The sequence below is a fragment of the Eschscholzia californica genome, unplaced genomic scaffold (assembly GCF_041429995.1).
Source record: "Eschscholzia californica isolate CP2 unplaced genomic scaffold, dmEscCali1.0.p SCAF_2, whole genome shotgun sequence".
Taxonomy (NCBI): domain Eukaryota; kingdom Viridiplantae; phylum Streptophyta; class Magnoliopsida; order Ranunculales; family Papaveraceae; genus Eschscholzia; species Eschscholzia californica.
In genome coordinates this window covers 12475261-12547349 of record NW_028238309.1, presented here as the reverse complement: position 1 = coordinate 12547349, position 72089 = coordinate 12475261, and the positions used below count along the sequence as shown (strand labels likewise).

Genomic DNA, 72089 nt, shown 5'->3' with positions numbered 1-72089 from the left:
AATAAATTAGTTTATTTCGTCATCTAAATTGTGGTTTAGAATTTAGACGACAATCCAAAATAGTGGAAAGTTCCATGCAGGTTTATTAGATACGTGATCTAATGAAAGAAACCCTGTTAAGTAAACATGGAAGCGTTCTATTATATTATCCCTAGTCCAGGTCATTGGTTGGACAACAATGACTTAAGAAGACTAGCATGAGTGATTAACAAGATAACGTTGTTTCTTGGGCTAGAGGAATAAGGGTATTCAAGTCAACTTCATGGGTGTATAAAGATACACTGGAACCCCGCCAAGTGAGAGTGCTTCAAAAGTTGAAGATATGAACGTCATGACTCTAATTTAGCGAATTGGAGATATTCCTCAAAACATGAGTATTCGCTCATCTTATGTAAGGAATGCCAAGCTTTGGCCCAGTCAAACGTCGCGCCGTAAAAGAAGGTTATAAAGAGGCAGGCCAGGTAAGACATGATAGACATTAAGCTGAGCAGGAGTACAAGAATAGAATATGTCTTCCTAACGAGAGTTAAGATAAAGTATCTCTAGGCCACTTGAGGAGCGACAACTGGAAATGCATGGCCGTGCCTAAATGGATTAAATAGTTAATCATTTGATTTGACAGTCCGTCCTCCCAATCAAGAAAGTCTGATAAAGTGTGACGTATCAGATGAGATATGAAAAGACATGGGAATCGAGCATCGCACTTGTTCTAAGTACAAGTGGGAGACCGAAGGAGATATATTATAAGTCTGAAGGTATGACCTTCCTGATAGAATATATATCCTAAAGGTTTGAAGGTATAACCTTTCGAAGGAGTGTCCTTCGACCAAGATGGCAATGCGTACGATTTGGCTTAAAGGATAAGGATGACCTTATTTGGAAGATCAATCAATCCAGTTCAATTAGGAGTCGTAATGCTTAGCTAGAAGCCGCTTACGATTGTCGGACTTCGGTTATCGGCGGCTAACACAGACCGGATCCTACAACGGGTTACACATAAGAGTGGTAACTTGAACAGTGAGAATAGACTGATGGGAACTAGTATGTAGATAAATATGATCCAGTCTGATAATACTTAAAAGATAGAAAAGAATCGGGCTCGAAAGGGAAGTCCGAAAAGGGCAAAAACCCACTTTTTGGGCCAACAAGGGACTCCCTTAAAGGGAGAGCCCTAGCCGGCCATATGTGGGGTGTGGGCCGGCGAAAACAAGCCCATTAAGGATTGTTGTGACCGGCCACACTAAAGGGAAACCCTAATTAGGGTTTAGTCCTAATTAGGGAATCCCAGTTAGATTTAAACTCTAACTTATGCTTATCTTTTCTGAGGAACTTTTAGGATTCCTTATTTGAGTAGAACTCTACTAAGGTAATGCATATATAAGGACCAGTTATGAGTTTAGAATAGGTGTGGAAATTTCTCAGAAGTAAATCCCTCTCTTCACACAACTATTTGAGAGAGAAGATTTTAGAGAAAAGTTCTCGTCTATCTATCAAAGTCTAGAAGAAGGAGTTCTTCATCTCTACCTTCAAGAAGGTCCTAGCTGACTGAAAGGAGGGAGTTCAAGTTATACATTTGGTGTCTCAAGTAGAGGAGCTACACTTGAAGCTCTATATCTTCCGAATACTGGTCAGAATTTAGTTCGTGGGAAAGCGAATAAAGGTATTCTTCTTCCTTCTAGTTCATAGATTAGTTCATGTATAGATCCTGGACAACTTAGTGTTAATCATATGATGATTGAGATTCCGCTTACAACACTAGTAATATGATTAGGATATGTATTAGATACAGGTAATTCCCAACAACAGCCAGTATCCAAAATCCACCTATCTTCAGCGAAGCAGGCATTAATAGCCTGAACCATAGCTTCATCACATTCTTCAATGATTCCCAAGACACTACCATCATCTTCCTCGATGAGTGCTGCCTCCCCTGGTTTCATTCTAAGCTCGGGACAATTCTTCTTGTAATGTCCCTCTTTCTTACAATTATAGCATCTGTACTTCTTAGCTTTCGATTTAGACCGTGAACGGCCCTTCCCATCGACCATATGTTGCGGCCTTCCCCTTACAGCCAGACCAACTCCTGATCTGCTTTCTTCTATTGACCTCTGTCTCAACTCCTTAGAATTCAGCGCTGCTTCAACATCTTCCAAGGTTGTAGTTGTTTTTCCAGACATAAAAGAAACAACAAAGCTTTCATATGATGGTGGCAAGGACGCAAGCAAAAGTACTGCCTTATCTTCATTTTCGAATTTGACATCTATATTCGCCAAATCCAAGAATACCCAGTTGATTTCATCCATATGGTCTTTCAACGATTCTCCTTCTAACATATGTAAACTAAATAATTTATTCTCTAGATACAAACGATTAGTTAGAGATTTCGTCATATACCTTGCCTCTAGCTTAGTCCATAGCCCATCGGTTGTAGTTTTCGTTGCTACTTCCTGCAAGACCTCGTCCCTCAAACAGAGCAGAATCTGACCATGAGCTCTTTCCATGAGATCTTCCTTCTCTGCTTCGGGTAATGATTCAGCGAGTGCATCCTTCCTGTTAAACGTTTTCAGCAAACCCTGTTGAACCAATACTGCTCGCATCTTAATCTTCCAAAGATTAAAATCGTTACTTCCATCGAACTTCTCTATCTCGTATTTCGCCATCACAGAAACCTTAAAACCTTAGCTCTTATACAAGTTTGTTATGACAATCGAAAGTTTTCTATGACAAACATAAGTAATCCAAGAAAAGCAATATGAGAAGAACAATCAAGAACAGAAAACAGAGATTTACGTGGTTCGGTTGGTGAGACCTACTCCACGGCGACAACGGCGTGATGATTTCCACTATGATAAGCAAACAAGTTACACAAGAGATTCGTGAGTCTGAGACTGCTGATATCTCCTAGGGTTTTAGTTTATATAGCAACTAAACCCTAATCCCACCGCCTCACTGACTCTCTCTCTCTAAATCCGAATTACACATGGATACGCTAACAATAATAACCGACATAAGCCCTACTTCCGCATACCAGTTCTGTCTTGGAGTCCAGCTCTGCCTCAGAGCCCTACTTCACATACCAGCCCTGTCTCAGTAATCAGCTCCACTAACGGGTCTAAAATTCCGTGCCAGGACCGAAGTCAGGGGTCGTAAACAGGGTTCGATATCAACCCATATTCCAGTCACTTTCAATATTAAGTTTCTTTGAGATTTTGTACCGGAAAAAAAAGGAGAATCGTCGTCTTGAGTCAAACTTGTAATCTCGGTTGTACGGTACTCACCATTGTAGAATGAAAAAAATCACAAGATTAACTTGGAAAAAAATATCAATGAAGTGATTTATCGATTATTTAATTACAACGATTTAAAAAAAATCGTCGGAAAATTGCGGAAGCTGAAATCAGGATTAAATTACCTACTCAGATTCCATGTGAAAATCACGATTATGTGATAATAGGAGATAGATGGACATAAACAAAGAACACCATATTTAACGAGGTTTAGTTGGATGTTCACGACCTACATCCTCGGAGAAAACTACAACGGCTACATACGTTATTCCTCACATATGTGGTGATTCGTTACAATAATTGAATAGTAATCGAATGCTTGAACTCCTAGAACCCATCTCTTATTTATAGAGTAAATTTGGGTTTAGGGTTTTCTAGTTTCTTCTAACTAAACTAGGAAACTAGATAATATCTATCTATTATTTCCATTACATGGTTACAAGATATATCCTGAGATAAGAAATTATATCTTCCATATCTTCTAATATCCCGGATTAGTCTTGATCGTCGGATCTTCGCCTTCTCCACCCGTCTCATGTATCACGTATTTCAACAGAAATGAATACTTATTAATATTACCAAAAGAGAGAGGATGAAGAACATTTGATCTTAGAAATTTGTAAAATTAATTGGTTTTGTAATCTTGTCCAAAAATAAAAAATTGAACCCCAAGATCAAAAGCAAAAAAAAATCAAATACAACAGAATTTGGAAAATTAATTGGTTTTGTTAATCTTGTCCAAAAATAAAAAATTGAACCCCAAGATTTTTTGGAGGAAAAATTCTGTTGTATTTGATTTTTTTTTGCTTTTGGTGTTGGTTTAGGACAATATTTAATTAATTTTATTTATTTATTTTTCTCCAATAGCTTTTTTTGAGGTAAAATAGAGTTGGGTATGGCATGGAGGATAAATTTGGTTATTTTTTATTTTTGGTGTTGGTTAGCAATTTAGGACACTATTTTAATTAGTTTTATTTTGTTATTTTTGTTTAATAATTGCTTTTAGTAAAAATAGAATTCAGTATAGTAACATCCTTCAAAAACGTCTTTTTATATCATCAACACTTTCTCTCTCCACCATTTGTGCCTTGAAGTTTGCTGAAACGGTTAGTGACAAAAGATGAGATTTAGAGATTGGAAAGTGGCAAGTAGGTTTTAAGAGCATCTCCAATGCAAAACTCGAAAAAAATTCTAATTGACTTATGTGTCAAGTCTCAATTGAGACTCTTTTTTCTACATGACTAAATTGAGTGTCTCTAATTTATTTCTTCTCCAATGCAGCACTTGAAAAAACTCTAATAGTTACACATGTCACACATACACTATATAAGAAAAAGTTGATGAGAAAGAAAGATGCTTGATTGGTCCGAAAAATTAAATTTGATGACTAAGACACTTAAGACTCTCAAAAGAGATCTCAAAAACAGAGTTTGTAATTGAGATATCTCAAATTTAAATGCTCCACATCATCTTAAGATTTCAAATGAGTTTTGCATTGGAGAGAATTTTTTCTTTAAAAAACTCTAAAATCTTAAGTGACACTTAAGATTTAAAGATTGAGCCTTGCATGATAGATTGTCTAATGGTGGATATCTCTAACTCAAAATCTTTATATAGGAATGAGATTTGATTAATTGCCCACTTGAAAATGGTTGGTAACGGTGGATCCTTTTATTTGGTGATGTTGGTCCACATTAGGACAAGATCATATTTTATATAAACCTCTTATTGGTGATATTGGTCCACAACTCCACATTAGTCATCAGTGAAGTTTGGAAAATTTTGTAATGGTGGATCCCTACACCTATAAGAAGTTTATACAGAAAGTATGAGAGATTGGATTAATCCTTCGACTTTGTTTCGGGGAGAGAGACAAAATGGGTCTCTGTAACTCAAAATCCTCACCAAACCCAAATCCCTATTGAAACCCTCTGTTTGAATCAACCATATCCTAGGTCAACTAAATACAAAAACCTTGATTTGATTTGGTTTTGTTTGAATCGACAAAACCATATCTTTGTTTAATTTGATTCAATCAACCACATCCCAGATGAGGGATATATAAAGAGAGAGAGATATAGGGAGAGAGTAAATGTGGTGATAATAGGCGCCGACAAGAGGTGGTGGAGGAGGAAGGAGAAGAAGATAAGAAAAAACTTCTTTTTTTCTGTTGAAGGTCGCTGGCAGGTGGTCGATCGACCATCTGCCGGCGAAAATATCCCGATGAAGAAAGATATCAAGGACAAAGATTATTAAATTTGAACATAAGGGTAAAAAAAGAAAAGAAAAATTAATGTGGTGGAGGAGGAAGGAGAAGAAGATAAGAAAAAACTCCTCTTTTTCTGTTGAAGGTCGCTGGCAGGTGGTCGATCGACCATCTGCCGGCGAAAATATCCCGATGAAGAAAGATATCAAGGACAAAGATTATTAAATTTGAACATAAGGGTAAAAAAAGAAAAGAAAAATTAATGTTAAAGTTGACCAATAGCTGACTAACAAAAATATGAAAAAAATGAGTCAAATCAGAAGCTGATCATCTTTAGGGGTTCAAAATGAAATTAACCCTAAATATTTTGGAGTAGCCACTGGCCAAGGTATATTTTGTCTGATGTATACGTTTTTGTGATGTTGCATTTTTTTAAAAAACTTTCATGAAGTTCCTATTTTAGATAGATCAGCTTCAAAATTTTCTTCTCAAAATATACTTTTGACTCATCTGTTTTAACTTGACACGAAGCATTGTAGTTGTTGTATCAAGCACTTCAGTTTTACTTGGGGCATTTATGGTAGTTTTAGTGCATCCATAAATTTTTACTATATCAAAAAGAGGGTTATTCCCAAGTGAAGAAGAAGAAGAATCAGAAGAAAAAGAAAAAGAAAAGAGATAAAGACAATCCTGTTGGTGGGTGAACCTTGTTGGAAATTAGTAATTTGTAATTTCCTATGTAACTCTTTGTATTGAGAGAAATATTTAGATGGAGTCTTCTCTAAAGTAGAAATATCTAGAGAAGAATAATCTAGAGAAGTTTGACTAAAAAGATTAGTCTAAAAATTATATTAACTCTTTATTTTCTTCTCCTTTTATTTTGTATCCTTCCGGCTGCTCAACATAAACTTCTTCTTCCAATTCTCCATTTAAAAATGCTGATTTAACATCAAGTTGAAAAACTTGTAATTTCATTTGAGCGGCTAATGCAAGAACAATTCTGATTGTCTCCATTCTTACTACCGGAGCAAATGTTTCATTAAAGTCAATACCGGGTTGTTGAGAATAACCCTTTGCAACTAGGCGAGCCTTATGTTTTTTAATTGATCCATCTTCATCAAATTTGGTCTTGTAGATCCATTTTAATCCAACAACATCTTTTTCTTTTGGAGGATCTACAAGTTCCCAAGTTTGGTTTTTTTCTATAGTTGTCAATTCTTCATTCATGGCATTTCTCCATACTTCTTCTTTTTCTGCTTCTTTGAAATTTTGTGGTTCATAAGTGAAGAAAGAAAACCCACATGATTCGTAGATATCATTTAGAGAACGTGTCTTTCTTGGAGGTGATTCGGAATCCGAAGAATCCTCATCAAAATTTGGAGAATTTTCAACTCCTCCATTTCCAGAAATTTGTGGCATCTCAGATAAATTTGATGAAGGAGAACTTTGATCTTCTTAACAATCATTAATTTGGAAAAAAATCAGATTTATTTTCAATTTGAGAAGAACTTTCTCCCCATTCCCAAGATTTCATCTCATCAAAAATAACATCTCGAGAAATTACCAATTTATTAAAGATGGGATCAAGAAGACGATAACCTTTGGATTCATTACTATAACCAATGAAGATGAATTTCTCACCCTTCTCATCAAATTTTTCTTTTCTCAAAGGAATGTGAGAATATGCCAGACAACCAAAAATTTTGAAAAAATCTACTTGAGGTTTTTTCCCATGCCAAGCTTCATATGGAGTAATATTTTGAACTGCTTTTGTCGGAGACCGATTTAATAAGAATACCGATGTATTTACTGCCTCAGCCCATAGATTATTTGGAAGCCCTTTTCCCTTCAACATGCTTCGAGCCATTTCTGCAATTGTCCGATTCTTCCTTTCGGCCACACCATTTTCTAGTCTTCACTAGTATGCTCTATCTTTAGTATAAATAGAGGTAAGATGTGGGTATGAAGGACAGGAAGCATAGGAAGCACAAGAGAAGCAAATTAGAGATTGAATTGAAGAACTTATAAAGTAAGTTGTAAGAGTTGAAGGAGCTCTGTACGGGCTTCTAGCCCGTACATCTCCAAATTTTAATATAGTTAAATATATTACTAGATGTCTAAATTTATTATAAATCTTATCTAGATATTTTCTCCCAAATATCGTCCCCTACAAACCTAAGACTGTTCCTAAAAACTACAACCATTACAAGCACTCCCTCGAAATGTCATTGAAATAGTTAGAGATGGGTTAGAGAGTGAAGATCAAGTTTTGTTGCTAGTTCTTCAATGTTGTCAGCAATACCTTGGTTGTTCGATACAAATTTGAAATTTGTAAAGACGTATAAATAAGTTAAATATTCAATAAATATTTTTAATGCAAATCTGAAAATGCCCGGTGTAGGTATCTATATTGACCTACAAAATGAATAGAAAATGAGTAAACGCATATGATTGCAACAACAAAATATTGCAATAAATATTTTATATAAAAGTTGTGTTACACTGTGTAAAGTTCAAATTCTCAAAAGAAGAAACAAAAAACTCTCCACATTTTCGAAATTGCTCGGTATACCAAAGTTTTTAAGACATGGCCCTCGGCCTCGGTACTTGGAGTTTCTTCCTCTTTTGTGGTTGATTATCCGATCTCACTTTTCATTGTGAAATGTAAGTAGAGTGATCTGTTCGAAAACAACATCAAGTATTTTACAACATTTCAGTGTGTACACAACACATGACAATTTATATGTCAATTCAATTGATCTCGAGCTAAGTTTAATTTATATTGAGGAATGTCTGCAGTGAACACGAAAATTTTGGAAATAAATTAGATTTTGATGAAATATAAAAGAATATATGGATGTGTATCGCACAATGTATAACATGCTCGGAAGACTAACTAATTAGTATTAGTAAAACTCGAAATGCTCTGATTGATTAAATATTTAGTTAAAACAAGGGAGAATTTGACATACACCCCCACTATTATATGAATATTAGGACTACACCCCCACTTTTTGAAAACTTTTGATATACACCCCCACCTGGACGGAAACCGTCAACTCCGAGTTAAGTTGGGTGTGTGTGAAACACACGCGCCAACCATGACGATTTTACCCTTTTGTAGTTGTTGAAATATTTTGAGCGATTTTGACATACACCCCCACTATTATATGAGTTTTTGGGCTACACCCCCATTTTTTGAAAAAACAAAAATTTTCAATTTGCCCTCCAATGATCATCTTTTACCTCTTTTCTTATAAACTTATTTATCTTAGACAAGCTAAAAGATCAAAGCGAAAGAACTTATTTATCTTATATGTCAAATAAGATAAATAAGTTCCTCCCATATAAGATAAATAAGTTCTTTCGCTTGATATCCCAAATAGTTCCTCCCATCTTTTCTATAGTTTGATAGGGGTGAGCAGCGGTCGGTTGCCGATCATTTAGAGTCCGGCCGAAGCCGAACCAATCAATGGCGGTTTGGCTGGATCACCGGCCGAAGCCGAGCCGATCAAATTGCCAGCCGACTTCGTTCGGCCCGGTTCGGTTTGGTTCGATTGACTTCGGTTGGTCGGTCCGGCCGAACACAATAAACCAAATAAAACGTGAGAAAAATGAAATTATTGAAAATGATAATGTTTAACAATGTAATTCCAATCAAAACGTAAAGAGATAACGTATTAGGCAAAAAAATAACTAAATCTTTCAACAACCATATATCTAAGTTCAATTGTCTTGTAACCGTCATAGACACATAAATAACTTAAAAAGATAAATTCCATGCACAAAGGTCAAACAAGTATATAAAACTTGAATAGTGGTGTATTAGTTTGATGGGTGATTGGGAGCTTTCATATTAAGACTTCACACCTTACAGGAGGCGGCAAGAAGAATAGTTGAAAACTATATTAAATTAGGTTAGATTTTAACCTTTTCGCTTAAGGACAAAACAAATAGAAACTTGTAATTCAATGGAACTCTTTATTCTATTAAAGGTTTCAATCCGTAGAATATCCATTTGTTAATTTCCAATCCCTATTTACTATTTAGTTTCAACTTTAAATACTTATTTTTAGTATTATTTTATACAATATATATATATATATGTATAATAAATATATGTAGTTTGGTCGGTTCGGTTTTGGCGGTTTTCAAAATCCCAAGCCGAAGCCAAACCAAACTTTGATCGGTTGATCGGTTTTTCAACCGAGCCGAGCCGAAATCTATTCGGTTCGGCCTAAAAACCTTTTGGTCTGGTTCGGCCGAGTTCGGTCTGGTCGGTTCGGCCGACCGTTGCTCACCCCTATAGTTTGATATCTCAAATAGTTTTTTCGCTTTGACCTTTTAGCTTGTCTAAGATAAATAAATTTATAAGTCAAAAGGTAAAAGATGATCGTCGGAGGGGAAATTGAAAAATTTTGTTTTTTTCAAAAAAATGGGGGTGTAGTCCAAAAATTCATATAATAGTGGGGGTGTATGTCAAAATCGCTCAAAATATTTCAACAACTACAAAAGGGTAAAATTGTCATGGTTGGCGCGTGTGTTTCGCACACACCCAACTTAACTCTGAGTTGACGGTTTCCGTCCAAGTGGGGGTGTATATCAAAAGTTTTGAAAAAGTGGGGGTGTAGTCCTAATATTCATATAATAGTGGGGGTGCATGTCAAATTCTCCCTTAAAACAACAAGAAAAACTTATCCCTAGACTACTTCGACAAAAACAACTTGTCGCTAGACTACTTCGACGAGGACAACTTATTTTCGAGAAAATGAAAACAATATAGATAATTGTAATTCAAATAAGATTCCAAAGAAGGCGAATAAGATAGATATATCAAATACAAGCCAAGTCATAAACCTAACACTAACTAAAGGTTTTATACGCTAATGTATTGAAGAACACTTCTCTTTTAGACTAGATAGATAGTTGGGAATAATCTCTCTTTCTTTCTCTACTTGATATTGTAGAGAAGAAAGCTCCTTGAGAATTCTTCCACACCTTATTCAAGTCCCTAAGAGACATTATATTGAATCCTAGTTAGAGTCCAACCCTAATAAGGTTTCTTAAAAGTCCCTTCTGAATAAGATTAAGGAAATAGTGTTCTATTTTTTCAATTTCTCTCTTTTGGCCGGCCAAAGCAAGCCCATCTTGGGAAGATCTAGCCGGCCCATATAGGGCCACACGGCCAAGTTTGACAGTGCCCTTTTTGGGCCCCGAAAAACCTCTTTTGGTGTCCGACCCAAATACCCTTCTTTTGGGCCTTTAGTACTATCTTTGCCTTTTCTTTTAGGCCTATGGGACATATTTATGGTTCTTACCCAACATCATATGTCTCATCCCTCTAGTCATATCATCCGATCAAATAGCCATTCTTTTGTGTAACCCAATGTAGGATCCGGTCGAAGTTAGCCGCGAATTACTTCGTAATTCGACGATCGTAGTTGGTTTCTAGCTAAACACTACGACCCCTAAATCGTCTGGATTTGATGATCTTCTTCATCAATTGTCCTATCCGACAAATTGCTTGTATTGCATCTTTGGTCGAAGGACATCTCCATCAGACTCCCACTTGTACTTAAAACAAGTGCAATACTCGATTCTCGTGTCAATTTCTATCCCATCTGATACGTCACATCTTTTCAGACTTTCTTGATCCCGAGCACAACTGTTAAAGCCAAATGATTAACTTTTAATCCATTTGAGCGCGGCAATGCATTTTCAGTTGCTACTCATCAGGCGGTCTTGAGATACGTTTTTCTAATATAATAAGGATGACACAATCCATTCTTGTACTCCCACTCAGCTTCATGTTTATCCTGTCTTTTCCAGAATTCGCCTTTATAACCTCCTTTTACGTCGTGACGCTTGACAGAACCAAAGTCGAACGTCCTTACATAAGATGAGCGGAGCACTCATGTTTTGAGGAATATCTTCAATCTTGTCAATGAGAAGCGTTTGACGTTCATCAAGAATGATGTACTTCTCATTTGTGGGTTATCCGATGCATAATACTTATTACACACCCACGTAGTCGATTCGAATACTCTTATTCCTATAGCCCATGAAACTGCGCTATCTCATCGACCTCACGTGCTAGCCTTCGTAAGTCATTGTTGTCCATGCAATGACCTGGACTAGAGAGATGATAATGAAATATTCCAAGTTCATTTATTTGAGTTTCATTCATCAGATCACGTATCTGACAAACCTATATTTCTGATAACAAGAGTTTGTAAATTTTGAGCCTCTTCCGTAAAACTCCTTTTACTTACTCAATTTACTAATCAAGGTTATTCTCATAATATACCTTATGCCTTAGACTTATGTAAGATTCTCATATTTTGTCTTAGGTGACAGTTTAGTTGACTACTTATGTAGTCAAATTAAACTTTGCCTATTATCGAAGGTCGCTTCTTTCGATTTTCTTTTGATAATTTCTTGTAACCCTTTACTAGAATTAAGGCTTCCATTCTTTCGTTTGTAGAGTCTACAACAGTTCCCGACTCAAAACACTTTCAGCCTACTTTCCTTCCATGTCTGGAAGTTTGCATTGACATGTTCAACTTTCTTTTCCACTTTGGACTAACTCATCCTAGTAATTTTACAAGCCTTTTAGGATGTTAGTTGTGGTTTAGATTGTCTGATCTGAATTCAGATGTTAACGTCTCCTAATACACCAATATTCGACATGCCTTGGACAATTGCTAAATCATGTCCCACATGACCGATCTTGCCGAGCTATGCGCCATGAGATTTGGGTCGAATGTCTCTTTTAGAGTCTTTCGCATTTGGACTTTTAAGAATCCCAAGTTTCTTATTTCAGTCCTATCATCTTTTGATCTATACTCATAGAGCTTTGATGTCCAATAGCATTTCATCCTTTGTGGTCCTTCATCAACTGATTCCAACATCCCTATGTTGTTCACAATTCTGGTATATACTCTGCATACCAAACCTGGAAAGCGTTACTCCCACTAACCTTCTTGAAATCCTTATATTCAAGATTCTCTTCGTTCTTCAAGAATCAAACTTCTTTGATTACCTCTTTGAATCGAAGATTCCAACTCTTGTCTGCTTCAAACCCTCGTTGGATCTCCAAAACATGCATGTTTGCTAGCTACTAAAGTCGGCGACCGTTTTTTCTATTACGGGTGTTTACTTATTTGCGTTAGCATGGACTTAAACTTAGACTGATGTAAGATCTTGTTCATAGTCTCACGGTATGAATTCACGATCTTAATCTTCTTTATCTAGTTTTGGGAAACATCAATGTTTCTATCCTTCTCCTCAGTTTTCTTCTTTGAAAACTAATTTCCGTCCAATGGTTTCGCTCCATTGACTAAAATTATCGAGTTTCAAACTTCATGAGATATGAATTCCATTTTCTATTGACTCCCAGCCAATTTTAGAGTTGGTTTCCGTCTTTGCGTAGGTCTATGCTCTCATCTTTTATTAGTAAGATTTCAATCTTCTGAGCTTGTTGGATAAGCTTCAACGACCTTCAGGGCTTATGAGCAACATAATACTCTCAACACTTGAGATATCGCTTTCGAGTAACTTTAAATTTTACTACTTGATAGTTCCCTGGCGAGTTTCTATTCGTCTTGGGTGTTAGGTACTTAAACCTTTTCCTCCCACTGTTCTATAACAATTTTGTTGCTCTTGGTCGAATCATTCGACTTTTCCTCCCACTTATCCTTCTAAGTTAATTATTCTTTTCAAAACTAATTTTTTTAGGAGGATACTATTATGAGCAACAAATACTTTGTTCTCTGATTGGTTGTGAAAAGCTCGAATTTCTTCTAAAGAAATTGCGTCAGATTTGCTAATTTATGCCCATGTAGTCTTTGTACATGACCTATAGCTTTTAGACGGATTTTGATTGTGTGTGGGAAACAGTGTCTAGACATAGTGTTTTTTCAGAGGACCGGGCTTGATTCGTATCCTTCAATTTTATCCTTTTGGACGCTCTAATTTGGATTAGATTAGAAGTGTAATGACGATCAACCTCTATTTTTGACTCAAGACTTTCTTTCTTGTCAATGTGATTCTCTGCTTCTTAAGCGTTCTTTGGTTATATTGGACATTCTGTCCTCACCCTTTTATCATTGGGATGATCCTGTTTTATGAGTCACATGTTAATGCGTCTCTTTTACAGGTATAACCAAGTTTAGAATCTTTTGGTATATATCGTTAATTTAGCACTTTTATAACATCTCAATATAGAACTAAACTTCTTTATTGATTCTCCATAATACTTAGTACAGAGATGTTGTTAAACTAGAAAAACAAAATTCTAGACAAGTGCCTAAAGAAGACTTTGATCCCTTTCAACATCCTTAGCAGTCTAGGCTTCTGCTCCCTCTTGGATCTTCTCTCCTCTAGCCAAATACTCAGTCCCCAGCTGCTCCTGTACATTCACAATGATAGGTCATTAGGTATCTCATACCTATTTGGGAATATTACTATATTTGATAAATTAACTGTCAATAACTGAAGTGGAAACTACTGATCCATTCTTCTTGTCCTCCAAGAACTTAGGGCAGTTTCTCTTCTAGTGGATCTTGTCATCACAGTAGAAACATCTAGCGTTTGAAGGAGAACCTTTGTCTTCAGGTTTAGCAGTTTCGCCTTTCCCTTTAGACGGTGGTTTCTTCTTCTGCATTTTGTTCTCTCGTACCACAAGAATCTCATTCTTTGGCTCCACCTTTGCTATAAATGGCTCAGCTACCTGAAGCATTGCATCAAGCTCCTCCAAGGGCTTGTTCCGTCCATTCATACCGTAGTTCATCCTGAACAGATTGAACCCTTTGTGAAGTGAACAAAGGATAATATCGTTAGTCGCCTCTAAGCTAACCGAAAACCCAGCTCTTCTAGTTTCGCAAAGAGTTCAATCATTTGTCGAACATGAGGCCCTACTGGTTTTCCTTCCTCGAGATGCGGACTTAATAACTTCTTGGTGGTTACAAACCTCTGGGAAAGAAGAAGAAGAAAGATAATATGTGTTAAGATTGAGAGTAAGAAGTTATTTAGAAGTTACGGAAGGGAGAGAAAAAAGGCAGAGGGTAAGAAAGAAAGAGAAATCGTGGGGTGTTAAGAGACATTTAAGGGAGATTGAAACTCATTTAATTATTGACACTAATACCCCTCCATTTTGACTCGATTCACACGAAGAGGATTTTATATCATCATATTATCCGTTGGATGTGATCTTTATCAAGCTCCGAACAAAAACGGACAGCCAGACTTATCCCTTATGTAACCGACTGATTTGTTTTATTATATTACTATTTATTTATTTGTTTGTTACCACTTTTGTATCCTAACTTCAATCTAATGAAACCCTATCTTCCATTAATGGTTCTTCTCTCTTCTTCAATCTTCTTCTTTGCTCATTAGTATATTTCTAGTGATCTTCACGACCTAAACGACAACGGATACCCTACAAGAGACGATATGAACGAGTCGTAAGTGCATTGTGGATCTTTGCAGGGAATGGTTTTTTCGGGTTGTTTTTTCCTTGGTCGAAAATTTGGGCACAAACTCATTGAAACACGCAAAATTTTGTGTACCTCACACTTGGTGAAGAGGGAGATAAAACAAAAGAACATTTCCTTCGTCAATGCCCAATGGTGCACCATATACTTTTTCTGCCACCCCTAACTCTTCCAGCACCTCTGAGAGCTCAGACAGCTTTCCAAGATTGGTTCCAAGCCCTCCACAATATGCAAGTTTCATCTTACAATACACAGTTAACACTTGAATCACAAGTAGGCATAGACACTTTGGTTCACTTGGAAACATAGATGTGAAATATATATTTAGGACTTGCATATTTGTCAAAGTAAAATATGTCACTGTTGTTTTTTTTTTTTTTTTTTTTTTGAGGATTATGTCACTGTTGTTAATGTTACATCGTAAGAAACAAAATTGTACGATAAAAAACGAATCTTGTATCGGTCAACAACTAAAACTAAATACTTGGATGGTTTCCAACATTGTCTTCCATATTGATGTGATAATTTTTTGTTGAACTTTTTTTTTCCTGTACTGGTATCACATCAACATTGTCTTCCATATTGATGTGATAATAGTTTTAAGTAATATGTTTTTAGTGTAGTGGTATCACCCGTAAACCCTCCCACTAATAACAAATGAGATAACAAAAATGACTTGACAACGATCACATTAAGGGTGATGATGGTTACAACAATGGTAAGTGCGGTGATCGACTAGTTTATATACACTATTATTTACACGAATAAACTGTAGGGAGATAAGACAGGCGATAGTTATCATCCACTTGAATCACGAAACTAGAGAGATTTACTAAAAAACAAGCCAAAAACTCCACATTAAAAACATCAAAAATATCAAAAATATATGTAAGGTTGACACAAAAACGAACTCATAGAATTGATCTCATTATTCTCCAATGTTTCTCAATAAGGTCTCAAAGTATGTGTGTGACCAACATTTTCCAAACAATAGACAATTTGGTTTTGGAAATGGGTTTTAACTTAAAAACAGTGGCATCATAGAAATGGAATTTTGATTTGTTTAGAATCAAACTTTCCCACTCTTTTTCTTCTTCATCTTTTGATGCTCCTCAAAACACCTAACCAAAATTTGATCAAAATCATCTTCTTCACAACAAGGAATTCTCAATCCCCCTTCTTCTTGTTGTTCATACCCAAATTCATCTGCTACTCTATCCATTAAAACCCTAATTTCTTCAAAAGAAAGGTAAATAGCCGGAATTACATATCTCTGCATCTCTGATCCCACATAAACAGCTAAATACCCTTTTGGAACTTCACCCATTCGATTCGAAATCAATGATTCTTTCGAATTGTCTTCCTCATTTCCTGATTTATTTTGATTTCTTAGTTTCAAAGATGATTGATGATTCTTACTTGTCAAATGAAGAACATTCATAATTTTGAGAAATTCTTTTGTTGGTGGCTTTACAATCTTCCAGATTTCATTCTTTGATTTTAATCCTCTACCCATCTTTGTAAATAAATATTTATCAATCCCCTGATAATCTTATAGAGAGATGAAGGAATTTTCCAAAGAGAAAGAGCTCTGGTTTAGGGTTATAGCTCATCTCTCTAGAATCTAGAGGGAGACACAAAAACAAATGTTTTAAAGTTTCAAAAAGTTTAACAGATTCTTAATGGTAGTTATATGGATTTTCTGTTCTTGAATCTAAATTTAGTGGCAGTTTTTTCAGTTAAGAGGGTTTAATTGGTCAAATATGACCTGGAATTGTTCCATATTGGGAGATTTGATGGTCAAACAAGTCAAAATAGTCAATAATCTTTGTGGTTGAAACTTGATAATGAAATAATGGGAGGTCCAAATAAGCCATTCAAATTTAAACGTTTCACTTATTGCGTTCTTAATATAGATCGAGGGAGGCACGGACCATCAGCGTGTCTAACGTATATACGCCACATAAAAGAGGTAGATTAGGTTTTCTAGTGGTTGAATTCAGAACCATAAAAACAACTGATATTATGAAAATTATTGTTATTTTCGTTGTCATATTGTTCTTCTCATAAAACTTTTATAGGCAGTCATTTTAGTTGTTATTATTGAATATAGTTATCACTCGCACATATAGAAATATATATATATATATATATATATATATATATATATAAATGTAGAAAGTCTACACAAGGTATAATCAAAATACTAAATGGAGTTTATCTATAAGCATCCTCGATTAACTAACTTAATTAATGCTTCTTAAAGTTATTTTTTCTTTTTTGGAAATCAATTATCATGTACGATAGTCATTACAATGGCGTTGATACATCCAATATGTGATAAACACGATACTGCCAAATTTAACAAGAAATGGGCCTAAAGCCCAACAAACTATGACCTAAAGCCCAACTACATTATTTATACCCTAATATTCCTAAATTCAATAACCCAAAAATTCCACCTCCTCTGAGGATCGAACCCGAGACCCCTAGGGACATTACTGATAAGCACGATGTAGGATAGTCATTACAATGACTCTTAAAGTGTTATAAATGTGTAGCCACCTAATGGGTGCTCTATGTTAGAGATTAGAGCATCTCCATTGCAAAACTCAAAAAAAATCTCTATTTGTCTTATGGGTCAAATTCCAATTGAGATTCTCACTCTTATGTGACGGAAATAGAGATCTTAAACTTTTTTGTGTCTCCAATGCAAAACTTTAAACTTCTCTTATTCAGTTATGTGTCGTAGTTATTTTTGTAACGAAATAATTAGTTATATGACAGACTAATTCAAATATTGATGAGTTTGGACAATTAGAGATATCTCAAGAGGACACTATAGAAATGGAGTGTCCTCTTGAGATATCTCAATTGCACCCTCGACACGTCATCTTAGAGATCCAAATAAAATGTTGCATTGGAGAAAGTTTTCAAGTTATAACTCTAAAAATCTCATGTGGCACTCAGAGTTTCTAAGATTGAGTGTTGCATTGGAGATGCTCTTACATTCAAAATAATTTTAATTTATTAGTAATTTTAATATAATCACTTTATGCTTATGATTGGTGTTTGTTTATATTCTTTTTAATGTCCTTTAGTTTTTCGATCAACGAGAAAGATACCGGTGAAATCAATCAACAATTAGTTAAAGCCATGCGACATAATAAACTTTTGTTTTCAATTTGTTATTTACTTTGACTTAAACACGCCCCACGTCAAAAAAAATCATAAACTCGCCACTGTGTGCCCCCACGGGGCCGTATGTGGGCTCACCCATGGTTTGAGGGGTGTATTGGGAGTGTAGTTATCACTCACAAAAAAAAAGACCTATTGGTTATGTTGCACACAAGGTGCAATTAAACTACTAAATGAAAATAACGTATACATCCCTCGCTTAACTAACTAACTGATATATAAGTTTTCTATAGCCTGTTATAATAATTTACACTCGGCTTACAAATCTGTCCTCGAGTAGGCTTTGGCAGACACCATACATCTTCTTTTCAGTCGACATCATAAGATTGCAGCTCTACTACTAGTGCTATATGAAGGAGATGTCTTTCGATTAAGATGGAAATGCGTTCAATTTGTCAGATAGGACAAATGATGAAGATCATCAAGACCGATCGTTTTAGATATCGTAACGTTTAGCTAAAAAACAACAACGATACGTGACGCACTCAGATGACTCGCAACTAACGACAACCAGATCCTCAATGGGTTACACAAAAGAGTGTCAACTCAATCAAAAGATATTACTAGAGGGAATAAGATTAATAAAGTGTATTAGGTTCAGTCAATAAGTATCCAAAGGGCTAGCCTGGGAGCCATGGTTTGGGCCATGCCCTAGGGCGACCACAATGAGTCGGGCATGATAGCATGGTCGGCCAGGCCTATCTAATTGGAAACGGGACTCCTGGTCAGCCAGGTTTGGGGAATCTCAAATGGGATATAATTCCCATCTACAAATTCTATTCAGAATAAGATCCTGAGTTTCTGTTTTCTACTTCTTTTAGGGATCATATTTTGATTAGGACTCTGACATTAGAAGTTTCTATAAAAGGGCCTCATTATAACAGATCAAGTGTAGAAAATTCTTATTATATATTTCTGTCTCTGGCTACATCAAGGAAAAGATAAAAATAGACTAAATTTCCAGCTACCAATTTACTTTATAGAAGAAGGAATTCTTAATTTTCACTGCTAAGAAAGAATCAAGAGGAGTCTTGGATTCGGTTCTAGCTAACCTAATGAGCTAAAGATCAAGTCGATTGCTCGGGAGCTAAAATAGTGGAGTTCTTAGTCTTCGAGAAAGGCAATCAATTAGTCTGAGGGAATCTATTTAAGTAAGGCAAATCTCTAATCTTACTATTCACCTTTAGTTTTGACATGAGATCTGGGCAACCAGATGGTAGAAGTATGAACATCTGAGGTTTCGCGTAGAACATTAGAGAACACCATAGTCCTACAGTGACATCAGAGCCTCTTGCAGAAGTTAATTGTGGCGAATTTTAAACTTGTTTATATAGATAAATTTGAAAAGAATCTCGGATGATAATTTGATGGAATTTCAAAATGGTTTGAGATTAGTTCGAATTAATTTTCAAATAAAATCTGAAAAGAGTTCCAAAAGATTTAATTTTGGAAAAAGATCTCATGATGCAAAGAATTTCAAAAGTGAAAAGCAAAATTTTCAAAAGATGGATAGGATAATGATGTTTGATTTGATTTAGAAAAACCGGTCGGCTTACTAACCCCTTGAGAGGGAGTGTTTTCTATTGCAAATTCATTCGTTAAAATAAAATAAGATTTTTTTTATGTGATGTTATCGTTTCTCTTAATATTCGTTAAACACCTTGCTTTTACTTTACCTTGTTATTTAATTCCTTAAATATTCTTTAGTTTTGTTGCTTCTGCATTATTATTAAACATATTACTACTTAATTAATTTTTAGCACCTTATTAGCATGTCTTTTTTCCCACAAAACAAAAGGTGGCGATCTATCTTTACTCTGGGTTAATGCCCTGCATGCTTAATAATAAAATTTGAGGCTGTGTGAGGCCCTACTTTGAGTACTGAAAATGTATAGTTAGAGCACATTCAACCAATTTTTTTTTGTTTCAAGACCAACCAATTAGTGGAGAGAATAGTCTGACTTCCACTCTTCCAACTTTCATCTACCACCACTCTAAAAGGTCCTTTCACTTTAATCTTGGTTTATGCACTAATCAATTACACACTTTCTCCCATTATTCCAATCGTATCCCATGTGCATAATATATTTTGTGTTGTAGGAAAATTAATAAAAAAGCAAAAAAGGGTAGTTTTTCTTTTGCAAAAGAAAAAGGGTAGACGATTAGGATTTTTATGGGTTCTCAAGAATTATATTATTATAGTACCTTTTTCAACAAACAAAACAAAAACAAATTATAGTACCATTAACATTTTCAAGATACTAGTTGATATGGAGAGTCTTTAAAAATATGGGTGTACATTTTAAGAATTTTAAATTGAAAAAATGTTAGTGCCATTTCAAAAGAAGTTCCATGACATTTTTAAGCACTACCTTGAGATTGTGAATATATAATAATATATTATTATTCTCAAGGTATTCTTGTATTATTGTATAATTATTAACAAACATTATTACTAAGCATTATATTACATGATTTTTATTATTAAATAAAATAAATAGTGTTTCTTTAGTTGTTAATATCATACTATGATTTATTATTATTATGGATATTAATTATGATTATCATCGGTTTCCAAAAAAAAAATTATGATTATCATCTTTAATCAAATCAAGATTTCAAATGCCATCTTGATTTCTCAAATATCTTGATTTAATTGTCTAGAACATTCTCAAACTCTCAAAGTCCTGGTTTGGATACCTTAGACATTTTGGGACTCTCGAATGTCCTGACTTGAATTCCCTATTCACTAACGAACTCTCAGTCATTGACTCTCAAGAGCCTATGAAAGTCTTAATTTACAAATTCTAAAGAAAAAGAACAGAAGATAAAGACGATTGTAAATAACAAGACATGAAGTGATCTAATATACAAAGACACAGAATACTGCTTTTTTTTAAGTCGTTATCTTCTTATTACAACTATATAAATTTTTCCTTAAGTTTTTGTCTCAAGTCTAAAACAATTTCTGAAACTGGTGGGAGGCAAAAAAAATATGGGGGGTTAATAAGGTTCCCCCAGCCAAAATCCAAAATATAAAGGAACTCCAAATGTCAGAAAAATTTGACTTTTCCATCTTCTTATATTTCCTTCCTATCTTGCCCGTTGCCCTTGGATGATACATTTTGGACCAACTCCCTTCTTTTGCAGGCTGATTCGGAATTTGCATTTAATGATGGTCCAATCATAAGTAGGAGATCTTCCTAGTTAGATTTTTCTTCCCATTTTGGCGCCCAAAATCTAATATTTACCTATTCTTTCTCTCTCTACAACCAAAAGATCTTTTCTTCATCCTCTCTTGCGCTCTCAAGATTTTTCTTTATCGTCATTTTTCTCAAAATAGATCTAGGGTTTTCTAATATAGTGAATAGTGAAGAATGAAGATTTGATAAAAAATTAATGGTGGAGAAATCAGATCTGGGGTTATTGATTTTTAAAGGGTTTGATTTCTTGAACAAATTTCGTGAAAGTTTAATGGTAAAGAAATGTTTTCAAGAAATTTAATGGTGAAGAAATTTGGAAGTTAGATTCAGTAAAAACTTAATGGCGAATAACTTTTTTTCTTGAACATAGATTCATGGGTTTTGGAGGAATTCGGGTTTGGGAACAAAGTTTAATGTGGGTTTTGGGCATCATCAGTAACAAGACTCCATTAATTTTTTGGGTGCTTCTAAAGGCACCTGACCAAAAGGCTGTTAGCATCCGGTAATTTTATTGACTCGGGTCAATGGTCAATGACCCGAATTCTCTATAAGCACCTGTTTTTTAATGTGGGTGACAGTCACACTCGTTTGCTTCTTACATCTTCTTCCAAAACAAAAGGAATTCCAATCTATTTTTCTCAAGAATTTAAAAACTAGACTCTTTGAGAATTCCTCCCACCATTCTTTGATCATTTGAATCACTTCTTCACTTGGGTTTTTCTTATTTTCAAATACTGGATCATCATTCAGAATTTTTTCTGACTTCGGGTGTGTGACGATAATCAGAGAGGTTTTTACATTCCCAAATGAAGAGATAGGAAATTCGTTTGTATGTTCCAGGTGGATATTTAGATGATTTTTAGGGTTTTTTTTTAATTTACCAAAGATATTTGAAGCACTAATGGAAGCGAAATTAGGGTTGTTTGAGAGATTAAGTTGAGTGAAGGAAATGAGATTGATCGGAGAGATAGGGTTGCTGTAACTCAACTCATTTGAAAATAAGCAGTTGGAGTCGTTTTGGATCTCTCTTTCTATGAAGTCTAAACCCCACCAAAAAATAAATAAAAATCCAAAAAGCTTTCTTCCTTCGTCTTGTCATTCAAACTCTCACTTTCTTTCTCTCTCTCTCAAAAGCAGATAGATAGATAGATATTTATCTTTTTTTGTTGCACGCTTTGGTGTTTTTTTTCGGTCTTGATCATTAATAAACTTTAGATCCACTTCATTAACGGAAGATCCGATCCTAGTAGCTAGGTTTTATATTCAATTTACAGGTAATTTTTTCCTTTCTTTCTATCTTTGCTGCTGCTCAAATCCAGTGAGTTAGGAGGATATTATACCTCCTAACTCACTGGATAATTAGTTAAGCTTTTCTTTTTTTTAGTTTTTTTAGGAGAAAAATGAGAGTGGTGTTAAAAGAGTCAAATTTGTTGTTCTCTTCAAAATACTAGTTAGATCGACATTGTTTAGCTCCTGATCGATCCGTGGTTTCTAAAGCCGCTTATTATGATCTGGAAGCAATGGTGAGAATTTTAGTTTTGTTTCATAGCTTGCAAATTGATCTAGGTTTAGGGGTTTTCAAATATAGAAGTGATTTTGTGAGAGATAGATGGAGAGGTTAGGGATAACTCTCCACTTTGACCGGTGCCTACATAATTGGACGGTGCTAACAGAGAAATGAGCAGTTGGCTAAAGGCTTGGTGCTAATAGAGTTGGATGCTAACAGCCTTTCGGCTTGGTGCCTTTAGAAGCACCCTAATTTTTTTTCTTCTCTTTTTAGCTTTCTTCATCTTACAAATCTTCATTATTGGATCTAGATTTTTCTGCTAGATCAGTCTGAAAAACTGTAGACTTGAAAACTTAAAGATGAATTATATTGTCTCTTTTTGTGTGTATGCGGATGATGACGATATCATGAAAGGATTAGGTCTTTTTTTGTATGTACGGTGATATGAGGATGAAGATGAAATGTATATGGCATAAGCATATGTACTGTACATTTAATTATGTATTGTATATAAAAAAAACGTCTTATACTTTCTTTCCAGGAAGTATAAGAAATTTGTATAAATGTAAAGGACCTAAGCAGATGTACAGTACGTTTAATTATGTATTATACATAACAAAACCTATTATATAAAACACAATGTTCTGTGTTGACTGGGACAAACTGAGAGACAAATCCAGTCATTTGCTGCATTTTCTCTCAAATCATGACCTTTAGATTTATGACCTACCCCAAAAGAATAAAATTTGTTCACCCACTCAATGCAAGAAAATAAACAAAGTGATGAATCTGAACTGTCTATCCTGCGTTTTCTCTCAGATCATGGCCTTTAGATTTATTACCTGCCCCAAAAGAATAAAATTTGTTCACCCACTCAATGCAAGAAAGTAAACAAAGTGATGAATCTGAACTGTCTATGTGGTCATGTATCTTTACGTTGAAATGAATGAGACCCACTAATGAGGAGAAATTAATTTATTATAATGATAAATCCGACCGTCCTTTTTGGGTCTGATTGGTCAGATTGAATCTTTACCACTAAATCATAAATGTTTTTCGGAAATTAAATCATACTTTATTATAATTCTTTATCTCTCATAAATCTCGACCGTTACATGCCATTAAGTAGGTGAAATTATTTTGTCTCTATTCTGTTGTCTTTTCCATTCCCCTCTAAACGGTTGATTTCAGGGAATTACATTACCTCCCATTAAAACTTTATAGGAGAGATAAGAGAATGGGAACGGACAAGACAATAATTTAATGTAATAGATAAATTCAATGTAATAGATAACGGTTTCACATAATTAACCCTTCAGGTTTCTCCATTTCCGACTTCCTCCAAGTTTCCCCATATAAACAATTCTCACTGAGAAAACCATCAGCAGTCCTTTCTTCTGTGGTCCTATATCCGATTCAAGAACATCTCATCATTCGGTGGTTTGATCAGAACACATACTCGGGTTATGCTTGCTATGGGTGTTTATGTAGCAATCGATGTTCATACTTGTTATAGTTATTAATGGGGCAACCAATGTTGTATCATCTCTCACTCTGTTGCATTGGTATAAACCCATCTCGAAGTTCCTCAAATTAGTTCATGGAAATTCTAAGTGTTCATCTATTCCAATAAGTTTTAGAGTTTTTGTTTGGTGTAGGTTATTTATGCCGTTTGCTTAAATGGCCAGTTGGCTACAACCAACCTTTGCCTTAATTCTGTCGAATTTGGATTTTGTGCACCCCTATCACCCTATGAAACGATGAAGCAATAATTTCAAGACTGTGAGGTTGAGTATATATATTAACTACCCTAGCATCTCCAAGGAGGGGTGAAATTAATGGGATGAAACCATGTTCGATTTTTCCCCCTAAAAAATTGATGAACTAATTCATCTCTAACTATTATCATCTCTTCCCCAAAAAAATCAATGACCCATTCACTTCGTCCGTTTTCATTTTCTTGACGGTGCTTCAGTTATTGTGGTAGAAATTTGGCTTCCTTGGCCTTGATAGCCGATCTATATGATTGATAACTTGATATAGTGTTGGACATTATATTAGTGTTAGTATCAATTTAGATATTAGTAATTTTGTATCAATTTCCTTGTGAAATTTTGAATGCAAAATCTGTTATGACAAAAATTCTCATAATAATTCATATCTATTCCATTCCATGTTAATGTCTCCATTGTTACCATAAATTGATCTATGATCTTCAAATTTGTATTTTATTTCAGTCATTCGTACACAGGTTGTTATTTCATTATTTATTGTCAGTTATTTTGTTCTAACTTCGTTTGATATAGTGCAGACTTCAGTTGTGGGAAGCAGTAGTCGATTCAAATGGAATACCTTTTCTAGGGTTGCCATTAGAGAAATACATGTGTGTAGAAAGCAATTGTTTTTTAATTAGTTACAACCTTCAACATTTCTTAATTAACTACCATAATTTAAATATTTTCCAACGAGATTATTTTCTTAAGACAGTTGTTGTTAATTTTGTGTGGTAATATCTTTTTGTGATTAGCTCATATTGTTTTATATCGATTTCAGGGTAACGCCAAATTCCTATGTAATTTAGCCTTTTGCTATCAATGTTACAGTATCTATTTTTTGGTGATTAATATTTGATATAATTAGTTCAAGAGAGATTGTTAGTTTCTTGATAACGAATTTGTGCTTATCTTAACTGATAATTTTTTATTACTCCATCGCTTTATTCATGTAAACTGTTGTTGTGTCTCTCTTGCTCTACTGTTAATTTTATACTGTCGTTAAATTTTTATATTTTTCTCACTTTCTTGCTCATCTTGTAATTATTGTTATTCAGTTTAATTATTTTTCTAAATCAATAAGATTGCCTACATCCCTCGCACCGCAAGATTACAAAGTTTTTCGTGCCCTACGGGCACGGGTTATAGCTAGTGTCCTATAAATTTTCATTAAAATAGTTTACCTTTTGGAAAGAATGTATAGGACACTTTATTATGTACAGTACATAACAAAATGTATAACACATTACAAAATCTACAGTTAGAATGCTTCACAAACCCAGTCATGAGAAGGCTATGTAAACCAAGTCAGCACATGCCAATATGTACAGTTAGAATACTTATAATCCAGGTTGCCCAGAGTTAATGTTATATGTAAATTTCATCTGAACACTTAGATGCATTGCATTAACTTGTGTACAGTACCTTATATGTTGGTGAATAAATAGAAAAATGTATTGTAAATCTTATTGTTCCTAGGATACTTTACTCAAACTATTTGTATTGTACGTAACGAAATGTCTTATAAATTAAATTTACAGTAAAATAGTTGACGTTTTGGAATGAATGTATATAGACATTTTATTATGTACTGTACATAACAAAATATCTTATAAATTTTCATTAGAAAATCTTTAAAAAAATATCTGCCAACATATAAGGAGAGAAAGTTTGAGAGAAGGAAAGTAGTTAAGATTGGAGACAGAAAAAAATCAAAAAAGTAATTTGAGAGAGAGAAAATTATAGAGAGAAAAAAATTACGAGAGAGAATTAAGGAGGGAAAGAAACTCAATTAAAAGAGGTAGAAAGAATAAAATCTGGGAAGAAATAAGGGTGAGAAATAAACGTGTCGAGCTAGAAAAGAACGAGTTTAAGTTGCACGAGTTTTGTGAGAAGGACATCTTTTGTCATTTTTCAAAAAACGAAGTCCAAAATGGTAATCCTCCCCCCCCCCCCCCCCCCCCCCCCCCGACCTGTTGGATCTGTCTCTAAATGCCTTTCTGACGTGGGTTGTCTTCTCATTTTCCTCTTCTATTTGAGCGTTTTACCTAATCCTTCTTTCTAAATTTTCTTATTATAGATGTGTTTTGATCTATTTCTATAACACGAACTTATGTATGCAGATAATGTTTTATCGTCACTAAACTAGAAAACTGTAAACATGGAAACTAAAAACGAAAAAAACAAAAATTTATCTTCCTTAGTTAATGAATTTGTGAATGAACATCTTTGAAGATCTTTAAAAACTCCAGACCCAGAGCAAAGTTCCATAGACAAACAAGTCACAAACATGAATTTTCATTTAGCAGCATCTGATTAGAAAATTCTAGCTGACATTATATATAGTTGCAATATAATTTTATGAATGCCAACAACTGATAGTCCAGTTGGTAAGTGCACATACTTCACAATGCAGAGATCCCAGGTTCGATTCCATGCAAGTGCAAATTCAAGAATATTGAACTTGAATATAAATAAAATAGTTTATGTGGGCTTTAGGACATTTAATTCGGTCGGACTTCTGGCCATTTATTTCGTCGAACTTTAGAATTGTAATTCAGCGGTTATCGTGCATATCCTTATATCAATGCCTTTGTAATGATCATTGTAGTCACTATTAAAAAAAATTAATGAATGTATATAGCCTCCCACAATTAATAGTATTTATATTGTACATATCTTACTTGTATGGGTCTCCAAACAAGTATTTGCTCAATTGTTGACATTGTTGAAACTCACATAAACTTTAGATATATGTCCATGACTTGGAAAACTCGAAACTCACAACGAGTAAAGAAATAATCGATAATGTTCTTTGTATAAGTGTAGAGATAAATTTAACAATTTTTTATAGTAAAAACAAAGATAAACACTATTAGCATTTTATTTTATACAGTGTAGGTTTATGAATTCCTTTGAAAGAATAAACGATAAATATCAATTTCGACAAGTCCAAGGAATGTTGAAATAACGTGAGAAAATATATATAATGACATTTTATAACCAAGGCAAGGGATCTTTTTCTCTAAGACATTAATCGCCAATTTCATGTACCAACAGTGTAGGCGAAGTGTCTCCCATGATACAACGGTTTAACCTTTCTGATTGGAGGTACTTCTGATCAGAATCATAGACTCTTGAGTGTTTTCTCTCTGAAAAATCTGATTTTTTCTAAGTAATTTTTTTGATATGCTTTTTGTATTTTAATATACTGGGAATAGCCACAATTTTGAACTCGTGGCATTGAGAGAACAGTCACAGTAGTTATTAGAGAAAACAGTCACAATGACTGTTGACCCGCGGGACCATCCTGGGTCGATAATCTGTTTTATAACCAGGGAAAAGATCCCAATGGCCAGACTTGATGTAATCTCGTCAGTGAGATGATAAAAGAAAGGGTCCAACACTTCTCGAAGTGGAAAGTGCGTGTGAGGACCACGCAATACACTCTATCATTTATTACTCAACACATAAGTATGTCAAACCCTTACTATATAATTAATTCTTTGAATGTTAATATCTCAATCATATGAAATCGGTTTTATGCGATTCTTAGTTTGAAATTATATCCCTCGACGACAGGAACGTAAAAATATATTTTTTGAGTCATTTTGATGAGTGAAGCCCACTCAAATATGTAAAAAAAACGTTCTCGGCTGAGGAGGACCGATTCCAGCAACAATTGCTAGATCTCCTTCATATAACTTTATGATTTCCTAAATCTAATCAAATTCAAATTACTACTTCTAAAGAAATAAATTACAGAAACTCTGGAAAATCGAAAACTACCTAAGAAAAATTTACTAAAATGGTAAAAAACACAAAAGTTCGTTTTCAAAGTCTAAACGACTGAATTTGACCCCCAAAGTGAGCAGATTGTGGCGTTAGCGACAACGAATGTGTAGAACGTTGTTTCTCACCAAAGCTTAAATTTTTGTCCAAATCCAACACTCATAGTTAGGATTTTGGTAATTTCAATCGCTTACTCCTATTTTTGACCGCATCAGTTTCTTCCATATATTTTTCGGTCAAATTCCTTACATTAGTCAGATTTGCATCGAATTCATAATTTTGAAAGTTATAGATTTGAAACGTAGTTGACGTGAAAATCCATTATTTATTGATTTGTGGTATAAAAGGTACAAAAAAAAATTAAGATAGGAATAAATAGACTTTCAAGTCTTTTAGGGTGGCCTTTTATTATAATCTCTAGGATTCAAGATGTCTTAGCGATAAACGCATATTTAATTCACGATGTATTTTAATATTACATTATTCATGATGGATGAATGTAATGGCTTCGTGGAGTCTCCTACGAAAAAGATAAAAACCTTGTATAAGCCTTATCTTTTATTGTAGTTTTCGAAATTTAAAATAATAAATAAATATACCCAAACTAAAACCTTGGTACCTATAAGTAGCAAATGACATTTTCTCCTCTAGTCCTCCCAAAATTGAAAAGAGAGAGATGTCATCTTCAGTTGAATCTCAACCAGAGAGGCATCACAGCATATTTGTGTATGGAAGCCTTTTAGCTGATGAAGTAGTGGGGATGGTATTGAATCGTGTCCCTCATTCTTCCCCTGCCACCCTTCACAACTTGTAACTCTCCTCACTCTCTCTCTCTCTCTATCTCTCTCTTTACATTCCTTCATCTATCTTTACTCCAATTATGGGTCATCTCTTTACTCATAGACTTATTGTGTGTTTGGCTATGATTTTTTTTTTTTTTGTTAAGATGTGTTTGGCTATGATTGAAAATGAACAAAATTTGTAGGTTCCTTCTTTTTGGCAAATGAAATATAGTAGTTAGGGTAATTTAGTCTTTTGCCCATTAAGTAATGTTTAGTCATTTATCATCTTTTAAATAGTGCTTGCTTATTTATTGTGACTCAAGTTGAGAAGAGACTTTCAAATCTTTCTTCCTTGGCTTTCGCTTATTACCCTTACATCCCCATAGATAGATATGGCCAAGGTTACTCTCAGAGGAATTCCATCAATGAAAATTGACTACTGTTAGGTAGAGATTACGGAAAAGATCAAACGCACGTAATATAAACTTGGACATGATAAAACATATTTAACTCGTAATTAACTTGGGGACCTATAGGCTATGCTCCTATAATATCAAACACATCTCTCAAAATATTTTTTTTTTTTTTTGAAACCATTGAAACCCTTTTCATTTATAAGTGATTAAATCACTGATTTACGTGACAAAAGTAATTCCTTTCTGTTCAGCGACATGAGAGTTACATAAGTAAATTCTAAGAATTTCGAATGTAAAGTACCTCATGAGGTGAGAGAACTTGGACTAGACTCTGACGAAAAAGATAGAAAAAGAGAAATGGCTAGATGAACCGTTCCGTTCGCCACGCACCGGCCGATCTTAAAGATCACGAATAAAAGGACCCTAAAGGTCAACAAATTATTAGATAATACAAAATAAAGAAAATACTAATTTAAATCTCCGTCGCTTTCGCCGGAAAACCGCCATTGTCGCTGGAAACCGTCGCCGGAAAACCGCCGTCATCACCATAGAAAAAACCGCCGTCATATTCGGAAGACATAATTAACTCAGCAAGTCTCAACGAGTCAATTCCTTCTTCTTTGTTACAAGTATTCGCCAACCACCACTGAAGAACCGACAAGTTTACAAACCCTAGTTTATATCTATCATCTTTTGGAATTTCAACTCCGGATCAGATTTAAAGACAGATAATTCTCTTGGAGTTACAAACCCATAATAGACTTGTTTATCAAGTTTATTCTCTTCTAGATTCCTCAACTCTTCTTACCCTTTTTCTCTCTCTCTCTAAAAATTGCTTTTCTACAAAACCACAACAATCTTCATCTCCATCTTCTTACTCAGAGAGAACAAGAAGAAGAAGAACCATATATGGATTTATCAGAGAAGATGAAGAAATGTCAAGATTATATGGAATCTTTTAGAAGAAGAACGTCGTGAAGAACAGAGAACAACAACCCCCATCCTTCTTTCTTGTCAACGCCGCCACATTAAGATTTCGTCTTTAAGAAGCAGTAATACTTTGACAGCGAAATTGTTGTTTGTACACATACCAATTTTTAGAGTTCACCAAATCCTAGAAAAAATCGGTGGGGAATGGTGGACATTGGTAAAGCAATATTTTCCAGATTTTCTTATTATAGATCTAATAAGATAAAACAAACTAGCAAAGAGGAAGATCCGGAGGAGGAATCTTCCTCCGGAAAACAACAAGATCTATTTTCTCTCTCTGAAAAAACGGTTATTTCTCTCTCCCTCGGTGATTCCTTTGGGATATGTATGTTTGTTCTTAAGTAATTTGAATCTCTTTCCCTCTCTCAAAATATTTTTGTTCTCCTATTACTTCTATTTTTCAGTTCTCTCCTTGGTGATCTTTGGTTGATTTCTTGTTATAGAACATCTTTGTGCCATTATTTATAGATTGATCCTCTCAAGACTCTATATCTTCTCATTAATCAAGCAACCAAAAAAATTCTCTAGACCATTTACTTGATGATCTTTTAGTTCTAGATATTATTTAATTGGTCATGGAACTCTACGTAGTCCTAATGTTGGCTAGAGCGCTCACCATGGTCCAAAGAGGTTGCTTTGGACCATAACGTAAATGAGAGCATCATATTTTGGGCTTCTAGGCTATTTTCGGGATAAACAATTCTATTTTGGACTGAAAACAAATAGAAGTTAGATGTATGGGTAAGAGATGATTAGATGAAAGGTTTGAATCCTTTTGAAAGCATCATTGAGTATATCATTTTTTTTCATTCAAAATTCCTTCGGAACAATTGGACAGGCCCTGGTTGACTGTGGCTATTATAAGAAGACTCCGTGTTATATGGATTACTTACCGTTCATCAACTGTGGACTGCGGTTCTATTTTTATTTTTTTTGAAGTCGACTATGATGTACGTTATTTGTTACATTTGTCATTGATACATCATAGATGTGATAAGCTCGATAACCGCCTACTCAAACAAGACCGGGCCTATAGCCCAACAAGACAATGGCCTAAAGCCCAACTACATTATTTATACCCTAATAATCCCAATTCAAATAACCAAATATTCCACCCTCTGAGAGGAGAACTTGAGGCCTCCAGGGTTTTCTGGAGTTTATGTTAACACCTTGGACCACTTGGATTACCAACTGTTGAGTGGACTGTGGTTCTATTGTGTTGTATCTTTAGTCTAATTTTATTTGTATTTATTCTACTATCTTACTTCGCGCTGCATTCTTATTTTTCAGTAAAAGGTTTAGCATAAAAGGGCGAATTTATCCAGCAATTCTACCACTAGAGAAGACACAAGTCACTGGGAGGGTACGTTAGAATCCCATTTATTGTTATAAGACAGTGTGCGATCTTTCCTGAAATCATATCTGAAATTTGACAATTGAACTTGGTTGATCGAGTTTGATTCCAACAATATTTGCTTCTTCATTTTGGGATTTTGGATTTGTGTACGTTTAGTTAGTCCAAATGGTTGAGTCACATTGTTTAAGTTTGTATGAAGAGACGGTTGTCTGAAATAATCTGAATTGACTCTTGTGTCTGGTCGATTGAATATGTTGAACTCATGTGAGTCAGATCCAGACGAATCAATTTTAGATTTTTAAACTTAAAAAGACACCTAATCAAGTATGTCTCATGCTAGATGTTTATTTTCATGCAGGTTCTCTTGGGTATCACAGATGAGGAGTTAGATGCTTTAGATGCGTTTGAAAATGTTGATTATGAAAGAACCATTGTTAATCTCTCTCTATTTGTAAGTAATTTAACTAGAAATGCTTTAAACAAACTAATTTAACCTAAAACCAGTCCACATTTGTCATTCAGGCAATGAGTAAAATTTCATATTCTGACTTAGAAGAGAATAAACAAACACTAACTTACTTAATAGTTGTTTCTGTTTTGGCTTACGATCTCATAAGCACCCTGAATTTCTAATTACTTAGAGTAATAAATCTAATGCTTGTAGAATTTCCTGACCTAATTATTTGCAGGATACTACTGATGAGAAGGTAGAAGGATGGACTTATGTTTGGGTTAACAAAACTGATCCAGACTTGTGTGGGGACTGGAATTTTGAGGTAAAAATGTCTCATAGTTAAGGGAAGTTATAGAATCACCACCACATCGCTCGGGAGGGTGTCTGTCCGGAGTCTAAACTATAGGTGAACACTCAAATTAAGTAAATGGTTGAGGAGGTCCCAGTGAGGAACAAAACCTCAAACCACGGTGGGCGGTGCCTATCTGAGGATCAAATCCTACACGTGGAGGGTCTATAGTGTCGCTACGCACTATGATGAGTGCGCGAATCGTATGTTTTCGCCAATGTCGAAACCTCCTGATATTGAACAAAACCTCACACCACAGTGGGTCCACGCACATCGTGCGTCGTCGTCAATGGCGAGACCTTTTGGGTGGGCTCATAGAGCCTTCACCAAGAACATAACCCTATACCTGTGGAGTTAGGTTTAGAGTGCTAAAAGCGGAGATAATATGGTTAACTTCTAAGGCTTCGGGCATTTTGCCAAAGGCGATACCCCATTTTTCGGGGAAGGCGATCCCTCGAGCCAATTTTAGTTCCGGGCATGGGCTCATCTTTGGCAAAGAGGGGAGGGTTTCTTCAAATTTCCTTACAGTCAAATGTCTGTACAAATTTCCGGGCATGGGCTCCTCTTTGGCAAAGAGGGGAGGGTTCCTTCGAATTTCCTTACAGTTAAATGTCTGTACTTTGTAGTAGACCCTTTCTTTATTGTTTATGTACATGTCTCTTGACTTCTAGGTATGGGAGCAAGAGCACAAGACTGAGTTTCTGGAGATGGCTGCTCATTTTTTGGAAGAGTTAGCAAGATCTGAATCAAACCCAAGAGTTGAGAAATGTGAAAAAACCTCATTACAACAAGCTGATGATGAGTCAACACTTGGTTGCCCAAGTGGTTGATAGCGTTAACATAAACTCCAAAATCCTGGAAGTCCCATATTCAATTCCCACAAGAGGTGGAAGAAGTCCCATATTCGATTCCCAGAGGAGGTGGAATCATTCGTTATTGAATTTGAGTTATTAAAAGTATAAATAATTATTGGTTCAACTTAGGCCGTTATTGTGTTTCTCATATCTTGACGATGTATCAATGACTAGTAATGACTAACGTAGATCGTAGTCGATTTCTCAAAAAAAAAAAAACTGATACCGAGATAAAGTTGTCTCTTGTCTTTCTTCGTATAAACATTACAAATAAAAATCTTCACTCTCCCTCCCTCATCTTGGAGTTCACCAAGAGTTATAAAAATGAAACAGGAAAGAGATGATGAACTCAAAGTTCATGAAACTATGAACTTTAGTAGTGATAAAAATCTACACCTTTTATACACTTAACAAAGAACCACCATTTGCTTTTGTGCAGCGGAGTCCAAATTGTTCACTTAGATACCAAATCCTGAAAATGGACGAGTCCTGAAAGTATTCGTTTAACTTCGAATGGCTTCTCTCTACAACCCAAATCAAATTTTCTGTAGCATATAAACTCTACGGAACCATGTCCAATTCGAAGCCAAGCAGATTAATGGATCTTTCCCGAAATGATTTCGCAGGAACTTTGCTGGATTTTCTTTAATATCCCAAAACTGACCAAATTTGTACGACTTTTGTTCATTTGTGCTATAAAAGATCATTTTCTCTGGTTATTCAAACTCTTTGGAAGTTTATCAACCATCATTCTTATTGATCATATGATCCAGCAGATGGGTTCCCAGAGTTTTGATCATACTGACCATTTCTCCATGGATTCCCACCATCTGAATTACTGCAATCCTGATTTGAAAGGACACTGTTTCCAAGATCTCCATCCAAGCTCATCTGCTGAACTTCTTGAGGGGACAATATCTTGATGCAACGAACGCAGTTCACAAACTCCCTGCACAAAGTTTCGACGACGAATTCTTGTTAGTGATGGTAGCTACACAGTCGTCGTCAAATCATTCAAAAAAATGATTTCTGCAATCATTTGACGAACTAGTTTTTGTCCATGGTGTACATTCTTTCTCTTGTACTTATTTACTAAAATGTCGATGAGAAGTAATGGAAAGACAAACTAATATATATATGGGTAGTATGAACTTACTCCCAAGGATCATCGCCTACTAGCAGCACATCATTCTCATGGTCAACATAGACGAGTTTCCACCCAACTCTTTGCCGGTCCTCAAGTTGTCCCTCGATGCCAAACCTACGCGCAAGATCTTGTTTCAGTTCATCATAGCCTGAATAGCGGGCGATATCAATCGATCTACCAACGGCTCCACGCTTGTGCACCTTCACATATAAAAGACAAGTTAAGGATTCAAAGACTATAATTAATGCAAAGGAAGTAACGATTCCTGTTTACACAAGTCTGTAAGCTGAGGGATCAAACCTTTGTGAACGTTCTCATTCTTGGAAGTGGAGGTGCCGGAGCCCACGGACCTTTACTCAGAATGCCATTGTCGGTGATGGCAGAATCAATAGAGTTGAATGCCATTTCTGGAACACCAAATGATTGTGAGACTATCGATGATGATGGTTCCTGTTGAGGATCTTTGGAGTTATCATAGCTGTTCACTAAATTCCCTGAAGAAAGATGATTTTGGAAGTCCTTCGTTGGTTCCATGCCTTTCTCTAGCAAAGCATCGGGAGCTATCGGCGTTCCAAGTGGACCATCAACATTAACTCCAAATAAAATGCCATTCCTTGGATCAACTTGAATATCTGCATCCTGACTCATGTCTCTGAACAACATGGATTGTGAATTGAAAGGGGACAAAGAGAAGTTCTGTAACGACCCATCATTTTGAGAAACACAAACTGAAGTTGCCGAAGAAGATGCATCCAGGTAATCCAACTGAGTCAAAGGATTAAGGTATGCTTGAGATCCAACAATGCCTTGGTTCTGACTCTTGGATACATCAGGCTTCTGTTGAAACTCCTTAACCAAGTTTCGGTTACTCGACATGGTTTCCATTGTAGCAGGGGTCAAGAGAGTTGCAGCAGATTGAGCCACCTCATCTGCCACGGGTGTGGTGCTTCGGTGGGACCTATTGTTAATGATGGATTGAGCTGCACTTGGGTAATTCGACGAGGGTGATGTGGAACATGAGGGTACATCTTCTGTGAGACCTGATTGTACCCCACAACCAGATGGGGGCAATAAACCAGTGTTCCCTACCGGAAGCAGATTGGTAGTTGAGTCTGGAAGAAGTACTAAACCTGGAAACTCAGCCAGTTGAGTTGCTTGCTGAAGATTTGACTGTGATTGTTGTTGCTCGGGAAGATGAGAGTATCTAACCCCTTGTTGACTATTGTTCTTCATAACTTGAAGTTGGATCATCTGCTGCTGAGACAGGGAGCTCATGTTAGCTGTACTCTGAGAAATCTCTGTCAGCTGTCTCTGCTGCTCTTGCAATTGTGTATGTTGAGAAGCTTGTTGCGAGGTAGACTGCTGTGCCAAGAGTGTTTGCTGTTGCTGCTGAATCTTTTGTAACAGTTGCATTTGAATTTGATGTTCTGAAAATTGTAATTGGTGGTTTACTTGGTTAGGGAGTTGAGCAGACAGCCGATTCTGCTGCTGGTTCTGGGCATTAATTAACTGCTGCTGCTGCTGCTGCTGCTGCTGCTGGTTCTGGGCATTAATTAACTGCTGCTGCTGCTGCTGATTTTGAGATTGCTGCTTCTGTGGTTGCTGGTTTTGAATAAAGTTGTTCTGAGCTTGATTATTCTGGATAAGAATTTGCTGCTGCTGGACTTGATTAGTTTGAACTTGGAATTGAGGTTGTAAAGATTGTGTCTGCATTTGATTTGCAGATATTGTTTGGTTAACTAAATTTTGCCTTTGCTGCTGAGAGATGTCCTCAAGAGCTTGTTGTGGTGTCATAATCGATCCTAATTGGTTAAATGAAGAAGGTAGCTTTGGAAGCTGATCAAACTGTTGTGATTGTTGCAATGGTCTTTGACTATTGAACAGTAAGTTTTGCTGCATGATCTGTGACCCCGGCAAGCCCAACTGACGGGAAAGATCAGAAGCACCTAGATTCTGAAGAACAGGACCGCTTAATTGACGCATATAGTCGGGTTGCATTGTTGAATTACTGAGAGAAGAATTTTGTTGCATGTTCATCAACTGGGCTAAGCTGAAACCAGGGAGTACGGAGTTTTGAGCTTGAGGGTCTCTCATGTAATTATCATCACCAATCCATGGCATTGTTCTTCTATAAAGATTATCTAAATCAGAGGGCTCGTCGTCTGCAAAAGCAATCCTAGGTGCATCAGTCAAAATTCAAAACTAATGTAAAAATAATTCTTTGTTGCTATAAGTAAATGTAAATGAACCTGGCATTCCCGGTTGTCTGGGGCGCTTTGATCTGAAGAATGGTGGCGGACAGATGAAAAATGGAGCTGCCACCGGTTCAATTTCCCAAAGAGAAACACGGTTACGCCTCTCTCCAGTTGTGGACTCATCCCAGCCAACCTATTCAGAATATAAGTAACGACTATAATAAGCGGCAGCAAGGAACATAATAACTAGATATACCTCGACTCCAGGACCAAAATATTATACCTGCAAATTACGCCATTGTGAATTTTTCCACCTTACAGGATCTAGATCGTTGATTCCTGTAATGGTACCCATATACCTGTTGAGCACATAGATCAAATCATTCAGCAAATTGAAGATTACTTGAGTATCAAATCCTTATGTGAGCATCATGACCACAGAATACAATGAAGTTGGTCTAATTCACAAAATTTAGAATGTGAAATTAAATTGAAGTCAGTTTTAATTAAACTTGAACTAAAAGAGAGGTTCCATGCCTTCGAAAAGACATTTGAGGCTGGGCATGGAAGGCAACTTTCATTTCCTCTTTGGAAATGGGTAGCCGTAGGCAACTACAACCCACACAGTAGTTATAGACCTAAAAGAATAAAATAAAAAGCGAGGAGATACCTTCTTGTCCCTGACTCTTCAGTTTCAAACATCATGCGGAAACGCATCCCAAGGGATACTTGATTGCTATAGACTGCCTTGTAGTACTTTGCCAAAGGAACAACAAATTCTGATGGACTGGCCCTGTGGAAACAAACAAAGTAAAAGCTTAGTGGTTGAGACATTCAGATTTGAGTAATTTGATCTGTAAAAACATCAATCAAACTAAATATGATAGATCCAGTACTACAAAATTAAATTAATGACCAACAGTTAAAGAATCTCAAACATAAATTCATTATATATATGTAGATATATATAATTCTAGAGAACTGACCTTGGGTTGTAAAACACAGTAAAGGGACTATTGTTCGCAGCTGCATGAGCTGCTGCTGCTAGAATGCCAATATGCATACTATCACTTGACAATACTGACGACGATATATTTGTCAGTTGCCTATTAGCTCGTCTTATACCCAATAGAAGTTGCTGCTTTTCATCTCTGGTCAAACCACAAGAAACTAGAGTTAAATTACAAACAGAAAAATATTAATTGGGAGAGTCAACTAATGCAATTATCTTGGAGAGAAAGGTGAAAATGGAATTTCATCACAACCTAATAAATAAGACAGAATCACCGGCAAAAAGCCTCTTTCCACTAACAAATAGACTCCAACCAGTTGTAAGTAAATGCCGTTTTGGCTGACCTGGGGAAACATGACAAAGAATGTCTTCAGAGATATACGCATAATAAACTTGACTCGATCAGATCAGATGTGCACAAAGAGCATTAAGCCAGTTTGCAGCAATTCACTAAATAAAACCTCAGCCAACCCACACCAACCTCGGTAGATATGGCGAAAAGTCCATGTGTTATCGTGCAGATCTCTAGCCGTTAGTTCTTGAGCAGGTGGTTGCATTGAAAAATCCTGTATATAAAAACCAAAACAGAATTAGTTAGTGCTTGGAATAGCCTAATAAATCAACCTGGAAACAGCTTGTACTTAGAATAAACATACCAGAGGAGGAAATATTTTTTCTGCTGCCCGGCGCGGAACAGAAAAACCTCCATGAGTACTTGTATCACTTGCAGTCAACGTCTTGCAGAAAAACTCGGTTTGTTGTTTATGTGCTTTAAGAGCAAAATCTGATGCCAGCAATGCCTCCTTGTCATACTGCATAAGAATAGTTTGTATATTGTAAGAACTTGATATGAGAAGAACCTAAATTAATGTATATGATCGGGGAAGCAGGTATCGGTTTCCAAGATATAACATGGTCATTGAGTTATTTTTTGTACATTGAATCCCCATTGAGGAAATACGAGCCCAAGTATCAGCCACTTACGCTAGAAACTGGCTGAAGTGTCATCTGAGCATATACTTCATCTGTCTCTACATCAGCCTAAGAAGTCCACACAAGGAGATTTAATCATTAGCTGAAACAGATATGAAGTGAAAAACCTAAACTTAGCAAGAACGAGCTGATGATATAGAAGTAAGTCTCATACATGTAATGTGACATTTAGGAGCTGGCATATTAGCTTTGAGGGTAGATTTGGATAGTTAGGTGTGTGAGCATCAACACCTTTCTGCATAGATGCTGCAACCTGAAAATATAATTATCGATAAGCTTTACATAGACTGGCTAAATATGAAAAGTGGAAGAAGAAAAATATTATGTTTCTGGTTTGTTTAAAAAAAACTTGATCAATTGTTGTTAAAGATGATCTTTGAGTTCATTATTTTGTGGAAACAAATCATTAAGATGAAATACCATTTCTTTCACCGATCACTCTTTATCACAAACGAAAAAAAAATGGTATTTTTCGTACTAATGCTACAAAATAAATTTTCTTCCTAATTATGTACCTCATAATTATGCATCTTATAACTTACCCAAAAAGGATTTTGTCAATTAAGAAACATAAGAAACTAAAATCGAGAAGTACTCAACATGAAAAACTCGATACTTTGTTATGAAGAAAGAAACACTCTTTATATAAAACTACAAGAGTTAGACTCAATAATTTGCAAAAGAGAAAAATATTATGTATGTATGTATGTGAACTCATTTAACTAAAAACGAATAGGTAATTTTTATTCCACTTCTCACTTTTCATGGCCAAAATGGGATCATCTCCTAATGCGAAGGGGAAACGAAAGAGAACATTAAATTTTACATTTTGGGTAAACCATAAAAGGGATCTGAAAAAAGAAACAGAAATAAACTACCAAATCAATCTAAACAACAAGCATAACTTAATCCGTGGGCGAAAATATCCTTGAAGGACTACAAAATTTCTATGGTGGAGAAAACTAACAAATTAACCATACCAAAATACAAAATGAAAAGCCACATATCTTTAATCTCTCCATCCCCTTTTAAAAACTGTTTTTCTAGGTCACCTTTTCTTCACTACCAACAGTAGGGTGGAAGAATCATTAGTCATCTCCAGCACCACAACCACCATAAAGAAAAGATTGGACTAATTTGATTTATTTTAGGGTTTTTTGTGCTGTAAGAGAAGAAAACTTTACCTGTTCACTGTGACCTTGAGGGAAGTAGACGACCAGACTTCCAACCGGCGGCAAGTTGACAAGCGGTCCTGCACAAGCGTGCCATAGCTCAGAGTTGATTTTCTTTCTCTCTCCTGCAACAAAATCACAAAAAGTTTTATCATCTTTCGATTTGTTATCAGACAACAATTTCGCCAAAGATTAATAATCTGAGTATAATGATTGATGAAGAAGAAAATACAGAAGTAAAAATCAAAATTACCTTCACAAGGATTAGATGTCCCAGATGCAATTCCACCGTTCGCCGGAGCCTTCATTTTAGGATTCCGGCAACTTTTTGGGGACGGAACACCGGGAAATGATGTATGAAGATTTACCAGATCATTTTACCAGTAAAGTTCAGCTGGATCTCTGTTTTATGCCGCTGTTTCCTCAACTTCTTCTCAGAAGTTGTTCTCTTTTTTGCCTACCGTAGCTCAGCTTAGCTGAAACTCAACCTCCGGTGATAAACAAATAACTTCCTCTGTTAGATTTTCCGGCGATGAACCTTAAGAAACAGATTGAACAAACTTGGATCTCTGTTTGATACCGTGATTTTCTAAAGCTCAAACCAATAGATAAAATGAAGTCGATTTCAAGCTCAGATTTTCTACTCAAATCACCTCAGCTATAGTCAACTTCAAAAAACCTGCTACTACTGACAATCAATAATCTCGTGTGCTCAGATTTCCGGCGATTTGCTTCAGAAATTAATAACCTCGTGTAAAAATTTTCAGCAAATCACATTAATTGATCAAAAGACAAATAAAAAACTCAAAACAAGCTGACAAATTAAAAAGTTTCAGAGTATGATTAATGCGTGTAATCTTTCCGGCGAGATGTCTACCGGAAAAAATTGATTGTGAATGAATAGAAAAAGTAAGACAGAATCAGAGTTGGATAGTGTTGATGGAGGTTGAATGGAAACCCTAGAACGACGGTGATGGAGTTTGATCGGAAAAGTGACCGACAAAAGATAGACCGAGAGAGAAAGAAAAAGTAGAGTTTGCTAAGTTCTTGACAGACCAAATTCAGAGTTATGCCCCCAAACTCGCCCTACACTTGATCAGACGATTGATTCCTCTGTTTCTCTCTCTAGACTAGAGAGAGAGAGAGAGAGAGAGAGAGAGAGAGAGAGAGAGAGTTTTCTTTTTAAAATTCTCTTCTTCTTTCTTTTCCTCTCTACTTTCAAAGCTGAATATTTTTCAGACTTCAGACAACACACAACAAAACCCAATGGATCTTTCACCTCAATACCAACTTATCATTTTCAATCCCAATAAACACTTTCTCTCTCTCTATCTCAACTTTCTCTCTCTAGTCTCAACTTTCTCTCTCTAGTCTCTCTAACACATGGGGTTGTTATTATTATTCCATTAATTAACAGAGCAAGTTTATAATCTCTTCTATTATTCTATTCTATATGCTTTTTCCTTGTTATTTTGTCCTTATCAAGTTTTTACCCTTTTTTCATCTTCTCTCAAAAGGGATGAGTCAAATACTTTTCTAAGAGGTGTATTGCCCTTTCTTACACCCTCCTTGATAGGGTTATGAAAACGGTTAAAACTACCATTTATGTGTATTACTAATGAGGGGCAGTGGATTTAGACACTAGGACTTCTTGAGAATGGGGCATACAAAGGGGCCTCGTTGAAAATTCAGGGGCTGAAGACCTAACTAGGACAGAACATAAATAAACGAAAAAAAGTTCTCCCCAATCGAAATTGAGATGTGATTTAAATAGGGTTAAGTCATGGTTTCAAAAAAATAAAGTTAATTCCTATTTGGTCCCCTAATTTGTGACCAGCTTTCTTTATGGCTCCCTATTTTACATAAATTCAAATATGGTTTCCCTTTTTAGTGTAAATGTCGTAAGTACCCTTTCTGTATATATTTTTTCAAAATAAAATTAATTATAACACAAGAAATTCCACCTCACTTCCATCTCACATCTCTCTCCACCTCACATCTCTCTTTCCACCTCACTTCTCTCTCTCCACCTCACCTCTCTCTTCAACTCACCTCTCTCCCTCCCTCCCCAACTCACCCTTGTCTTCTCCGGTGAAGGTCGTCGGCCAAAAAAAATTTCAGCCGGCGACCTAAATATAGAAAAAGAAAAAAAATGCTCATCGCTTTCTCTCTAAACACTCCGGCGAAGGAGTTTTCCTTCGGCGGAGTCGGTCTGTTCTTGAACAGACCTTGAAGGTATATCACCATGAAAATACTTGATAGATATAATGTTGTATCTATCAAGTATCGATTTTACAGTTCTTTATTTATCGGGAAAGAACTATATCACCGTGAAAACTCAAAATTGGAGCCCAAATGGAGGCTAAGCAACTAGACAAGACTATCTTGCAGCGAAATAATAAATCTCTTTACAGTCGTTCGACAGTCCTAATTATAATCCGACATCATTTATGCGAAGAACTTAAGTTAGATATTTTTCAAAAAAAAAACCACTAATATTATGGAATTGTTTAGAATACATGTACGAACATTTAAAGAAAGTCATTCTCCCATAGCACAACATGAGTGGTTAAATCGGCGGTTGCATGATTTCAGAACTATTTCATAATATAATTTTGTTTTGTTTAAAATAACTGCAAACCTTGAGACATTGTGGTTACCCTATTTCTAAAGAACATATGTCAGAGAAAATTTATTTAACTTTTCATGCATTTAACTTAAATTTGTAGGAACAACAGAAAAATGAAAGTTTTAGATTTCGCTCTAACTTGATTACTTGTATGATTGTGGCAGAACAAAATAAGGAATTTTTATTGAAGACCCATGAAACTCGTCCAATTGGATATTTTAAATTTTCTAAATTTTACACTACGTTTTTCTCTATTAAGATATGTGGACTAATCCAAAGTGAAGGTTGTGGTCGTGACAACAACCATAACAAAATTCTAAGCGTTGTAGTCGTGATGACGATCACAATATAGCAGGTACGATGGTAACCGTTCTGGGAACCACGATCGTGGCTACGACCGAGTCCGTCTAGGAAATAAAAATAACTAAGTTAACAAATAAAAATCGTTAATCAGGAAAACAAAGAGAAAAAGGTGGTGAATGAATTTTTGAAATGAAAAAATTAACTATGTTTTAATCGTGGTAAGGCAAGGCAGTTGCAAAGAACATGTAGGCGCAGTTGGAAAGAACATGTAGGACTGTGAGACATCTATTTAATCTTTATCACGCGTCCTTAAAGAAAGATACTGCTAAGGTAAAAACCACCCATATGGAAATTGATAGTTCATCATATAATACCATTTTGGATATATCAGATTATTTACATCTGATTGAGGTCTGAACCGAGTCAATAATACATGGTACAGTATTAATCTAAAAATAGGCCCATTAGAGATGTTGTACCCTGATTAAGAATACTATAATTTATTCAGCGGTGGACGTGATCATCTGACAAATAATGAGCTTGATCAACTGTTATATGATGAGTTTGACTGAACCATTGAAAGAAATCATTTCCCCCAAATTTTTTTTTTCACAAATTAGTTTTTGTAAATATTGTAATATGATAGTGTTTTACTTGAAAGAATTGGTCAAAAGCCAAAATCTTGACGCTAGGAAGAAAAATTCCAAAAATAATAATGTAAAACCCCTTTCTTTTACACTTTTTTAATGTTGACAACACATATAATTATGTTGTTAACAACACAGTCATATATTTTTCCGTAATCTCCCGTTTACTGTTCCACGTTGAAAACATATATAAATATGTCGTTATAAATTATTGACAACATATATAATTGTGTTGTTATAAACTCTTGACAACATATGCAATAATGTCTTGACTTGTTATAAAATGTTGACAACGTACATAATTATGTTGTTAACAACATATCCAATGCATTAGCCAAAATATTATTTGGCCGTTAATGAGTTTGTTAAATACAAAGGATGATATGCATAATATTTTAATTTTTGCAAAAGACAAATAAAAAAATGCATTAGTTTAAATATTTTTATCAAAAGCAAAACCGAAAATGCAAACAATTTTTTTTCTTTACATGACAAATCTAAAACAGGAAATTGGGCTGGAGACCCAATTTTTTGTTTTTTTTTGTCAAAAAGACAAGTTATCTTTTTTTCCTTCTAGGCACCATGAAAAGTTTGGAAATAGGCTTGAAGGACAATTCTAAAAATCCCTTAATTTTGTATACCTGAATTGACCTTTGTATAAAGGAAAATTTTAGAAACACCCTCAGATTTTCCAAAAACCCTCACATTTTATATAATATTACTTCTTAGTTACTTATTTTGTTAGGGTTTGATTTTGCGAAGCTTTGCAAATTGGTTTGCAATCTGGTTTGCCTTGCAGAGCTTTGCAAACTGATTTGCAAACTGGTTTGCAATCTGGTTTGCCTTGCAAAGCTTTGCAAACTGATTTGCAAATTGGTTTGCAAACTGGTTTGCAAATTGGTTTGCAAACTGGTTTGCACTAGTTTGCAATCTGGTTTGCCTTGCAAACTAGTTTGCAATAAGGTCAGTTTTGTCTTTTCCCTATATTAGATAATTTACAAAAATGCCACAGGGAGCTGAAGCCCATAAAAAATTGTCCAATCCTTTTTAACCAAAGGCCAAAATTTTTAGGGAATTTTGGCCAAATTTCCCAATCTAAAAATGCTTTAGCCAAGATGATAGTTTCTGTCCGTGTTTGTCAAATGCAAAAGACAAAATGCGAAAATAAATTTTGAGCAAAAACGAATTTGTTCGGAAATTTACAAAGTTGTTGAGAGTAAACTAAGATTTGTTCAGAAAATTTCAAAAATGTTTTTCACGTTGATTTCAGGAGTAAATTGTACTTTCACAAAATAGATTTTTTTTCCAAATATTATTCATATATGGCCCTGATTTCATATTATACCCCAAATTTTGGATTTTTAAATTATCCACCTTGTTTTACTTGATCGTACATGTATATAATGTTTATATGTATAAATTATACATAAGAGTTTTATCAAACTTTGTCTATAAATATCTTATATTTTCTTATTCTACATGTTAGGGTATGGATTCTTCAAGTACATTATCAAAAGATAATGAATATATATATCTAGCAGACAGTGGATTTACTAATTACATTTTTCAAGTAAGCAGTATTTTTTTACTTTAAAACTGATTAGGGCTTATTGTTAGGAAAAATAACCTAATTAACTTGTTCAGGAATATGAAGATAAACGATGTGAAAGTAAAAGTAGAGACACCAAGATTATTTAACGTGGCAAAAAACCCCTCCAAACTAGAAGGTAAAAAACCACGGGACCTAGTCCAGAAATCTTCCACTATAATTAAATAATGGATTACACAATTCTTCAAGATGTGTAGAAACACTCTTGGACAACTCTTCACCAAACCTATGGTGGATAAACTGAACAAAGAAACAAAGAAATAAAATCTCTTACTCCTTAGGATTTGAACAAATCCTAGATTCCTAAAGGTTGAAGAAGATAACCACAAACTAAATTGCTTCACAAGATTAATAATCTTCTTTTCTTCAAACCAATATTCTGCTCTTTCAATCTCTCTTGAAAGAACCACTTCAGAAATCTCTCTTTCTCTGACTTCTCTTTGTTCTGGAAGTTGTTGTGTATAATCTCTTCCCTTTCATTCCCTTTTATAATGATAAATAGGGAGGTTTACCAAAAGAAATAGGAATTCCTTTTTAGGCTTGAAAAAATAGAAACTTCTATTTTTTCCCCAAACAAGGAATAAGGGAAATCCTATTCCAACTAGGAGTCCTTTTATTATAAGGAGGGACCCCAACAAACTCCCCTCCCGACTTATGAAGAGGGACCTACCATCCCCAAACCTGCAACACTGCTACATAGCTCATGTTTGCCTTTGGGTAATGGTTTTGTCATCATATCTGAACCATTGTCGTCAGTATGGATTTTCTCGATCTTCAACACCTTGTCTTCAAGAACATCTTGGATCCATTGGTATCTCACATTTATATGCTTGGACTTTGAATGGAAACTAGAATTCTTACTGAGGTGGATGGCACTTTGACTGTCGCAATGAATAACATAATTATCTTGTTTCATACCAAGTTCTTCTAACAGTCTCTTCATCCATAACATCTCCTTGCAACATTCTGTAATGGCAATATATTCTGCCTCTGTAGTAGATAAAGCTACACACTTTTGTAATTTAGATTGCCATGACACTGCTCCCCCTGAAAATGTAAATAAGTAGCCTGATGTAGACCTTTTAGAGTCTACATCTCCTGCCATGTCTGCATCTGTGTAACCAACTAATACTGGCTTATCATTACCAAAACATATACGAGCTTTAGACGTACCTCTAAGATACTTCAGAATCCATTTCACTACTAACCAATGCTCTTTGCCTGGATTAGCAAGAAATCTGCTTACTACTCCAACTGCAAATGCAATGTCCGGTCTTGTACACACCATTGCATACATCAAGCTTCCTACAGCTGAAGCATAAGGAATTTTCTCCATTTCTTCTTTCTCACTTCTAGTTGATGGACACTGATCACGAGTCAACTTGAAGTGACTGGCTAATGGACAACTCACTGGTTTTGTCTTGTCCATATTGAACCTTTCTAGAACCTTCTCAATGTATCTTTCTTGTGATAGCCAAAGTTTTCCAGCTTTCCTATCACGAGAGATATGCATGCCAAGAATTTGTTTTGCTGGACCCAAGTCTTTCATATCGAAATACTTGTTTAGTTCCTTCTTTAACCTGCTAATTTTATTAGCATCCTGACCAACAATCAACATATCATCAACATAGAGTAGAAGTATAATCAAATCTCCATCAGGAAATTTATGAACGAAAACACAATGATCTGAAGCCGTCCTGTGATACCCTTGATCCTTCATGAATGATTCAAACTTTTTGTACCACTGTCTTGGTGTTTGTTTCAGCCCATATAAACTCTTCTCTAACTTACAAACCAAGTGTTCCTTACCTTTAACTTCAAACCCTGTTGGTTGTTCCATATATACATCTTCCTCCAAGTCACCATGAAGGAAAGCGGTCTTGACATCTAGTTGTTCAATTTCTAGGTTCATACTTGCAGCCAATCCCAAAACTAACCGTATAGAGGACATCTTCACCACCGGAGAGAAAATCTCATCAAAATCAATACCCTTCTTCTGCCCAAATCCTTTCACCACTAGGCGTGCCTTATACCGTGGTTGTGAATTTCTTTCTTCGGTCTTGATTTTGAAAACCCACTTATTTTTAAGAATTTTCTTATTCTTAGGTTTTTCAACCAACTTAAAAGTGTTGTTCTTATGCAATGATTCAATCTCATCTTGCATAGCTTTCAACCACTCCTTCTTGTGTTCATCATCTAGGGCTTCTTCATAACACTGTGGTTCTCCACTATCTGTAACCATCACATACTCGTGTGGAGGATACTTGGTAGATGGTGCTCTATCTCTAGTCGATCTTCTCAATTCAGCTGGTGGTTCATGTTGAACTTCCATTCCTTGCTCAACATCATCACCCATAGGAACATCTTCATGAGCTTCATCTTCATGATTTTGTTCTTCACTTGCATTATCATGCATAACCTTAGAAGAGATATGTGGATCTAGATCAATGAGATCATTACTATGATTCTCATGCTTCTCAACTTTCCCGAAGTCCTCAATAGTTTGATTTTCAAGAAAGACCACATCTCTACTTCTAATAATCTTTTTATCGACTGGATCCCATAACCTGTACCCGAATTTCTCATCTGCATATCCTAAAAAGATGCATTGCTTGGCTTTATCATCAAGCTTTGCTCTTTGATCTTTAGGTATATGCACAAAAGCCCTGCAACCAAACACCCTTAGGTGTCCATAACTGACTTCTTTCCCAGCCCACACTCTCTCAGCTACATCTCCATCTAATGGTGCTGAAGGTGATAAATTGATCAGATAACATGCAGTACGCATTGCTTCACCCCAGAAGCTTTTAGGCAGCTTTGCTTCTGAGAGCATACATCTGATCCTCTCCACAATAGTGCGATTCATGCGTTCTGCTACACCATTTTGTTGTGGAGTTTTGGGAACTGTCTGTTCATGTCGAATACCATGGGTTTTGCAATACTCTTCAAACGACCCGATGTATTCTCCTCCATTGTCAGTGCGAATGCACTTCAATGATTTTCCTGTCTCCCGTTCTACTATGTTGTGGAAATTCTTGAAAACTGCAAGTACCTGATCTTTGGTCTTTATGGCATATGCCCAAACTTTCCTGGAAGCATCATCTATAAAAGTAACGAAATACAAAGCACCACCAAGTGTTTTGACCTTTAAAGGTCCACAAACGTCAGAATAAACAAGCTCCAAAACACTGGATTTTCTTTCAGATGCATTCCTTTGAAAAGAAACTCTATGTTGCTTTCCTACTAAACAATGCGAACAAGTGTTTAAATTTATACCTTTTACGTTCGGTAAGTCTTGTCGTTTAGCAAGGATTTGAAGTCCTTTCTCGCTCATGTGCCCGAGTCTTCTATGCCAAAGATCAGTGGAAGAATCTTTTTCAACTGCATTCAATTCTCCTTTACACAGTTTTACTTGAGTCCTGTATAAAGTACAACACTTCTTCCCTCTTGCTATCATCATTGACCCTTTTGTGAGCTTCCACTTTCCATCACCAAAGTGACTGTGGTACCCTTCATCATCTAATACTCCGGTAGAGATTAGGTTATATCGAAGATCTGGTATATGCCTCACATTCTTAAGAATCAATGTACTCCCTGTGCTCGTCTCGATTTTCACTTCTCCAATTCCTATGATTTTTGAGAAACCTAAGTTTCCCATCCTGACTTTGCCAAGGTCACCAGTTCTGTAAGAGTTAAAGAAATCCTTACATGGAATAGCATGATACGAAGCACCTGAGTCAACCAACCATGTTGTTTCTGGTTCTGACTCAGTCATACTTAAGCAAGTGTCTCCACAACCTGAGAGTAAGATAATGTCATCACTTGAGGCAACTGCCGCAACATTATCTTGTTTTTCATCATCCTTTTTATTTTCCTTCTTTGGTTTCCTGCAATCACTCTTGTAATGACCCATTTTTCCACAACCAAAACATCTAACTTCTTTCTTTGGTTTTGATCTCCCCCTTGACTTATCACGGTTATGAGGTTTTCTACTTTTACCTCTCCCCCGTCTTTCTGTAACAAGTGCCTCTGAATGAGACTCGTCTGACGATGATTTCCTTCTTGTTTCTTCATTCAACAAACTACCTGTTACGTGATTCATACGCATTATGCCATCAGGAGCAGAATTGCTAAGAGACACCACCAATGTCTCCCAACTATCTGGTAAAGAATTTAGAAGAAGTAAGGCCTGCAACTCATCATCCAAAACTAACTTCATTGCAGAAAGCTGGTTTACTAGACTTTTCATCTCATTCAAGTGTTGAGCAATTGAGGTTCCTTCTTTATATTGTAATTTTCCTAGCTTTCTGAACAAGTAAGCCTTTTTGGCAGCTGTCTTCTGATCATACAATTCTTCTAATTTCCTCCATAGACTATAAGCGGAAGTCTCCGTCGATACATGATGAAAAACACTGGGTTCTACCCATTGTCGAATAAATCCAACAACCTTGCGATCTAATACCTTCCAGTCTTCTTCATCTATCTTCATCGGTTTTGTACCGTGATTTTCAATGGGTGCAGCTAGGTCTTTGCAGTATAACAAATCTTCTATTTTTGCTTTCCACATCAAGTAGTTTTCTCCATCTAAACTAATCATTCGATTAGTATTCACTTCTATATTTCTGAACAATAAATCCAACCTTAGCTCTGGTACCACTTGTTAGGAAAAATAACCTAATTAACTTGTTCAGGAATATGAAGATAAACGATGTGAAAGTAAAAGTAGAGACACCAAGATTATTTAACGTGGCAAAAAACCCCTCCAAACTAGAAGGTAAAAAACCACGGGACCTAGTCCAGAAATCTTCCACTATAATTAAATAATGGATTACACAATTCTTCAAGATGTGTAGAAACACTCTTGGACAACTCTTCACCAAACCTATGGTGGATAAACTGAACAAAGAAACAAAGAAATAAAATCTCTTACTCCTTAGGATTTGAACAAATCCTAGATTCCTAAAGGTTGAAGAAGATAACCACAAACTAAATTGCTTCACAAGATTAATAATCTTCTTTTCTTCAAACCAATATTCTGCTCTTTCAATCTCTCTTGAAAGAACCACTTCAGAAATCTCTCTTTCTCTGACTTCTCTTTGTTCTGGAAGTTGTTGTGTATAATCTCTTCCCTTTCATTCCCTTTTATAATGATAAATAGGGAGGTTTACCAAAAGAAATAGGAATTCCTTTTTAGGCTTGAAAAAATAGAAACTTCTATTTTTTCCCCAAACAAGGAATAAGGGAAATCCTATTCCAACTAGGAGTCCTTTTATTATAAGGAGGGACCCCAACATTATTGACCCAAATATTCGTCATCTTTAACCGATCAAGAAGCCAACCGATTGACTTATACAACACATGTCAAAACTCTGAAAACTCAAGATGACTATACTGCCCCTCCACTTAAACCCAAGATGGTTATATTCTATTTTTTTTTTGTTATTCTCTTTTTTGAGAGAATTCGACTACGATCGCCCGACAACAAATAAGCTTAAAGTCCGACAATTATTACATTATTAATATCTTAAATTACATAGGATAAATCTTGATGGCAACTGCTTCCACCGAGACTCGATTTCACGACTTCATTGATTTAAGAGGGGTGTCCTGCCGTTACACCAAAGGGTGGTAAGGGTGGTAGACTGTTTTTCTTTTGTTGAAACTTAATTTATTTATTTATTTAAGCATGTATGTTCCATGTGAGAAGTATGTCATCAAATGTACTTCCCCAAAATATTTAAAAAACAAAAATAAAAATTGTACTTGGCCAACAACCTATGACAACACTCCACTATCATCCCCCCAAAAGGTCCTTAATCCCTTACTTTAGTTGTACAATCTGACGATACCATTTGATTTCATGTAGGAAAATGGAAACGGGTTTGCACAAACCTCAACTATAAATAATTTTAGAAACTGGAAGTTTCAAAAGAAAAGTTATCTTAAAAAAGAAGTATAACCAAACTAAAATGAGATAAATGGAAAACCTCTCATCCCCTATTGATATGTTTTCTTATAGTATACTAAAAAAAACCATAAATAATTTTAGAAATTGGAAGTTTCAAAAGAAAAATTATCTGTTTTTTTTTTTTTTTTGAGAAATTAACTACGATTTACGTTAGTTGTTACAAGACATTGATACATCGTGAAGATGTGATGAGCACTATTACCGCCTATCTAAACCATAATGAAAGAGGCCTAAAACCCAACAACATGAAAGAGGCCTAAAGCCCGACAACATGAAAGAGGCATAAAGCTCGACAAATATATTACATTATTTATTTTATATATTACCTATATTATAAGGGATGAATCTTGATGACAAACTGTTTCCACGAAGATTCGATCTCACGACCTCATGAGCTTAAGAAGGGTGTCCAACCGGTGAACCAAAGAGTGGTGGACGAAAGAAATGTTATCTTAAAAAAGAAATATAACAAAACTAAAATGAGATAAATGGAAAACCGCTCATCCCTTAAGTTTGTGGCCATCCAACTCAAAACCAATTGGCAATGAGTGGAGAGGACCTATACTTTATATTCTTGGTTGCTATATGTGAAGCTATTCTTACACGCCCCCTCACGTGTGCGCGTTCTTTGAGCCTAACACGTGTTTTTTTTCTTTACGGGTGACGTGGAGCATGTGTGGCTTGTAAGCCTATCACGTGTGGGCCTAGCTCTGATACCATGTTAAGTTTGTGGCCATCCAACTCAAAATCAATTGGCAATGAGTGGAGAGGACCTATACTTTATATTCTTGGTTGCTAGTTACCCATTCTCCCATGTGGAACTATTCTTACACGTGCCCTAAGACACGAAAAGTTGTGTCAATAAAATGTGACGAAATTTTAACCCAGTGCTTCCATATTTATTATTGTTATATTCTCGCTATCCTAATTTTTTTTGGTATTCTATTTGTTGTTTTCATTTCTTTAAATTAATTATTTTATTGAGAGAGATATATACCCTTTTGTTTTATTATATAGATATAATATAATTTTACCTTGTAGACTTGTAGTATATGTATAAATATGTATGATACGGGTACTACTAGATTTAATGTGTTTTTTTAATAGTTCAGCGTGTGCCTCGAACCCTTGACCTCTTGGCGGAAGATTATACCTCTTACCACTCCAACCAAGGGTTGTTGACACTAGATTTAATGTGTTCCTTTACATGCAGTTACAACAAAGACAATTCAAACATCACTAAGGGTCCGTTTGATACGTGTGAAAATAAATGATGTGAAAATCATTTTTTTATGATGGAAAAAGAAACCCTGTTTTTTTTTTTTTACAGAGAGTCAAATTTTAGTATTTGGTACATCATTAGAAAATATGAGAGGGAACATCTAAAAGAACTCAATAATATTACTGTATACACCCTCCTTTTACAAATAAAAGGGCGTCGTACACAGTAGTGTCGAGTGCCTTTATAAATCCCAAATAAATCCCCACCTCAAGAACGACCTACATTTTCTCCCACCCTCACCCATATTCAATTAGGGTTTAGGTTACATTATGCAATTAGGGTTCTAGGTTTCTTCTTTCTTCAATTTATCCCAAAACTAATTTGATTTCTACGATGAAACCGATGCTTCAATCGATCTCAAAAGCGACCAGGTCTGTTACCGCCTCTAGAAGTTCCCTAAAAGTACTTGTCGTGTTCTTCGCATGCTTAAATCTCATGTGGGTTCGAATCCAACTTCTATTTCTTCGCCAAATCATAAATTTCCCAATTGATGCACACTTCTATTTGTTGATGTGTTATGATATAGTTGTATTGAAGTCCATAAAATTCCAGTCAAGGTTTTAAGAACTTTGACTTTGATTTGCTCCAACTAGGGTTACAGGAAGAACAAAATCAACTTCTTAAGTTTTAATTTTTAGATTTAGTAATATGCTAATGAAATCTAAAGAGATTTAGTGAAGGGGAGTGAGTTAGTTTAGAGAGAGAGAGAGTCTGAAAGTGAAAGAGGTATAGAGAGAGAGACAGCGAGGAAAGAGAGCGCGTTAATTATTCGAGAAAAGGTTAGGAAATCGGTTTTCATATGTGGGAGTTGGAAAATGTTTTAGTAGATATTCCTACGTTTGTTTCCCACGAGAAAGTCATTTTCACACTCTTCTGACGAACCAAACAACAGAAAATAGGTTTCCTACGAAAACGACTTTCTCAGCTCTATTTTCCCATGTATCAAACGGATCCCAAGGATAAGTTAAGTAGTTAAGATAAAAAATTGTCAAAAAAACTACTGTATTATTAGCAATCAAATAAGGTAGTCTTGCAAGAATAACTTTTTTGCTATCGTTAAAGCAAACATAATTTTTAAAATTTTACATTATCAGGCGGTATGGTCATTTTTGCATACTTATTACTTATATGGTCTTTATCTCTCGACACTAATAAGAGGTGTCAATAGACGTCCATCGCCAACTGCCCTTTAAAACAAATTCTTATTCTTATTCTTTTGAAGAGGTGGGCATGGTGGTCAGAGGAGAGAAGAGAGTAATAATGACGGTGGTCAGGGGTGGTCGTGGTGGGAGGAGACGAGGAATAAGAAGAAGATCTAGAACTTTTTTAAAAGGACCACCAGCGATCTTTGTCAGCCTAACGAGAAAAAGTGGTGGTAGGATCTTTTTTTTTTGAAGGTGGCGGTAGGATCTTGAGAGGAATAAAAGAAAACAAAATTTTGTACAGGATAAGCATTCTTGTATCCTCAAAACGACCGCTTTTTCACTTATGTTCACATATAAAGCAACTCTAGTTAACCTCTATCAAATATTCTACTTGGTGCTGGAGCACTAACTTGTTATTTTTCCCAATTCACCCTTTGAATGTTTAGCTTTTAACCCCAAAAGCATCACTTTGTAGGGATATGTGATGTGAATTGGAAGTTGTTCTTTCATAGAATTGAAGAAACGTGTTTTAGCATTTCTTTTGAAGTCTTGAACACCCATCTTTTACTAGAAAGTGTAAAAAGTCGATTTCCCTTTCCACACTATTGAAATCTTTTCTAAGTAGTAACACGTTTTTTTATTATCATATGTGTGGATTGGAGTCCCAAATAGACTACTCAGTCGAGATGAGTTATTAAAACCTACACTCCTTGGGCATTGTCGTTATCTTATTCCTAGAAAGACGCATAAACCGACCTAATTTTGTGTTTGTTATAACTCACAAATACAAAAATTTGTAGTTTTACTATATATATTATCTAGTGGAACAGATAATTAGTCCTTAACCGCTAAGATATCTAGTGAATCTTCAAATTAGTCAATAGGAAAATGATAGAGTGCCCAGTTAGAATGCCCACTAAAATGTCTAAATTTTCTCATTTAGAAATAAAAGTGATCCCCACCGTAGTCAAATTTTGAAAAAATCTTGTCTTTTAGTGAATCCACGTCAGCTGGGCATTTTAGTGGGCACCGAGCTGGGCACTCTAGCATCTTCCTTAACTAAAATTCTGTAATTTTAATTTATGAGTAGTCTTTTTTTTTAGAACCGATTACATTGTCGTTACAATTGGCATTGAATACATCAAAGATGTGATAAGCTTGCTACCCGCCCACTCAAACCTTAACATGACCTGGCCTATAGCCCAACTAGATAATGACCTAAAGCCCAACTACACCACATTATTTATACCCTAATAATTTCAAGTCAAATAACCAAATATTCCACCTTCTCCGGTGATTCGAAACTGGGACTTCCAGGGATTTCTGGAGCATATGTCAACACCTTGGAATCACTTGGGCTACCAACTGTTGACAATTTATTAATAGTCACATGATCACTCTTTTTGGTCTTAGTATAAACAACAAAAATAAAATTTTGAAGTTTCAGTTAATCGGTAACAAGTGAAGGCTCTGCGATTCTGCTTCTTATAAAGTTTTAAAACATACAAAATTGTTATAGATACTAAAATGTGTGTGTATAAATTCAACTCGTCATTAACATTCTCATCCTGTAAATGAGTCTTTGCTCTAGTAGTTTGCAGTCTCTCTCAAGTCTTTGCCCTTGTGGAAAATCTAAAGAACAACTGTATAACATATTATAACAACCTAATGCAAACATAACAGTATAACACAGTATATAGAACCTAATACAAAAGGCTTATAATTAAAAATTGTTATTTCTCTGGTATTATGAAAAAATCAAGAATCTGGTCTTCCCATTTTTATTAAAAACAGAGATACACTTTAGAGTGTCTTTCTGAAATAAATTCAGAGATAACTTTAACTCTAAAAAAAATATTACTATTTTTTTTAAACGGATTAAAAAGAAAAACTAATATATTTTTAAAACAGAAATTGATTAGAAGGTTAGAGAGAGAAAATCGAGTCGCGTTGTCTCCTTCCTTAAGACAGTGAACACCCTGGTATTAAAACTAAAACCAGTCAGATGTTTGTCTCCCAGGATACAACGGTTATACCTTTCAGGATGACGACTAAGAGTACTTCGTATTTTCTGAAAGCGTGCGAACTTCAAACAAGCAGTAAGAACCAAATGCAAGTGACTACTTAAACTCTAAATGCTCTTAACTTTGAATGCTAAAATTTTTGTGTTTTGTTTGCTGGATTCTGTTCGGATCAAATCTATGACCGTAAAATCATAGGCTCCAATCGCTCCTCGCGAAGTGCAAATTGCGTGCGGGCGCCTCTAAAGCGCCTTAAACGTCCATTCGCCCACGCCGCGCATGCGCGTGCGTGGTGCAAACCATGCGAAACACCTTTTCATTTCAACCAACATACCATAACTATATGGAAGATTCTATATAAGGAAATAAAAGTTTTCCTCCATCATAAATGTGGTACTAACTCAAAATCCCGGTTTAAAGTTAATGGTACCCATACCAAACTAATTTTGTAATAACTCACTCATACGGAATCGGATTTGGACAAAATTTGAGTCTAAATTTAAGAGCTCGACGAGACGAATCCAAAGAGACATCTTGCTGAAGATTCTGATGAATATAAGTATATAAAATTAAGGAAAAACTGTTCCAGCTGCTTTTGAGCTAGGTATCGATTCCAACAAAAGTTACATTTTCATGCTTAAACAAAACAAAATTCAAAGAAGATCCGGAAAAATTCAAACAAACAATGTGTGAGAGAGAAGGAGAGAGACAAAATCAACATTAAAGACATAGAGAATCAGAATGGGAGAGAGATAGAGAGAGAAAGAGATGAAGATTAGGGTAAAAATCAAAATAGTCGATTTTTAAATTCAAAATGAATATCCCACATTGATCCAATCTAGTTGACCAAAATTTTTATGTTCCACATATTTTTCTTTATGCCTCAAAGCCACATTCTACACAATATAGTATTTCATATAAAGTGAATATCTTGTATTCCCTCCGTCTAAATTTTTTGAATCCATCATTTTTTGACTTGTGCTAAAATATAAATAAAGTAAACGTAGGATTGACTTTCATGTTCCTAGGATGGTCTTAAGTGTCTTTGTATAGCCTTTATAACCGAAGATGTATTTAATGATGGTAATTATCAGACTTATTTTGTTCATTTATTATTCATGAAGTATCCATACTCTATTGAATGACTGAGTGACTCTTGGTACATATAAAAAAAATAGACAAAAGAATAAAAATGAATATATATTTATTCATGATGAATTCCTTTTAAGAATTCATTTTTAAATAGTGATAGAGGAACTGTATTCCTTACTTTCTGTTGAATTGGTACTGTAATGCTACTCGGTTATCTTGAGTTTTAATATATATGTCGCTTAACAAAAAAAAAATATAATGCTAGAGAATTCTTGCTCTAAGGTATATACAGAGGGGAAAAATGAAGTGACACTTGTAAGGTAATTTGCACATTTTCTTTTGGTGTGGTAAATTTTTTTTGGGTTATTTCCCAAATAGCCCCAACTTTGTGACAAACTTCCTGCTTATCCTCTTACTTTATAAAAAATACTCAGATGACCCCCTTTTTAGTTACCGTTATAATTCTGTTAACTAGTCACCACCTTCTCTCCTCCATCTCATCAGCTCTACCTGATCTACTTAACCTTATTCTCTGACAAGTTGATGAAAATGAGGTCATCGGCGACGACCACCTTACAAATTCTTTATCAGAAGACGAAGAGGAAGAAGATGAAGATGATGATGTGAGTTTTGATGATTAATCTTCCATTAAATTCAACATTCCTTTTAATTTTCTATCACTTAATCTTGATTTAACTAATCTGATTAAATCTTCAAGTGGACCACCACGATTAATATAAGCCATTAGATCACCAGCTGAAAGTGTTGTAGTTGTTGATGAAACAGTTTCTTCACAACTTGTTAAAGTAAATGGGGAAATTTCACCAATCAATTTTCCTTCTTGATCTACTACAACAACTGAAGTTTGTTGAATTAGGGCTTGTGAAATTGATACAATGGCTAATGAAGCTGGTTCATAATACTCAATTGCTAGTACTTCAGTTTGAATTATTCCTAGGGTTTCAATTGACAAAGCTGGAATTGGTGAAACATAACTTATGAAATTGAAAAGAAATCAGATTATATCTTCTTGATTTAACCAACAAAATGAAGACTTTTGAAGTTAATTAACTAAAAAACAAAAAGGAAAAATGAAATTATATCAATTCATTAGTGAAAATGAAGAAATCTTCCATGGCTTTGAACGATGGATTGAGGTCCGACATGAAATTGATTCAATCTTTTAAAGCTGCTATCTCAAAATCAGGTCAATTTCTTTCTAGGTCACAAACCATTTTAGGGTTTCCGTTTTCTTATCTCTCTAGATCTGTTTGTATTTGTTATACCCTTTTTTTTCTTGCATCGATTTGATAACATTTTATTTATCATGACAAAAAAGTTTTCGTTGTTGAACGGAGATGGATTTGTTTGTACTGAAATGTGAAAAATGAAGAAATCTGAACCTTGAAGTTGGATCAATATGACGAATAAGTCCCGAATCATTTGGCAACAAAACTGAAACTGAAGATTTAAATGCTAAAGAAGTAGAAGAGAGATTTTCTTATTCAGAAAGATAACAAATCTTCAAGGTCTGTTCATAGACCTCCTCTCTCTCGAGGTCTGTTCATAGACCTCCTCTCTCTCGATCTGTTTAGAGAGAGGAATTTTTTAATTTTTTTTTTGTTTATGTTTGAAGGTCGTCGGCCGAAAAAGTGACCGGCCGACGACCTTCGCCTGTGAAGGTGATTAGGTGGCGATAAAATGAGGTGACAAAGAGAGGTGATAAGATGGAGGAGAGAAGGTGGTGACTAGTTAACGTAGTTATAACGGTAATTGGAAAGGGAGGCCATCCAGGTATTTTTGATAAAGTAGAGGGCTAGGTAGAAAGCTCGTTACAAAGATTGGGGGCTATTTGAAAAATAATCAATTTTTCTATATACTAGGGTATATCACGTGCCCTAGGGCATGGACACTTGACAGAGAGATTTTAATTAGTTATTATTTTATTGAGAAGGATTTTTATTAGTTATTATTTTTTTGTTTATTTTCTCTTAAATTAGTTATTATTTTATTGAGAGGGAGAGATTTTTATTTATTTTTTTAACCCTTGAAATTTCTTTTTTTTCTTTTTTTTCTTACATTAGAATTTTTATTTCTAAGAAGGAAAGGATTATTGTTTTTTAAATAGGCAACTTTATTTCTACGAAGGACTATATTTTAAATTTTGAGAAGGGCTTATAGACAATATCCTTTATTAAAAAAAGATGTTTTTTTTTTGAAACCAAGCGAACCATATTCATTCATACGTGGTTGAATCACAATTGTTACATGGATGATCATAATTATTTCTCTCTTCAAACATCATGAGAGTTGCATACATTTAAATGCAAAGTGCCTCGTAATGAGAAAGAAAGACACGACTTAAGAAAATGACCCTAAAGGTCGAAAATGACAGGATCCTATAGATCAAGGATGAAAAGACCCTAGAGGTCACCAAAATAACTGAAAAGACAAATATTGACATCTTTCTCTCTTTCTTTCTCTTGTTACTTTTCTTGCCTTCGATTTCATTTTGATAGTACTTGGACTAATCTAATTCCATTTTGATAGTAATTGGGTTGCCTGTTTGTTGATGGAAGACTAGGGGTTATATGAGTGAGTTAAAACAACTTTTTGACTTTGTGTTGTTTAATAGATTAGTAGTGAAGGTATAAAGAAGGGAGAAAGAGATGATGCAAACTTAATAAAGGGAAGAGAAGGCATTGATGGAAGGTACAAACACTGCTTTGTAAAAGAGGGGGAATTTAAACCTGAGTTCACAAATAAATCACGGGTATTTGGTTACTGGAACCAACACAGTTAATGAAGATCTATTAAATCACTGAATTCCCAATCATTTTCGTCCAGAATTCCCAAAATAATTTCTCCCAAATTGAATTCAAAACTAATTTGGTCTAAATTAATCACTTAATTCCCGGCCTCCGCTATGCCTTCTTGAAGTTCTATTAAATACTGAAATCGATCAACTTCTTCTTGTAGTTACACGTTCTGAATTTAAATTTGAATTAGAAGATGAAGATGATTAATTCCTTCTAAAGTAGAAGAACCCCCCAAAAATATCAAACTTTAATTAAGGCCGCGGCTTTGGGGAATAAAGAAAATTCTCCGGGGAATAAATTCTCGAGGGAATTCAGATTTTTTTTAAAAATTCTCCGAGGAATAAATTTTTATGGGGAATACAAAATACATTTTTTTGAAAGTTCTCCTCCATCTCATCTGTTCTCTCTGCCACTTCATCTTCTCGCCACCTCATCATCTTTTCCGGCGAAGGTCGCCGGCCGGAAAATTTCCCGGCCGACGACCTTCAAATTTTTTTTTTTTCCTCTCTTCCTCTCTCTCTCTAACACTCCGGCGAAGGGAGACCTGGAAGGTCTGTCCACGAACAGACCAAATCTGTTCGTGGACAGACCTTGGAGGTCTGTTCATGGACAGACCGGACCTCCGGCAAAGGTCTCCCTTCGCCGGAGTGTTAGAGAGAGAGAGAGGAAGAGACATGATGAGGTGGTAGAGAGGTGATGAGTTATAACATTTTCTAAAATTAGAAGCCCCTTAGCAATAAAAAAGAAACATAAAAGTCAATCTTATTTGACTAGTTTTAAGAAAAGTCTTTATTCCCCGGAGAATTTTCTTTGTTCTCCAAAGTCGCGACCTTAATTAAACCTATCTACAGGATGAAGGATTTAGCATCATGAAGCAGAAAATAAGAAACTCACGATCATCGTTTTCCCTTCTGTTTTATATAATAGATTTTCTACCCTCTTTTCCCCACTAAAGGAAACCGATTCTCGTATGAAAATTGATTTCCTCACTTCATTTTCAAACAACACCCTGAACCAAAATCTGGTAATATTATCATCATGAGGTGGTGGTGGCCCAACTTGGCCTCGGTGGCCCACCATGTGTCGGCCTGTGGATATCGACAGCACTAGTCTATTATTTTAAATGTTAATAATAATATAGTAAGTGATGTACTTGATTACAAGACATTATTTAATAATTTATGAAGCACGGGTGTGGGTCCCGCAGTCCTCGTTTCAGGCAGCATTACGTGGACATTTGGGACCCACTTAGCTTGACTAACGTGACACTTCTGCTGTTGGAAGTGGTCGCTTACTTGTGCAATTGTACGGTTAGATTGATAGTTTTATCATCAGCCGTCATCAATTTGCCCCACACGGCCACACGATTTTCAGTTAAATTTCGGTGGTTCAATATAAATTCTACACGAAATGCAAAAAATATACAAATTCTACCCAACCATTCTATCTAAATTCATATCCTTAAGTCCATCACCCTTTGGTACAGTGGTTGACCCATCTTAACTCATCTTAACTTATAAGATCGTGAAATCGAGTCTTGGTGGAAACAGTTTGTTGCTGAAATTTATCTTATGTAATTATAGTTTAGACCTCTTTCATGTTATCATGAAATTTATCATGTAGTTATAATTTAAATTAGGCGTTTATGGTGTTCGTCACATATTCATGATGTAGTAATGTCTTGTAACGACAAACATAGATCGTATTCGGCTCCTCAAAAAAGAATAATTATATTGGCAGACTGTAGGCCTGTTTTTCTTAAGTTCAAAAGTTGCAGGTGAGTTGGCTTATTACATCTTTTTTTAACCTAACTCTTATACATTTCGAGCCCAATATCTAGTATTAGATCTTACCTCCATATTCTTTTTTCATTGTTTAATGACTTTGGCACGCATAAGTCATTAGAGGCTGTACAAATAAAATGTCAATACATACATTTCAATAATTAATCCAACAATTAGTGCACATAACAACCCATTGTGGATGGTTACAACAAACTAACCATCATACTTTCATTACTTTGGGCCAATAACACTTCTTGCAAAAGTTGTTGTCCTTGGACACATATTTCCCTACGACTCACACTTTTCTATCATGTCCAACTTCAAATTTTCAAAATATATAGGATATTATATCTTTAATGACTAACGAAGAAACTTTGACTTAATTAGGTACATATTTTTTTGAAAATTACAAGAGTTATTACTGGACGTTATACATACTTAGCACAAAATATTCCAAATAAGATTAAGGGTAAATTCCATTTTGCCCCCCTAAAGATGACCAACTCACCAAAATGCACCCTAAAGATAACCAACTACTTAAATAATCTTTTTTTTGTTCCGTTAGGTTTTCTGTTAGGTACTAATTACTCATTTTTCCAAACTTCGCCTTTTCCTGTACATGTAATTATCGCCTCATATCTATAATTAAAACCTTGCTGAATTTCTAATCATACTTTTTAAATTTTATCTTCAAACTAATTTATATCTCTCTTCAATTAACCATCTTCTCTCTTTCCCTATCTTTCACTTTTCTCTCTCAGCTACGACTAGATTTGGGTTTTCAGTAGTAATTAGCCATTGCCATACATTTATTAATATTAGATGTTATATCCAAATAATCGATAAAAAATCTTATGTAAACAAAAAAGTATATATACGGGGAGAAAGAGGAAGTCGGATAGGTAGTTTGAAGAATGAGATGGAAAGTGGGGTAAAAATTATAGAAGGAAGATGAGTCAATGAAAGCGGGAATTAGATTAATTTAGCACACATTTCTCGATCTATCATTCTCTCTCATTGGTGATAACTCGCTGATGATACCACACCGAACCCACTATGTCACGTTTGAAAATAAAATTAGTGCTAAACTCTTCAATCTTTTGCATAATATAATACACACGAAAATTAGATTAATTTAGCACACATTTCTCGATCTATCATTCTATCTCATTGGTGATAACTCGCTGATGATACCACACCGAACCCACTATGTCACGTTTGAAAATAAAATTAGTGCTAAACTCTTCAATCTTTTGCATAATATAATACACACGAAAATTTTGTTTTCATCAACAAATTTTCAAATGGAATCAACAGATATCAAAGCCAAAAAGAAGAAATAATAGATCGAATGAATGAAATGACTTGCGTTCATAAAACATTGAAGAAATAAAATGAAGATCTAACATGTGAGCTTAACTTGCAAGGAATACAAAGAACTATCATGTAATCCATGAAAGGAATCATCAGGGACGGAACCAGGACTAAAAGTGGTGGGGGGCCGATATTAAACAATATCTTTATGATGAACTAAAATCGTTTTTTTTATTTGCTTCAATTATGTTTTCCTTACAAAAAACTTAAAAAAGAAAATTTTGGCTATAATATTATTGTACTTGAATAGAAAAAACATAACTACAATATGAAAAATTTATGACTTTCTATGAATTTTTCCTTTGTTTTAGTGTTGATTCATGAGATAAAAGTTAACTAAGGTCACCGATTAATAAGGTATTAACACAAATGTTTATAAAAAAAAAGTTATTAGAATTCATTTATGAGATAAATTTAACTAATTCCATCTATTAGTTAGGTATTAACAGAAACCTTTATCAAAAAAATCTATTAACAATAATTGCTTTTATTGGGTGCTTTTGTTGGGTGTTAGTACTAAAAAAAAAAACCAAAACCCTCACAAAAAAAGTGAGTAAATGGTGATCATGGGATTTGAACTCACGTCCTCCTGATTGCCCAATAAAACAAAACTAATCTCTACCATCCCAACCAAGCCTTCTTTATGTTTAATTTTTTACTTTAAGTTGGTTATCAAAGGTTTTTACTGAGCCCTAACTCTTTAATGAAACTTCCAGACAGCTAAGGGGGGCCATGGCCCCTCTTGGCCTGGCTGTAGTTTCGTCACTGGGAATCATATATTTCCAATGATCTTCAGAGCTAATCTCAATATTTTCTCAACAATAATTTTTTCTTCGTCTATAACAGGTGAATATGTGGTTCTCTTTATTTTTTCTCCCTATTATAATTTCAAATGTTTGATTTGTTTCTATATCTATCTTTTATTTTGCACTTGAAGAACTCAAACACAGCCAGATTAATAAGAGAGAAAAGTGATACAGAAGAAAACGAGAATAAATATTAGAAGTCATTGGAAATTCAACAAGGTATACACAAAAAAAGTGATTTTGAAAATATAAGTAATTACTACTTAAGGGAAAAAGCTAAAGAAATAATAAAAAGAGGTCGCGGCTTTGGGGAATAAAAAATAATCTTTGGAGAATAAATTCTCTAGGGAATCTATGTTTTGTTGTACATTCTCGGGGGAATATTTGATTTAAGTCCAAAAATTCATTTGATCTAACATTGTCCCCTAATCTTCATCTTCTTTATCACCTTCACCACCACAAGTTTATACCACCACCATTCCGACTGCCACCATTGTCATTTCTTCTCTTTTCTCTCTTCTCCTCTTTAACTCAATGTTACCCTATCTTTCTCTCTCTCTCGCTCTCTTATTGCTTTCGTTTTCTCTCTATATCTCTCATTATCTTTCTCTCACTCAATGACTACCTTTATGTCGTTCACGCTCTAGATCTCTCTCTTTCATTGTATATCACTCCCGTTATTTATCTCAATGTAGACATTTTTTTATCTTTCTCGCAGTTTTTCTCTCCCTCTCTCTCTCTCTTGGCCTGTGTGAAAATAACATAGTTCGTAGCCACAAAACATTTTGTGGCCACGGAACGTTTTGTAGCCACGAAAGGGCCATGACCACAAAATATTTTGTGGCCACCAAACGTTTTGTAGCCACGAAATGGTCATCGCCACAAAACGTTTTGTGCCCACAAAATGTTTCCTCGCCACGAAATCATCGGAGAAGGTCTCACCAGAAATCTTTCTCAATGTCGAATTCCGACGAAGATAACACTTTTCTTTGTTGGAACGTTTGTGCGAAAGAGGGAGAAAAACATGAGAGATCGATTGAGAAACAAACAGAGATTGAGAGAAAAACAGTGAGAGATCGAGAGACATTGATAATGAGAGCAATAAAGAGATAAACAATGAGGAATCGAGAGAGATAAAGACTAAGAGAATAAGAGGGAAAGAAAAAGAGAATAAGAGATGGTGAGAGACAGTAGGAGAAGATATATATATATAGAGCGAAAGAAGATGAAGATTAAGGGGTAATGTTCGATCAACTCAATTTTGGACTAAAAAGAAAATATGCCTATAAGTCCATATTTATTTACTAAATGTTTATTCCTCGGAGAATTTTTTTTATTCCCAAAACCGCGGCCTAAAAAAATGGCTTATTATGAGACTTAGTTATCCATTTTAGTGAATTGGTCATTTTTAGGGTTAAAATAGAATAAACCCTATGATTAATTCCAAAAAGTATTTCAGCTGGTTCTTCGTCAAATTTTATTCTTTTTTAATTTTTTTTATGTGGAAGACGACTACGATCTTCGTACGTCGTGATATTTGGCATTTGATACATCATAGATGTGATAAGCTCGATAACTGCCCACTCAAATATCTTTTAAGTCGCTTCAACTTTTATCCCCCTATGCACACCCAAGTAATTCAGTCTGATGCTCTTATTTTTAATAGGGTTCATTCCGTTTTGGCCCTCAATTAGTGACCAAATCACCGTTTTGACCCCCATAAGTGTTCGGTAATTCGATTTGGCCCCCAGGGGCCAAATTGTTTCCAAAATTATTCTCGGGGGCCAAAATGAAATTATTTCTCAAAAAACATTAAAAGCCACATAACCTCTTTATTTCTTCTCTACTTCACCCTATATCTCCTCCATCACACCACTTCCTCTTCGCCTCATCTTTCTTCTCTAGCGAAAGGTCGCCGGCCAGAATAAAAATTCCTGCCGACCACCTTTAACCTGAAAAAAAAAATTCTTCTTCGTTTCTCTCTCTTCTTCTTCTTTCTCTTTGTTTCTCTCTTTTCTTCTTCTTTCTTTCTCTTTGTTCTTCTTTTCTGCCTTTTTTCTCTCTAAAACCTCAGGTGAAGGGGTTCCCTTCGCCAGAGTTCTGCTCCAACAAACCTTCGAGGTATGTTGGAACAGATCGCAGGTCTGTTGTGGCAGATCTCCAACAGACCTTCGAGGTATGTTGGAGAAGATATCCAACATACCTTCGAAAGTATGTTGGAGCAGGTCACCAACAAACTTTCGCGATCTGTTGAAACAGATCTCCAACAGACCTTCAAATGTCTGTTGGAGAAGACCTCCGACGAAGGGAACCCCTTCGCCGAAAGTTTTAGAAAGAGAGAATGCAGAGAAGAAGAAGAGAGAGAAAGGAAGAAGAACTTTCTTTTTTAGATTAAAGGTGGTCGGTCAGAATTTTTATTCCGGCTGACGACTTATAGTCGGAGAAGAAAGGTGAGGTGGAGATGAGGTGGTGTTACGGAGGAGAAATAGGGTGAGTGGAGGAGAAATAAAGAAATGATGTGGTTTTTATGCTTTTAATTTTTTTTGAGAAATAATTTTATTTTGGCTCCTGAATATAATTGCGAAAAAATTTAGTCTTTGGAGACCAAATCGAACTGCCGGACACTTATGAAGATCAAAATGGTAAACTGATCACAAATTAGAGGTCAAAACGAAATTAACCCTTTTGAATATGACAAAAGATTTATATTCTGTAGTATTTAATTGGAGCATTGCACGTGGATGTTAAATTTTCTTATTCTCAAGTATGACAAAAAAGAACATATTTTATTTGTAATTACTTTGTATGAGGGTGGTATAGATTCATTGGCTCAATACTAATAATGCAGCCATAACTACTCAAAAATTGTTTCCCTGCCCGACCAAGATAATAAACAAATACTACTCCATTATATAGTATATATGTCTATATAAAAAAAGCAACGGTAAAAATCCCCACAAATTTTTAACCGTACACTTCTATTTGGTATGTGAATCATGAGAAATTCTATTCATCTCTCCATTTTAGACCATCCCTAGCCCCCCGTTGATGTGACGACATATCACTTGAGTATGGAGCAATTGGAGAGAGTGGTTAAAAAATATACTCCAATGATATATCGCCACATCAACAGAGGGCAGGAAGAGGGACCAAAATGGAGGGATGACTAGAATTTTTGGTGAATCATGTAGATGAAGAAATTATATATTCATGATCATTTAGTTATACCATAATGGCTGTTTTTTTTAAATGATCAAAAAATAATTTCAACAACATTCTTCAATTGGGATTTTTGTACAGTGGAGCGGAGGAACTCTAAATGACTTTAAATTTTGGAGGTCTTTGCTATAGAAGAACGATATCTGGTGTAAGCAGTCTGTCAGGTCAATTTATGTATTCGCTTTTCCTTTACCAAATTAGTTTAAGGATAGCGTTATAAAGATCATTTAATAAATAATGCCGAAATATAAGGACTTGAATAAAAATTAACAATAAATCTGATATTCTATTCACTTGTACTTTTGTCTTACATAAACAACTCAACCCTAACATTGATCACTACTACCAACATCACCATTAATATTAAAAAACTTGCAAAATTTATAAGTTTACTATCATTATTGTCCTAGTTACAAGCTTTTAATGATGCCTCAAGATCTCATGATAACCACCATTAATGAAGGAGACAACCTACATCAAGAAACAAGAGTCCTTTGACTTAAACGAAGACATTGACTTAAACGAAAACATCGACTTAAACGAGGACATCGACTTAAACGAAGATATCGACTTAAACAAAGACATATATGATGAATATAATATGTCTCAGGTAAAGAAAAATCCCTTGTTTTTTATTGTCTTCCTCTATGGTTGAACAAACATTTTTAGGATTTTAGGTCATTTTTGTTCCAGTAAAGGATTTTCGATTACGTTGATTGACAAAGACAACAAATTTCTACCGGCGCAGATGAAATTGGTCTATTTTTTCATCCTCTCTAGATGAAATTTGTTTAACTTTTCAGTGGGTTTGGGTGAAAATTTTCACTATTTTCATTCATTAACTTTAATTTACGATAAGGGAAACTTCTTTTATGTAAATGTCTAATTAATTGATTTATTTTGTTTTTCTAGGCCAAGATTTTTGGGTCAATTCCGAGCAGCGACACACTAGTGGAAGCACACCGAACATTGAACTAGAGAGTCTAGAACAAGTCCAACCTCAGGACCGAATTTGACGTAATATTTTGACACCGATCAAGTATGAATTTTATCTGAAGATGCAATTTGTAAGTGCAATTTATTGAGATTGATGCAATTTGTGAGTGCAATTTACTGAGATTTATGTATACTAACTCTACTTATTTGGATTTCAGTATTTTAGATCTGGTATGGAAGTTGTAGATTGGTACTTGGATATGGGAGGACAACATAAAACAGTTATAGTGAAGAGCTCTTTAAGAACAAATTTGGATAACGGTGGAACTGGTTCTTATGTGTATTTGTCATGCGAGAAGAGTGGAGTTTATGGTAGCCATAAGAAAAAAAGGTTACAAGCCGAAGGAAAATGTCAAGAGTAGGTGACCGTGCTCAATGAAATCTTAAAAAGTTATTCAGTGTTAAACTCCTAATCTATGGAGAAATCAAGCAATAACAAGAGGTATTGAACCCTTCTATGGAGATGATTGTTGTGTTAGTAATCTAGGGTTTAGGGGTTCCATCTATATATCTCTCTTTGATCAAACAACATCTCTATCTCTTTTTTTGATCGAGCAACAACTCAATCTCTCTATTTGATCGGACAACATCTGTATCTCCCTCTTTAATCGAACAACGTCTCTATCTCTCTCTTTGATCGGACAGAGTTTTAGAGGTTTCTCCCTCTTTTATCAAGCAGAGTTTTAGGGGTTTTCTCTCTTTGATCGAACAAAGTTTTAGAGAAGGGACCAACGTTTAATTTTGGGATAGTTAGAAAATAGTGTTTAACTCTCCTTATCCTGAAAGGAATGCTCTCCCTATGTAATGCACTACCTTTACTAAACATTGCTCTTCCTATACTAAAGACTATTTTGAAATATAAAATAAGTACCAACTACTTTGTATAACTAATTAATAGCCACAAGTTTACATGTTCCTAAAAGATTTGGTGGGAGCAAATCTATTGTAAATTATAAAATGGAAAAAAAAATGAAGACAACCAAACATTGAAGTCAATGGCACATCAGGATCTTCATCAAAAAAAAAAAAAATGGCACATCAGGAGTGCCTTTAGCAAATACAAGGGTGCCAATTGAATTGCCCTCCTAGTTTTGGTAGGCAGTTCCGTCGGAAGGTGAAGGTTCTTTTTATGGACTCATTACATTATTACGTGGTACGGATATATCATGAGCACATCACATTATGAATTGGGTAAGCTCTTGCACCAGATTTTTTTAATGAGCCCAATAACACCATCTCAAAGACATTTTGGGCCTTAAGAGCGATATAAAGACTTGTAAGGCCATCATCATAAAGGGAATGACAACCTATTCATCCCTAGTTTGTCTTATTTATATCAAAGTTCAATAAATTATGGATTTCCACTTTCACGATAATCGAATTTGAGACTTTCAGTGTGGATGATAGGTGTACAACCACTTAGCCAAATGGCGGTGGAAAAAGGGATGGTTTGTACACCAACACATAATTGTACACCTAAAGTTATACGCACGCAATGCAAAACCTTTTTTGTGTTATACCAATAAATATACGCATTTATAGCGTGAGAGCATTAGCAAATTAGATGGAATTTTGTCCTCTATATGTACCTTTTTCTATGTTATACCAATAAATATACGCATTTATAGCGGCAGAGCATTAGCAAGTTAGATGGAATTTGGTCCTCTATATGTATCCAATAGAATGAGTATGAATCGAAGTCGATACAAGATGATAGTGTATGTCTCTTTACTGCAGTAAAAAAACCTTAAATCTTGGTGTTTCACTAAATATAGTATATGGAGCTATATGTTCTTCAACAGACCGGAACTGGTTTGTTGAAGAACAGACCGATCTGGTCTGTTCTTCAACCAACCTGAACAGGTCTGTTTAAGAACATACCAGGTCTGTTCTTCAACAGACCCCAGATCTGTTACCGATCTGGTTTGTTCTTCAACAGATCGGAACTCTCTAGAAACTCCCTTCGCCGGAGTTTTCAGAGAGAGAGAGTGAGTGAATTTTTTTATTTTTTTTATCTTTCCAGGTCGTCTGCTGTAAAATTTTCCGACTGGCGACCTGGTCGGAGAAGACAGGGAGAGTGGTGGGGGGAGAGAGAAAGGTGAGGTGAGGAGGGAGAGAGGTAAAAGATATTCCCCATAAAATATATTTGCCCGGAAAATTTTCAAAATTTTGCATATTCCCTTTAAAATTTCACACCTCAGAAACTATTTAGCTTTCTCCAAAGCGCTGGCCATTCCATTTGGGTGTCTAATTTGCGATAAACTGGTTGTTTTGACCCTCAATTTATAGCAGACACGTGATTGTATCTAAAGCGTGAGAGACAAGTCCATGTGATATGATTCTTGTGTTATTAACGGTTTCTACTATGATTTTTTTTTTATCTCCGTGCACCTACTAATGCTTTAGACAAAGCCGAGCTTTGAAGTCCTGAGGTCATCATTGCCGACCTCTCAACTCTACTTCTACAGCCGAGGAGCGAGATAGCTCCGATTCACCTTGTTCTACCTCTGCCAGAGTAGAGCTTAAGTGCGGAAGCTTAGCTGCTCATGGTTGATCTCCCTCCAGTTTGAGTTGTGCCTAGGTGGTAGAGCTTGAAGAATTCAGTTTATGATGATTAAAATTTTCCTCCTTCAATTAACCTTAGTATTGTCTCCATTTTAATAACTAGTCGTGAATCTCATTAAAAAAAACTAATCGTGAAGAATATACCAAATAGAATGGAACCACAAAAGTCTTACTGAATTAGGTCTAAAAGATCATTTTATATACTGGTCTGCGTTCTGGAGACATCAACCGATACTGAGTGCCTTAATGAGGACCAATATGTTCAACTGTTCCCTTGCAACAAATTAACTTGTCATTAATTACCTTAAACCATTCTTAACTAAATTAATGGAAATGATTTTAGGATTTTTAAAGGTTATGACACCATGAACAATCTTTTAGGGAATTGTTACACAAGTCATCAACTCAATCTGCTCATTAGACAAGTTCAAATATGGTTTTTTTTTCATTTTCGAATAACTATTCAGTATGAATAGTCTAGATCTTGGTCAAACCTTCTTAAATAGTGACTTGTCTGAGTAGCGGAATAAAATGATGCACTTTAAGAATATGAGTTGTAGAACACATCTGTAAGAATTTTAATTCAATGAAGAGTAAAATGTTGCTTTCAAAATTCGAACTGAAGACCTCTTTATTTGTCAGGGTGTGTATAGATCATAATTTCTCGTCTGTCTAATCCAGATTTGAACAAATTAAAATCTAAAGTAAAATGTTATTGTGAGAACAGTTCGAAGTGGGAAAAAAAGTAATGTAGTAGTTAAGAATAAAATGTTTACCTAACATCATCACTCATGGTCAATTATGGAACTATAAATAAATAGTTAAGAAAAAAAAGTAACTTTTTTGGGTGAAAATCTTAATTATTTAATCAATTGTATAATTTAAAACACTATATTTGTTAATTTTTAGGGAGAAATTGAAGTTGGAGATCATTTTAGTACACAAGGGCGCCAAATATAAAACCTCCAAGTACTATTTAGCCTGAGTACCAAAAGATAATATAATAAGTTGTTCTTTCCGAAAACAAAGGAATTTTTCTAGTGTACAAAATTTTAATAGAAAATTGTAGATTTTGTCAAATATTCAGAAGCAACAATATTTGTTCCTTTTCTCTCCGACCGTCGCCTCCCACTAGCACCATCTTTTTCTCTTTGCGTCTGTCAGTCTTCCTCTCTCTCTCTCCAAAAACTTTCATCAACTTTCTCTCTCTCGTCACTGTTCTAGCAAAGGAAAGAGGGGGGTGGGGGGAAGGCGGCGTACACAGACTTGAATAAATATTTGTCGACGGTTCTTACAACCTAGGAGAAGAAATAGTGGTTGGAGGCTTGGGGGAAACAAAAGAAAAATATATAATTTACCCAAATTTTGTACTCCAAATTTATTTTATTTTTCCAAAACAAAGATCTAACTAATCTAGTACGACAAAAGAAGAATAGAATTTGTAGGTAACATTAGTCTGCATTACATAAATTAAAAAGTATTAGAAAACTCTGCCTAAAACGGTTGTAGTGAGGGGCAATTTGGTACAGTAAGTTCTTATTCATAACTCTTTTACTCCATTCGTAACAAAATTTAAATGTAAGATCTTAAATCACATTTTCCAACTTAGAAGTCTTAATTTAAATGTAATAAAGCAATTTATATTTT

At 35.2% G+C, this 72089-nt stretch overlaps 3 protein-coding genes and 1 pseudogene across 3 annotated transcripts; 1 reads left to right on the top strand and 3 right to left on the bottom strand.

Annotated features, from left to right (window-relative positions):
• Positions 1 to 15884: 15884 nt before the first annotated feature.
• Positions 15885 to 16650, bottom strand: LOC147556293 (uncharacterized). Its single transcript, XM_086664624.1, has one exon. It carries the CDS (start codon positions 16504 to 16506, stop codon positions 16060 to 16062), a length of 447 nt encoding a protein of 148 aa, XP_086520750.1. The 5' UTR covers positions 16507 to 16650; the 3' UTR covers positions 15885 to 16059.
• Positions 16651 to 29054: 12404 nt separating this feature from the next.
• LOC147556292 (AIG2-like protein D) lies at positions 29055 to 37074 on the top strand. The gene is made up of 5 exons (XM_086664141.1): positions 29055 to 29272; positions 31941 to 32013; positions 32366 to 32458; positions 32697 to 32783; positions 33482 to 37074. Exons 1-5 carry the CDS (start codon positions 29139 to 29141, stop codon positions 33638 to 33640), a joined length of 546 nt encoding a protein of 181 aa, XP_086520267.1. The 5' UTR covers positions 29055 to 29138; the 3' UTR covers positions 33641 to 37074.
• Positions 33888 to 41919, bottom strand: LOC147556291 (auxin response factor 19-like). The gene is made up of 14 exons (XM_086664140.1): positions 40437 to 41919; positions 40196 to 40308; positions 39166 to 39264; positions 39003 to 39059; positions 38675 to 38830; positions 38500 to 38584; positions 38272 to 38362; positions 37993 to 38157; positions 37677 to 37799; positions 37290 to 37365; positions 37061 to 37199; positions 35112 to 36973; positions 34821 to 35011; positions 33888 to 34613 (listed from the first exon to the last, which is right to left on the bottom strand). Exons 1-14 carry the CDS (start codon positions 40489 to 40491, stop codon positions 34418 to 34420), a joined length of 3408 nt encoding a protein of 1135 aa, XP_086520266.1. The 5' UTR covers positions 40492 to 41919; the 3' UTR covers positions 33888 to 34417.
• Positions 41920 to 57516: 15597 nt separating this feature from the next.
• On the bottom strand, positions 57517 to 61557 carry LOC147556290 (CBS domain-containing protein CBSX5 pseudogene; annotated as a pseudogene).
• Positions 61558 to 72089: the final 10532 nt, after the last annotated feature.

Bases quoted from the DNA above. Each gene is read 5' to 3' on its own strand.
- LOC147556293 (XM_086664624.1), bottom strand. From the start codon at position 16,506: ATGGGTAGAGGATTAAAATCAAAGAATGAAATCTGGAAGATTGTAAAG.
- LOC147556292 (XM_086664141.1), top strand. From the start codon at position 29,139: ATGTCATCTTCAGTTGAATCTCAACCAGAGAGGCATCACAGCATATTT. The intron at 29,273-31,940 runs GTAACTCTCCTC...CTTATTTTTCAG, and splicing joins CCTGCCACCCTTCACAACTT to TAAAAGGTTTAGCATAAAAG. The intron at 32,014-32,365 runs GTACGTTAGAAT...ATTTTCATGCAG, and splicing joins AGACACAAGTCACTGGGAGG to GTTCTCTTGGGTATCACAGA.
- LOC147556291 (XM_086664140.1), bottom strand. From the start codon at position 40,491: ATGAAGGCTCCGGCGAACGGTGGAATTGCATCTGGGACATCTAATCCT. The intron at 39,060-39,165 runs GTATGAGACTTA...TGGACTTCTTAG, and splicing joins TCCTAAATGTCACATTACAT to GCTGATGTAGAGACAGATGA. The intron at 36,974-37,060 runs GTTCATTTACAT...TTGCTTTTGCAG, and splicing joins CAGACAACCGGGAATGCCAG to ACGACGAGCCCTCTGATTTA.